At 35.9% G+C, this 72,089-nt stretch overlaps 2 protein-coding genes across 4 annotated transcripts; one reads left to right on the forward strand and one right to left on the reverse strand.

Moving 5' to 3' along the window:
- Positions 1–30,554: 30,554 nt before the first annotated feature.
- LOC133802516 (pentatricopeptide repeat-containing protein At1g11290, chloroplastic-like) lies at positions 30,555–33,206 on the reverse strand. The gene has a single exon (XM_062240841.1). It carries the CDS (start codon positions 33,048–33,050, stop codon positions 30,882–30,884), a length of 2,169 nt encoding a protein of 722 aa, XP_062096825.1. The 5' UTR covers positions 33,051–33,206; the 3' UTR covers positions 30,555–30,881.
- A 29-nt stretch (positions 33,207–33,235) lies between these two features.
- On the forward strand, positions 33,236–38,037 carry LOC133802517 (putative ALA-interacting subunit 2). 3 transcript variants are annotated; one of them, XM_062240843.1, is made up of 9 exons: positions 33,236–33,396; positions 34,082–34,222; positions 34,781–34,842; positions 34,924–34,998; positions 35,110–35,226; positions 35,470–35,540; positions 35,845–36,142; positions 36,530–36,825; positions 37,394–37,745. In XM_062240843.1, the coding sequence occupies exons 2-9, from the start codon at positions 34,141–34,143 to the stop codon at positions 37,413–37,415; spliced, it is 1,023 nt and encodes a 340-aa protein (XP_062096827.1). In that variant the 5' UTR covers positions 33,236–33,396; positions 34,082–34,140; the 3' UTR covers positions 37,416–37,745. The 3 variants fall into 3 exon arrangements, with proteins under 3 accessions (XP_062096827.1, XP_062096828.1, XP_062096826.1); XM_062240844.1 differs by having other exon boundaries at positions 37,419–37,745; XM_062240842.1 differs by lacking the exon at positions 37,394–37,745 and adding an exon at positions 37,801–38,037 and having other exon boundaries at positions 33,237–33,396.
- Positions 38,038–72,089: the final 34,052 nt, after the last annotated feature.

Consider the following 72,089-nt stretch of genomic DNA (forward strand, 5'->3'; position numbering starts at 1 on the left):
TAAACTACCTAATTTTCCTTACAAAAAACCAGAATATTTGAGATAAGAGCGGGATTAGAACTCCTAAAACCAAACATAAAGAATGGCGAGTTTCTAAAAAAAAAAGATGAAAAGAAAACTAAACCATCAAAGAAGAAACTTACCGAGAAAAACCTTAAATTGAAGAACTTAAACACCTAACCATCAAAACCATAAACAGAAGTTAGTATCTGAAAGAAACTTAAGGAAACTAAGGAATCATAAAGAATAGAACTTATGAATAGTATTACCTTGGATGAACTAGAACCGTTCTACACATCGATATTGAAATCACACTATATCTCACTACCCAAGTGTTTATAAAGCTTAAGATGATAAAGCTTTTATCCAAAAACCCAAGTGTATCTCTCTATAGAAACTCTAGCAGCTTGAAGGCTCTGAACACAGCTTGAAGAATGAGAGAAATAGCTGAGTGAAGGGTCCTATTTATAGAATTCAAGGAGTGAAACTATCTCTTTTTAGATTGAATAAATAAATGATTAAAATTGAATATATTTGAATTATCTGTTCAACAGATGCTTAAAACTCGGTCAAAAACATTCAGAGGCAAGTCAAGAGGTTAAGGGTCGTTTCAAGCTCAGATTCTACGAAGATTCAAAATAGGCCACTGGAGCCGATATATCGCCTAGGGTAGGCGATATATCGCCCCTACCAGCATATCATAGGTTCGTGGTTTCGTTCGTGCAAAGTCGACGTATTTTCCGTATCATTATATCGCCCATATAGCTGTGATATGTCAGCATATATAGATATTTTAAATGCATTTTTGCACTAATTTAGCATAATTTGAATTGATTAAGCAACATTGACTGAGTAATACATGATTCTAGCAGGTTCTAGAAGGTTCTAGAGCTTCTAGATTCTTCTATTATTATACTATTCATTTAAAATGCTTAAATCCTCAAATAAACAAGATTGTGACAAGTGTCATGCTCTTAAAATTCTATCTAAATCTTAAGTTATAATAAATAATATTTCTATGTCCAATAATATTGATCAAACCTTATGTTATAGTTAATATTTCTAAACTATAGGTTAAACTTATAAAATCCATAACTATTGCAATGAGTATCTAACTAAGTCCCGACTTGAACCAATATTCACGGAATCTAAAATACTACAAGCTACTACTATCTACTACTACTACTATCTAACTAAGTAAAATTCCAGGACGCTACAAATAACGTGCAATGCATATTTACTTAGTTTCAAAGTTATAAACATACTCATTCAAACATGTATTTATTTTTATTATCATATAAATTTTAAATAAATAAACAATATCATAAAAATAAATAAAATATGTTTAATATAATGTATGACATAAATATATTTAAAAATTAGGGCAAAACAATGTCAATAATTTTAATAAAAATCGGTTCACTTTTTTTTCTTCAATATATAATAGAATGAATTATATTTTTATACTATATATATATATATATATATTTATATCAATAATCTCTACATATATGACATCTAAACACAACATTGACATAAATATATATATGCATCAACTATTTTTAGTTTCTAATGTATCTCGCAATGTCCTTTGGTGAATTTGATGAAGAAAAAAAGCTCCAATCACTTGATAGAAAATAAACTATCACACAAATTTATAAGATAAAAAAATGATATGTATGATTTATTATTTTTAAATAAATATAATTTAATTATTTAAATTATCATAAAATATCTTAAAAATATATTATATTTTAATTAATTAATTAACTTTTATTTAAGTTTATCTTTGTTCTAGTTTTTGAATTTGCCAGTGGCAATAAAAGATTATATATTATATGTTTAATATAGTATTAATATTATACATGGATTTTAATTTAAATTTGCTGCTGGTTTTTTTTAAAAGAAGCTTGTTTCTAGTTGATAGTAGATTATATTATGTTATATGTTTAATATTATATTATTCTAATACGTGAAGTTTAAGTTTAATTAAATTTTATTTAAATTATAATATGCATGATTTTATAATTTTTAAATAATTGTCATTGTAAAATATCTAAAAAATATCATATTTTAAACTGTTTAATTATTTATTTATTTAATTTGATTTAAGTTTAAATCATGTTTACAATTTACCGTTAAATATAAGAATATTCTGTTAAAATTAACGGAAAAAAATAAAAAACTGTTAAAACTAAGAATTTCCGTTATCTACACACTTATTATATAGAAGATATATATATATATATATGAGTAAGATAATAAGATCACCAGAATTTGAAATATATGATATCCATCTTATTCTCTTTCTTTCGTGGTTGTTCTTCCTTTATCTTTATTTACACTTTTCTATCATTTTTTCCCTTGATTATTATTTTCCTCTATCTTTCTAAATTCTTCAATTTTTTTATTTATTTAGTGAAATACGTCAAATATGATATGTCATATATTGAATTGAGGTAGAAATGAACATAGACTTGTTAGTATAAGGTTATCAATATTGAGTGTTGTTTTGGTTTGGTCATATAGTATCTAATTTTGCACCAATTAGAGAAATGTATGATATCTTTCATTTGTTGGTTCTGGTAGAGGAACGTGTAAAGAGATAGTTTTGAACAATTTGTTTGTAGCAATATTCAACTTGGATTGGGATGAAAAGAAGTTTATGTTTTGTTGTTAAGCTAAAGGTCTGTTAAAAGCTTTAACTTCGCTTTTTATGTATTTCCCAATAATTCTATATATAAAAACTGAAGTTAAAGCATGTTTTTGTAGTAGTGAGTCATCGATAATTACCAATTTTCGCTCATAGGTCTAGTGATATTACACCTCTCCTTCTAAAGATTATTTTATGGGTCACAAAAATGGGTCAGACACGATAACATGACTCGAAATCCACACTAAATAAACGAGTTGAGTTTTCCTTTAAATGGATTTGTCTGATTTTTCAGGTAGACATGCTTAACCCGTTTATTAAACTGGTTATTTTCGGGTTGACTCGTTAAACCTCAAAATGGCACGACAACAACCTATTTAAATATTACACACCTATGTTTATTGCATTAAAAATAAATTTATTTAATTAAATAAGCTATGTTAAATGTGTTAGACTTTTATTTGGGCTTACATTATTTATTTTCTTGTTTTATAAAATATGAGTTGATAAATATTTCTTTGCTGATGTAGCTCATTTAATTTCAGTGATTTCTTGTTTATGGGCTTAGTATCCATAGTAGTCTAGTTGAGGTGGAAGTGTGAGCTTTCTAGTTAACTAAAGCATTTGATGAGGAGGCCCAGTCCAACTAGGTTTATATAAGCTAAGTCCCCTCCATAACTCTATATATATGAATAGTCTCATCGCTATTCTGTAGACTGATAATCTGCTTCAGAAATAGAGGTCCTAGGGAGGAAGACTTAGTTGGTTAGTATTGCACTAACAATTCACGTTTTCTCTATGGCTGAATCAGGTATGTTTACTATATTCTTTAATTGTTTATTGTATTATAAATTGTATGCAAAATTATTGATAAGATGTTGTATGAATATCTAACATGTGGTGTCAGAGCCAATTGTATACGATTTAGGACCTATAATTTTTTTTTAAAACTAATAAATTGAGATTAATCATTGATGAACCCTAACTAATTTTCGTTATTATTTTATGTTGAAATTTTTATTGTTAGATCCTAAAATATTAGGGCTTTTATTCCTCGTGAAATTATCTTTCTATTGATATATTTTATGCTAAATTTTGTTTAGTAATTTATGAGAATTTCATGTTTAAAGTTTTAGGGTTTTTTCATACATTTTGAAATTGAAAATTTTCTATATCTCAATTTAATGGTTATTTTTCCAAATTCAATTATTGTATGTATTCATTATTGTTTGTGGAAGATATTCCATGCTTTAATTTTGTTTATATTTGGCCATTTACACAATATCTACCCGAAATTTTTGGAGTTTTTTTTTTTACATATAATGTAATGACCCAACTATTTCTAAGACCGTGGACTATTAGATCTACTATACATAGCTACTATTTTGGGAAAGATACATAAGAAATAATATAATTTTATTAAATCTTGAAATATTGTATCAAATACATAATAATTGAAGATATGGCATGGGTACCTATTGTTTGAAACATAAAACATAATTTTAAACTAAAGAAAATTGTTTACAAAACTAAATGCGAAAAAACATGATTTAAAAGACTAAAAATAAATAACTTCATCCTCGATCGACACGCAGTCCACACATTCCATCCATCCTCAACACACAAGCCAAGCTACCAAGAATTCTTCCGCCTTCCATATTCATTTTCCTACATTACACTAAAAATAAAGGAATGAGCCTAATGCCCAGCAAGGAAAAAAACTACTAACACCATAAACATACATATAAAATCATATCATAACATATGAAAAAAAATATATCATAAACATATACAATAAGTATACCATAAACATATGTCATATACTACTACAATGGCCATTATACTACTTGGGGCTTGTTAACTAAGCAAGTCATATGCCCATTAGATTTGTGGGGCTTGCTAGCCAAGCAAGTCATATGCCCATAAATTATTGGGGCTTGTTAGCTAGACAAGTCATATGCCCAAGGTCTAATATCATACTATACATAATGTTGACATATCATAACACAACATAAGATAACATAACATATAACATAAGCATAACATATCACATAAGCATACAAAATTCTATCACGTTTTCCCAACACCGGGATATTTGAGAACAAAGACAGGATTTGGAACACTCCTAAAATCAACAATACAAATGGTGAGTATTTCTAAAGAATAAAGAATGAAAAGACTAGAACTAAACCACCATGAGAAAACTTACCGAAAAGACACCTTAAGGTCAAAGAACTTAAAAATCTAACCAAAAAACCATAACAAAAGTTAGAACCTGGATGAAAACTAAAGAAACTAAGGAATCAAACAGGATTGAACTTAAGAATAAGGGTACCTTTGTTGACCTTATAGATTTGCCTAACTCCAATACCGAAATACTCTAATCCTTATTTCCCAAGTGTTTGGTAAAGCTTAAGAAATGATAAGATTTTTTCCTTTCCCACCCAAGTATATCACTCTTATGTTCTCACTAACACCTTGGAGTATGATCACAGCTGAAGAGTAAGTGAAAGGGCTAGGTTCTAAGTCATATTTATAGAGTTCTAGGAATAAAGATCTTCTTTTTGGCTTTGAATAAAAATAATGAATTTAATTGAAAATATTTGAATATTATTTAGTCAAAGGCTTAGGACTTGGTCAAATTATTCAGAGAGAGGTTTAAGGAGTCAAAGCTTGATTTTTAAGATTAAAAACGAAAATAATAAAAACAAATAGAATCCTAACTTCTACTCCATAAATCTCGTAACTCTAAACTTACCTGCAGTAAAATCAACATAACTAGAGATGTAGGACTCTGATTTAGACCATCTTTATACTATTAGAAATATAATTCAATTATCTACAACTTTCTAGAAATACTATATTTCGAAATTCATAATATAACTAGGTCAGAAATAGGTCGGAAGTTACAGTACCCTAAAGTTACGAAAAATCTATTTAATTATCTAAATAACAACCTAATCCACAAATATATAAAATTGTGACAAATTTCATGCTCCTAAAAGATTTTGGTGAAGACTAGGTCTTATATTTCCCTTATTTTATCATTAAAATAATAATTCCTTAATAATCATGCATATGACAAGTGTCATAATCCTATTGGCTCTATCTAAACCATAGGAATATCAATGCTCATGACAAGTGCATACTCTTATTGGCTCTATCTAAACCTTAGGTTATAATAATTATCATATTAATAACCAAAAATATTAATCAAACCTTATGTTATAATTAATATTCTTAAACTATAGGTTAAACTTATAAAATCCATAACTATTGCTTGGAGTTTTCAACTAAGTCCCAGTTTGAACCAAAATCCACGAAATCTAACATACTACAAACTAATACTAGATATTGCTACTACTACTACTATCTAACTATCTAAGTAAAATTATGGGACTCTACAATTCTCCCCTACTTAAAAGAATTTCGTCCCCGAAATTTACTTATTAAACAATTCCAGATACCGATCGAACATGTCTTCCTCCAACTCCCACATTGCCTCCCGTTCAGAACTATTTTTCCATAGGACTTTGACTATCGGAAAACTCTTAGACCATAATTCTTTCATCCCTCTATCTAGGATGCTAACCGGTCGTTACTCGTAACTCAAGTCTTTCTGGAGTGCTATCATATCATATTTGAGGACATGAGATGGGTCTGGCACATATCTACGCAGCATCGAGATGTGAAATACATTATGACTATCTGCTAAAGTTGGCGGTAGGGCTAACCTATATGCAATTGTTCCCACCTTGTCCAATATCTCAAAAGGACCTATAAACTAGGGACTAAGCTTGCCTTTCTTCCCGAACTGCTTCACACCTTTCATAGGAGATATTCTTAAAAAAACTTGATCTCTGACTTTGAATTCCACATCACGCCACTTGGAATCCGAATAACTTTTCTAACGGCTTTGAGCAACGAGCATACACTTTCTAATCAGCACTACTACATCCTGAGCTCCTCTAACAGCTTCAGGTCCAAGTAGTTGCCTTTCTCCTACCTCGTCCTAATGCAACAGCGATCGACCCTTCTTCCATAAAGTAGCTTGTAGGGTGTCATCCTGATTGTTGACTGGTAGCTATTGTTGTAGGAGAATTCTATTAGCGACAAATACTTACTCCAAGATCTCGATGTAAACACCAATCCTCTATCAAATACTATTGTCTTAGAGATTCTATGCAGTCGTACTATTTCTTGGACTTAAACATTTGCATATTGATCTGCTGTGTACGAAGTCTTAACAGACAGGAAATGAACTGACTTGGTTAATCTATCTATTACTATCCAAGCTGAATCATGCTGCTTACTTGTTCGTGGCAAACCCATCACGAAATCTATGGCTTTATCATCCCATTTCCATTTTGGAATGCTAAGTGGTTGTAATAAGCCTGCAGGGCACTGGTGTTTTGCTTTCACTTGCTGGCATACCAAGCATTTAGACACATACTCCGCTATATCTTTCTTCATTCCTAGCCACCAATATAACACTTTAAGGTCGTGAGTCATCTTGGTCGACCCTGGGTGAACTAAGTATGGTGTATTGTGCGCTTCTTCTAAAATCGTCATCTTAATCCCTTTATTGTTTGGCACGCATACCCAATCCTTATATCTTAATAACCCTTGACTTGATATTGAGAATCAGTGGCCTTCCCTTTTCTAACTGCATCCATATGTGTTACTAATGTGTCATCACGCACTTGCCCATTCCGTATATCTTCTAACAGCCTTGACTGGATGGACCAGTTCGTCAGGTTACCAATGACTACTTCTATTCCAGCATTGATCAGCTCCTGCTGTAGCGGCTTTTCTATTCCAGCTAATGATGCTAGACTTCCATAATTCTTCCTACTTAGCGCATCAGCAACTACATTTGCCTTGAGGCGTAGGCTATCACCTTATCATTTTGCATCAGCACACAACCCAATCCTTGCTTCGACGCATCGCAATAGACTACAAACTTATTATTGGGTATTGGTACACAAAGTAATAGTGCTAAGCATATCCTTAAGCAATTGGAAACTCTCTTCACACTTATCCGTCCAGTTGAACCTTTGCTGCTTCTGGGTCAGGTTGGTAAGTGGAGTGGCTATCTTAGAAAAGCCTTCTACAAACCTCTGGTAATAGCCTGCTAGTCCCAGAAAACTTCTTACCTCAGACACGTTCTTTGGTGTTGGCCAATTTTTCACAGCCTCTATCTTTGATGGGTCTACAGCAAATCCTTCCTTGGATACTATGTGCCCGAGGAATGCTACTTGCGACAGCCAAAATTCACACTTCTTGAACTTGGCGTAAAGTTGATGCTCCTTCAATCGTAACAAGGTCATTCCTAAATGTTCCTCGTGCTCAGCTTCGTCCTTTGAGTACACGAAGATTTCGTCGATGAATACTACGATAAATTTGTCCAAAAGACCCTATTCATTAATCCATAAACGCGGCTGGAGTGTTGGTAAGACCAAAAGACATAACTAGAAACTCGCAATGTCCATAACGAGTTCTAAAGGTTGTCTTGGGAATATCCTCTCCCCGTACCTTGAGCTGATGATACCCGGACCGTAGATCAATCTTTGAAAACATGGTTGCTCCTCGATGTTGATCAAATAAGTCGTCAATCTAGGGTAGCGGGTACTTATTCTTAATCGTCACCTTATTCAGTTTGCAGTAATCTATACACATCCACATGCTTCTGTCATTTTTCTTCACAAATGGCACCGGTGCTCCCCATGGCGAGTGGCTTGTTCTAATAAAACCCCCAAGTCTAGGAGTTCTTGTAGCTGCGTCTTTAACTCCTTGAGTTCAGTAGGTGCCATTCAGTATGGTGCCTTGGAGATAGGCTTGGTTCCCGATACTAGCTCGATTGTAAAGTCAATTCATGAGTCAGCGATAACCCTGGTAAGTTGTCAGGAAATACTTTTGGAAATTCCTTTACAATACGGACGTCTCCAACCTTTAGTGGTGTTTCCTTTACCACATCTATGATGCTGGCTAAAAATGCATGACATCCTTTTTCTATCATCCTCTGAGCTTTGAGAGATGAAATAAGCGGTGTGCGTTGTCCTGAAACTGGTCCTATAAAGCATAGTCTCTGACTGTCAGGAGTCTCTAACATTACTTGCTTACGTCTGCAGTTGATGTTTCCGCCATGCCTTGCTAGCCCATCTATGCCTAATTCCACGTCGAAGTTTTCTATCAGGTCTCCTTCTAGTTCTACGTCCTCGATTTTGATCGGTACGCCTCGTATTATTTGTGATGATAAAACTATTTTGCCCGAAGTCAACTATGTCACAAACCTAGTTCTACAAGGTTTGTCTAATTTCTCTATCATTCCTAACGAGATATAAGAGTATGCTATTCTCGAATCAAACAATACTTGAACATATACTATTGAGGATAGGAATCTGACCTGTAACTGCTTTGTTACTAGCAAAGGCTCCTTTCTAGGTCAAGGAAAAGTCTTTGATCTGGGACCATCGTATTTTCCATTTTCTCCTTTGGCTTAAGCTGAGGACAGTCTCTCTTCCAGTGTCCTTCTTGACCATAGCTGTAGCATCCCTTGGTGTTTGCCCGACATTCACCAGGATGTTTCTTCTGGCACTTAGCACATTGCGGGTATTCTACATAACCCGGACTATTACTTCCATTATTCGCTCGTGCACTTTTATCACCATTGGCCTGCTTATCATCATGATGCCTTCTCTTTTGACCATTACTATTACTATTGCTATGCTGACGGCTGTTGTTGTGGTTGTTCCAACCATTCTGGGGTTGACCCTACTGCTTAGGCTCAGCCTTACTGGCCTTTTCTTTACTAACATTCTCCTGAAGCCTTTCCACTTCTATTGTCATTTCTATAACATTGGCATAGGTAGTATTTCCCGAGTTTGCTAGCTTAACTCCTAGCTCAAACTTTGGTCTAAGTCCTCTAACAAACTTGGCCACCCTCATAAAGTCAGTTGGAACCAACTCTAGTGCAAACTTGGCTAATATGTTGAACTGCCGAGCATATTCTACTACCGTTAAGTTGTCCTGCTTCAGACTAGCGAACTCCTCGACCCTTGTAGCGATGGCTGCCGAGTTGTAGTACTTCTTGTGGAACAGCTCCAAAAATCTTGTCCATGTCATGGTGGCGACATCATGAGTCTGCTGAACTAAGTCCCACCATATTCTAGCATCCTTCTTATGCAGAGATGAAATGCAGGATATGCGGTCCGCGTTGCCGAGATTCATATGCATAAGGATCGACTCTACATTTATGAGCCATTCTTCTGCCTCAAAGGAGTATGTTGTCCCTTCAAAGTTTGGAGTGTGTTGCTTATGAAACCACTCATAGATTGGCTCCATGTGCTGAGCTGGGTATGGTGCATGGTTCGCCATTGGCCATCCCCCATAAGGACCTACTTGATGGGTACTTGAGCCATTTGCTGAGGCTGTGGTTATGGCTGAGGTGGAAGCTGAGTCTGAGTCTGCTGTTGTTGTTGCTATAGTAATTCCTCCACTTGATGTCGTAGTCTTGCAATTTGTGCAATGTTGTCAACCGGCGGCGGCGGCGCTCTTTCATTAGCAGCAGCATTGGTTGCACGCCTTCCCTTTCTGCAAACTGTAGGGGCTTCATAAGTTTCAAGAGCAACGCTTGAGGTATTGGCGTTGTTGTGAGCAGATCTTCTGAGCGATATCTTCAGCAAAAGTTCTAACAGTCGAGAATATGTTAGAACTTACCCTAATAGGCTCTAAGGCAAAACTTAATCTAAGCAAACATAACTCGAACCTATTAATTATGATTTCTTATGACAATAATTTAAGCCTTCTTTTAATTAGGGTGTGTTTCTATACTTAGAAAAAAAAATAAGCCATCTTTATTATTTTCTAAGTGTGTTTCTAATTATCCTATATGACTTAATTCTCAGGCTCAAAACTCGTCGTTGTTCCAAAGTTAACCATATTGAGGGAGGGCTGGGATCAGTAATATCATTCCCACTACGATGGCCCCCTATCTCTCAATATAAAACCCGGTTCATTGATTTGTTTCCACTCTCATTGAAATTGGTCATTATTTATTAAATTTCACTACAACAAAAAAGGCAATTTGCATCAGTTTATAACTGCCACAATTGAGTTTTTGCGTCAGTTTAATATGTGACGCAATTGCCCATGACGCAAACCAGAGTAGCATTTGCGTCAGTGGGGCACTGCCACAAATACCAGATTTGTGACAGTGCCCAACTGACGCAAATGCCTGGCGTTTTGCGTCAGTGGGCCACTGCCACAAATGTTAAAAACATGTATTTTTTGCGTCAGTTGGGAACTGCACATAAAGTATTAACCAGGGAAATTGCAAATGTTTATGCCAATTTCCCTGGCCTATTCTGATTAAAAAAACAGCAGCAGAAACAGAAAAAACAGCAACAGAAATAGAAAAACAACTGTATAAATTTTTTAAACATTTATCTAAAGTTAACTTTTCTGTTCAAATCTACAAAAGTAATTCAGATTTCAATGTTAATCTATGTATATAGGGAGACTTGTGTTCTAAATCTCTAAGTATTAAACCTCATTTAACTAAAATTTCCTCACCAACTTGCTCATTTGCTAAGCAAGACACGCCAAAACTAATTCAGCCCACTCATCTCGTACCTCGTTGATTTCGTTAGCCGAATATGGTGCTGTATTCGTAAACTAATTAGAAAATATTAAAAATAATAAGTTAGAAATCATCCAAATAAAATCATGAACGATAGATTAAATTAAAATTAAAAGGTAAAACAATACCTCATTTTTCAAGTAGGCCTTTGGTCTAGGCTCTGAAATCAACTCTCTAGCAAACTTCATAATGTAAAAGCCACACTCAGTTGGCCCAGTTTGGTTTCGACACTATTACAACATAGTTATAAAAATTTAAGTATTATATTTAGCAAGTGATTATAATAAAAATATGCCAAAAACTTTAATACGATAAGTAATATAGTTTACTTACCTTAGGAACACAAACTTTAAGATTGATTGACTCTTTTTGTCTTCGGTGAGTATCATATAGATCCAATGCCCTGCACAAAATATTAATATTTACCCAATTATGAGTTTGAAATGAAATTATATATTAATTAAGTAATATGTATAACTTACATGATAATTATCTCCTTGATTTCTGTGCGAAAATGTGAGTTTACAGGATCCAAAAAAGCTACCGAATGACTATGTGGCTGAATTAATATTAACATCAAATGATAGCTACAATAAAAAACTTGCGTAAGATATTTATCAATAAAAAAATGTATAAATATAAAATTAAATTGACTTACTTGTTGTTCCAAGGACAAATTAGAAACTGTGTCTCTAGCTCCATCTGTAGAAACCGATTGAAAAGATTTTTAGCACGTATTTCATTGGTTCCTGCATTAGTGGACACTAAAGCAGGATGCATGAAAGTGTACATGTGGTTCAACCCCTTCGATTGCACTAAATCATCGAGCACACTACATATAATTTAAAAAGTCAATAAACTATTAAATTTCAAGTTACACTAAATAAACTAAAAGTTTATAAACACCATTGTACCTCATATATAATGCTAGTTCAGTCTGCCCGATCATCTCATAGTTGCAAAAGTGGAAGATCTCATCTTTCCCTAACATAGCAGTAGTTTAGAATCCAAATACCTTTTCTACAATTGGAATTTCTACCACGTGGTCAGCTTTCCATTTATCAGTAAACTTCACCAAACACTTAACAATTCTTGGCATAGGCACTTCTGTAGGCTCCTGTGTCAATGCCTCTATTATTTTCTTTGATTGTTTTGGCTGTTGAGTAGAGGGCGTAAGTGGCTCTTTCGTTTGTTGATTAGTAAGGACCCAATGTTGTGGCCATCCAACATCGTACCCGACTGCTTGTCCAACCAATGTATAACCTTCCATTGTAAGCGAATATGGTAAACTAGCGTTCTCTTGAATGGATACCTCAATTCTCACACGATAATTTACAGGAGGCAGTTGAACGCTATGTATTTTTGTGCAACAGGTACTTATAAGTTTCCCCTCTGCAACTATATTTTGTGTCGAACCAAGACAAAACTTACAATTAATTTGTTGCATTCCAATTAATCTGTTAGATTTTTCGATAAACTATATTTTTACTAGGTCAAATATATGAAATAATGAATTAATAAGAAACTATTACCTCATCAGGAAAATTTGACTGCGATGGTGGGGGAGCACATGGTGCCTGTGTTTGTGGTGGATGAGCATATGGTGGTTGTGAGGGTGTTCGATGAGCATTTGATGTCCATGTCGGTTGTGGCAGAGCATATTGTGCCTGCGTCATCGGTGGTGGAGGGGCATATGGTGCGTGTGGCATGTTTGAGTCTCCTCCTACACCCGAACCAGATGCAGTTGATGATCCAAACACACCGCTCTGTTGAGATGCAATATACGCCATCAACTGGTTTAACTTTTCCTCCTGTTGACGTGACCTTTCTTCAGATTGACGCCATTTCTCTTCAAGGTTTTTATAACGAGCATCTTCCACATCTTTTTGTTTGTGACTTTTTCTTCTTGGCGATGGGACATGAAAAAATTGATGGGGAGCGACATGTGCACCGACCCCCCTAACACGTCCCCCATGCTCCGGAGTGCCTAATGCCGTTGTTAGTATATCGTTTGAACCTTCCTCCACCAACTCACCTTCTGCTACTTTTTGCCTGTATTCTGCCTATATACATAGTAAATAAATCAATTACAATTTAACACACACATTAATCATTAAAATTATTTCAAAAAATCGAAGAACACTTACAATCTTCTTCACCACCTCTCGAGCTTCTTCACTAATGACTTCTCCTTTCTTATTCATTCGTGCACGTGTCCACATCTCAGCTCTGTCATATTCGGTCAACTCATGACTTAATTCATCTTCCATTTGTTGCTATACTAGAGCATAACCGCCACGCCCTGAGTGATGTGGATACTTGTTCTGAAACCGAGCATCTTGTTTTTGTTTTCTCATCTCTTCCCAATCTGGAGTTAGTCTTTTCACAACAAATTTTTTCCAATCTTCAGGGTCGTAATATTCGATGTACTCTAGTGGCGGATTGGCAAGAAGCTCAGGAGCTACATTCTTATATATGTAAATAAGATCTTTTGTTAGTCTTGTTTTCCAATTTCTCCATGTTTTTCCTGCCTCTTTTAGTACGTCTGTTTTAGCATAATTTGGAAGTTTGAACGTAGTCTGCACAAACTAACCAAAAAATATTAAACTTTTTTCAATATATTAATTTGTTAGGATAAATTTAATAGTTAACACCATAACTTACCTGTATTTGACCCCATAAAGTCTCCTTTTTATCCTTCGGCATTTGTTTCCAATTGTCGATATCTAAAGGAAGGGTTGTGCGTGATAGAAGGCCGATGGTGTTGTTCATCTTGATCCCCCCTTTTCTCATCACTCGACCAAAATGATTGTACTCGACCTCATAATTATGCCCCTCACTTCTTGCTTTGAATACATCACTGCAAGTCAATTTGCCCATATACTTCTTATCTTGTGTATTTGTTGGTGTGGTAGCATTAATCCCCTCAAGACCAATACCATCATCATCAACAAATGGATCGCCCTCATCAGCATGTGATGGGTCCATAATCAATAAATTTGCAATTAAGTAAACAAAAATATTATCTAGTATAAACTTCAAAAAATACATAAAAACAAAATCACAAAATTAATATATATATACCTTTAATTATCTACCCACAACCCTTCACCATTCTCGCGTATAGAGTCATCATCATTATCAATGGTGACATCAATAGACGGTGAAGCAATGGTAAATGTTTCTTGTTCAAGTATAATGTCATCGCTCCCAGACTCTTTGATCAGATAATCTTTTGGTTGACTTGTTAGAACAATTGACCATCGAGCATCTACTGGATCACTCACATAAAACACTTACTTGGCTTGTGACGCCATTATAAAGCGGTCAGATTTATGTCCTATTCGGTTTAAGTCCACCAGTGTGAATCCTAAGTCATCTGTTTTGACCCCATTATCACTTTTCACCCAATCACACAAGAAGACAGGAATTCAAATAGTCACATAATCTAGTTCCCAAATTTCTTTGATCACCCCATAAAATGTCATATCACAATTTATGGGATTTTTATCTTTGGAACTAGATATTTGAAAAGTCTGGGCGATAATGGTAACACCACTATTTTGTGTCTTTCTAATATTATCACGTTCCATGGTGTTGAATTGAATACCGTGAATATAATAGGATTGATACTTAATTACACTCATTGAAGGACCTCGTGCTATCCATTTTAGAGTTTCAGACACTTTGTTTGTGGTGTTATTCAGAATCTAGAATACAATAAAAATTAAACAAAGTATATTAAATTCTAACTAGCTAACATACATAAATAACACTCAAACAAGAACAACACAAGTATTTTACCTCATTCTCGAACCAAGTGCTGAAATTTCGATAATGTTCATCTTGTACCCATTTTTTATTCCGAGACTTATTGAGATAAGTAGTCTTGATCCAATTGAAATGTTCTCTTCAAGAAAAATTATTTATATCATTGTCAATATAATGAAAGAGAAAAATAAGATTGACCATGCATATGTATGGGAACTTACTCGATGTATGGTTGAACATCATCAATATTTTGTAAGACTAGGCGATGTGCTTCATCTCTATCAGATTTATTTACTTCAGAAACAACACCACCTCTACCACCTTTACTTATTTCAAACTCAATTTGAGAAAAACATAGTCCAATGCTCGCAACACCTGATAAGTATTCTGAGCAGAACTCCATTGCTTCTTCAACGATGTAGGATTCAACTATGCAACCCTCAGGTCTACTTTTATTTCTAACATAACCTTTGAAAACCTTCATATACCGTTCAAATGGGTACATCCATCTCAAGTATACTGGTCCACACAATTTTACTTCTCTCACCAAATGAACTATTAAATGAACCATTATGTCAAAAAATGAAGGTGGGAAATACTGCTCCAACTCACACATAGTTACCACGATATTTGTTTGAAGATTGTCCAACTTCGACACATCTACCACTTTACAACAAATGGATTTAAAGAAAAAACATAGTTTGGTAATTGCATATCGAACTTTTTTGGGTAACACAGAACGGATAGCTACCGGTAGAAGATGTTCAAGTAGTGCATGATGGTCATGAGACTTCATTCCAACTAAATTCAAAATTTTCATATCTACCAGAGAAGAAATATTTGAAGAATAACCTTCCGGTACTTTCACATTCGACAAAGAATGACATACAATTCGTTTTTCTTCTTTAGACAAGGTATAACACGCAGGTGTTAAATAGGTTCGTCTCTCACCAACCTCTGGTTGTAACTTACTGCGTATACCCATTACTTTTAAATCCAACCGAGCTTTGATTCCATCCTTACTCTTACCAGGAATATTCAGCAATGTACTAATTAAGCTATCCGACGCGTTTTTCTCAATGTGTATTACATCTAAGTTGTGCCGCAAAACCAAATGCTCCCAATACTCAAGCTCAAAAAAAAAAAATATAGATTTCTTCTTCCAACAACCTGTCGCACCATCTATAACCTCCTTTGTTTTTTCACGTCTAACATTTTTTCTCTTATTTGTAAAATTTCTAGGTTTTCCGAACTTGCATTGGACTTTATTCAACTTTGTTAACAATTGTCCTCCAAGTAAAGGTGGTGGAGCCTTTCCAAATTCAGGTTTACCATTAAAGGCATCTTTCAAGCTTCGAAATTTATGTTTTTCGGATAAGAACTTTCGGTGTCCCATATAACAAATCTTTCTAAAATGTTTTAAATATTCAGAATGAGTCTCTTCTTCACAAATGGGACATGCCTTGTACCCTTTCACACTAAATCCAGAAAGATTACCTAAGGCTGGAAAATCATTAATAGTCCACAACAACACTGCTTTAAGATTAAAATTTTCTTTCTTATAAGCATCGTAAGCATTAACCCCCTCATACCACAATGTGCTCAAATCATCAATTAAAGGAGCTAGGTATACATCAATATCATTTCCAGGTTGTTTAGGACCAGATATCAACAAGGTCAACATGGTAAACTTCCTCTTCATACACAACCATGGCGGTAGATTATAGATGACTAGCATTACAGGCCAACAACTATATTTACTACTAAGGGAATTGTGTGGATTAATTCCGTCAGCAGAAAGACCCAAACGAATATTCCTCGGTTCATTCCCAAATTTTGGCCATTTAACATCTACTGTTTTCCAAGCTGGCGAGTCAGCTGGATGTCTTAGCTTGCCATCCTTTACTCTATATTTAGCATGCCAAATTAAATTTTTAACATGATCATCATTTCGGTACAACCTAACCAAACGAGGTATCGGTGGTAGATACCATAAAACCTTTGTAGGGACACATTTTCTAACTGCATCTGAATTTTTTTTCTTTTGCCATCTAGATTCGCCACATGTTGGACATGCAATTGCATCAACAAATCTCTTTCGATATAAGATGCAATCGTTAGGACAAGCATGTATTTTTTCATATTGCATGCCTAACCAACGCAATGTCTTCTTCGCTTCATAAAATGAAGACGACATTTCATTACCTTCGGGTAATAATTCTCCTAAAAATGTTAACAATTCTGTCATTCCCTTATCACTCCACCCATGTTTGGCTTTTAAGTTATACAACCTAAGCAGTGCTGATAATTTAGTGAACCTTGTACAATTAGGGAAAATAGGTTTCTCAGCATCTTCTAAGATTGACTGAAATTTAATTGGATCCACATGTGATTTATATTGTACATCATCAATCATCTCTGCAACATCATCAACTTCATAATCAACATCAAAATACTTATTATTCTTAGATGGTCCCTCATCAATCCATTTCATTCTTTTACCGTGCAAAAACCATACTTTATAATTTTTGTCGATTCCATTCCTAAATAAGTGGTCTTTTATTTTAAAAATTGGCATCCTCACAACGTTACCACACTTAACACATAGACAAGGAATACTATTAGGAGATTGAGTATTTCTTGCACAAAATTTCAAGAAAAACTCAACTCCATTCCTATATTTCATGGATAACCTATCCGCTGACATCCAATCTCTATCCATTGTCAAACTTCACACAACAAAAAAAAACAAACAAACAATGCAACAAACATTAACAATTAAGTTCGTGGATTACTTAATTGACAAGTAAATAAAGGAAACAACATCTCCAAAAAAAATTGGGCAACATTTCCCCTATTTCTATCACATTTCCCAAATTTAAAATGTGCATTTATATAGCACATGGTATACACAAAAATATCCAACTAATCAATCAAACAGGCATAATTCTCAAATTACTAAATCCTAAAAAAAATTGACCAGCATTTCCTCTATTTCTATCATATTTCCCAAAATTTAAATAAACATATATTCATCACATGAACACAACAAACCAATTAATCAATCAACATGCATAATTCTCAAATTACTAAATCTTACAAAAAATTGGGTAGCATTTCCCCTATTTCTATCATATTTCCCAAAATTTAAATAAACATATATTCATCACATATATACAACAAATCAAGTAATTAATCAAACATGCACAATTACAGCCTTATATCACCGCAGCACACAGTCCCAGATCCTATCTCCATTATTTTATAATTCGTACATGCTACTAAGTTCAATATATTAATTATACATTAAGGTTTAAAATATTACCTCTAATATAAAATCCTCCAAAGCTTGATCTCACCAACAAAGTTGTCAACAAAATACCTACTCAAATATAACAATATACAAAAAAATAATAAAAAAAGTTAACAAAATATAAAGAAAAATATCATAAAGCTATATTGTAACTAAATAAACAATAAAATGCTTAAAGAAAACAAATAATTTGTTATATGTACTCATTTGTTCACTTAAACCCGAAATAAATTTTTTTTTTTAAAAAAAAGTTAACAACTCACATAAATAAAAATCGACTATAAATATCCTAACTAAATCAATAATAAAATATAACTTAAAAAAACAAACAATTTTAATATATACCTATTTAACCAATTAAACCCAAAATTTAAAAATAATTTAAAAAAGTTAACAAAATATAAACAAAAATTTACTAATAATAATCAAACTAAACAATTAATAAAATGAAACTTATACAAAATATATACATTAATCTATATATATACTCATTTACATAGTAAATTCGAAATTTAATTAAATTAAAAAAAATTAATAAAACTATCTAAAAATTAAAAATCTGAAATATAGTCAATTTATAAAAAAAAAAAATTCACAAAAATTATATTTAAATCATAAAAATTAATAAAATTACACTTACTTGTGGTAATTGAGCAATGTGGGTTCTTGATGTAGAATACCCCAAAAATCCAATAAAGAATATGGGTTTTCAAACTATAATTTTCAAAAAACAAAATCTATACAAAAAAATCCAAAAAAAACTATAAATAAGTTTCATAAACATATATAAATCATTATTTTAACATTAAAATTGAAAAAAAAAATGGCTAAAAACGTACCTAAATGTGGAGAACCTCGGTTGGGCGCCGCTGTTTTGGGAAGAAAACACAGTCTGAAACGGTTTGAGTGAAATGGGGCTCGGCTGGGGACGAAGAGGGTTTTAATAATGGAGACCCAGTTGCATCAGTGGCCCACTGACGGTAACGGAGCGTTTGCGTCAGTGCTTCACTGACGCAAACGGTCTCATTAAACATCATCAATGTACGTTATGACGCAATTGGACCCTCATTTGTGGCAGTGTCCAACTGCCACAAATGTTAATTCTTGGTCAACAGCATCAGTCAACTGCGTTGACTGACGCGTTTGACTGACATAATTGCCCCTTTTTGTAGTAGTGTTTATTATTTATTATGATTGTAAAAGAAAATCAAACCCATACATGTCATTCAAAAATAACAATGATATTTATTTGGAAAAAGGTTTTCACTATATACAATCATAAATACAAAGATAATAAATAAAATAAATAACGAAAAAAATAAACTAATTTATAAATATTCTTAAATGAAAACATAAGGGCTAATACACATAATCATAATAACTATAACATAAACACTTACATTGGCGGTTAGATTTGGAGCTTGAGCGTGTGTATCAAGGAGAACTTCATGTAAATGGATCGTTACTCTGATACCAACTGTAATGACCCAACTATTTCTAAGACCTTGGATCATTAGATCTACTACACATAGCTACTATTTTGGGAAAGATACATAAGAAATAATATAACTTTATTAAATCTCGAAATATTGCATCAAATACATAATAATAGAAAATATGGCATGGGTACCCATTGTTTAAAACATAATTTTAAACTAAAGAAAATTGTTTACAAAACTAAATGCGGAAAAACATGATTTAAAAGACTAAAAATAAATAATTTCATCCTCGATCGACACGCAGTCCACACATTCCATCCATCATCAACACACAAGCCAAGCTACCAAGAATCCTTCCGACTTCCATATTCATTTTCCTGCATCACACTAAAAATAAAGGAATGAGCGTATTGCCCAACAAGGAAAAAAAAACCACTAACACCATAAACATACACATAAAATCATATCATAACATATGAAGAAAAAAAAACATATCATAAACATATACTATAAGTATACCATAAACATATGTCATATACTACTACAATGACCATTATACTACTTTGGGCTTGTTAACTAAGCAAGCCATATGCCCATTAGATTTGTGGGGCTTGCTAGCCAAGCAAATCACATGCCCATAAATTATTGGGGCTTGCTAGCTAGACAAGTCATACGCCCAAGGTCTAATATCATACTATACATAATGTTGACATATCATAACACAACATAAGATAACATAACATATAACATAAGCATAACTGTAGAGTCCAAGAACTTTACTTAGCTAATTATTTAGTAGTATTATAGTATGTATAGTATTATCATTGTAACTGTGGATTTTTGGTTCAGACCGGGAATTATTTGGACACTCATAGTAGTACTTATAGATTTTCTAAGTTTAACCTATAGTTTAAGAATATTAAGTATAACCTAAGGTTTGATTATATGACTGATATTAAGGATAATATTTGTTATATTATAAGGTTTAGATATCAACCAATAGGATTTTAAGCACATGTTATGAATGGGTAATTAAGGATTAAGTATTTTTTAGGATTAAATTAAATAAGGGTAAAGTTTGAATGTTATAGGGTCAGTCAGCAGCTTTGAATACGTTGAGGGCTTAGTCAAGGCTGTTTACTCCATTCAAACTTAGCTCAAAATGTGTAATTTCGTGTTTAATTAATCAGCGTATGCCGATATATCGCAGCTATAGGGGGCGATATATCGCAGCACGTAGATACGGAAAACACGAGACGATGCACGGTAGCCTCGGGCATACTGGTCCAGGCGATATATCGCCTACAGGGGGCGATATATCGCCTCCTCCAGCATATGTTCAAACGTTTTTGAATTCTTTTCCTTTCAGCCATTCAAACTCCTTCATAAGTCCAGCATCTTTTGAACGAGTCTTCAGCCTCTGCTGAACGATTATTCAAATTATTTTCACCTAAAAGCCATTATTTTTATTCAAGTAAAATCAAGATACTTTCATTCCCAAACTCTATAAATAGGACCTAGTACCCAGCCATTATTCACCTTTTGCTCTAAGTTCAGAAGCTGCAAGTGCTAGGAGAGTGTGAGAGTTAAACACTTGGGTGGGAAAGTCATAAGCTTATCAAACACTTTGGGAAGTAAGGTTCTTTAGTATTTCGGTTGTGGTTAGATTGGTCTTTGTAATGACCCACTACTCTAGACTATTTGGACCATTAACGAATCTATACATAAAACTTACATTTTTGCGGAAATACCATAATTTTATTGAAACTTGTGGAAACAAAGGTTACTTTCATAAAATAAGTAGGATATGGGTACCCATTGTCTTTAAAACAAAAATAACTTAAAAAACTAAAAAGAGTTACATAGAAAATGCGGAAAATACATTTGAAACCATTAAAACATAAAGAAGACTACATCCTCGAATCGAATAACACTCGGCCCCTTGACTCCATTCACCATCGATACACATCCTCTAAGCGTCACGAATCTTTCCGCCTCTAAAGCTTATTTCCTGCACATAAACAGAAAGGAATGAGCCTAATGCCCAGCAAGGAAAAATCTAACACATAGTCATAAACATAAACATAATTTCATAATAACGTAAAGACATATCATAACACATAATACACTTATTATAATGGCCATTATTACTTGGGGTCCCATAGACTAAACAAGCTTATGCCCATGAGATTAGTGGGGTCCTACCAACTAAATAGGCATATGCCCACAATCTTTTTGGGGTCTTGTTAGTCAAATAGGGCATATGCCCAAGCCTACAACATACACATGCACAACATATTCATAACATACTCATATCATATCATAACATAACACATAAGATAACATAAACATAAACATATAGATTCTAGCCTATTTTCCTTACCAAAGTTACTGGGATATAATGGACTGAGTTGGGACTTTTGGAACACTCCTAAAACCATAATAAAGAGTGAGTCTAAAGAAAGGAGATGAAATGAAAGAGATGGAAAGACTAAACCATAAAAACATACTTACCAACTTATATGCTTAAGAGTTTGGATTCCCTAACCAAAATAAGAATAAGGTTAGGGGACTGAGTAGAAGGTTTTGAGAAAGGAAATAACATAAAATACAGAAAGGAACTAGAGTTTTGGGTTTACCTCAAAGATTACAAGATCACTCTAACCTCCATCGAAATACTATAGAACTCACTTCCCAAAGTGTTTGATAAGCTTATGATGTTTAAGCTTATAGTTTTTCCCCAAACCAAGTGTTTACACTCTCACACTCACTTAACACTAGCAGCTTCTGAACTTAGAGCAAATGGTGAATAATGGCTGGGTACTAGGTCCTATTTATAGAGTTTGGGAATGAAAGTATCTTGATTTTACTTGAATAAAAATAATGGCTTTTTAGGTGAAAATCATTTGAATAATCGTTCAGCAGAGGCTGAAGACTCGTTCAGGAGATGCTGGACTGTTGAAGGAGTTTGAATGGCTGAAAGGAAAAGAATTCAAAAGTATTTGAAAACATGCTGGTGGAGGCGATATATCGCCCCCTATAGGCGATATATCGCCTGGACCTTTGTTCCCGAGGTGACCGTGCATCGATTCGTGTTTTCCGTATCTACGTGCTGCGATATATCGCCCCCTATAGCTGCGATATATCGGCATACGCTGAATATTTAAACACGAATTTACACATTTTTAGCTAAGTTTGAATGGAGTAAATAGCCTTGACTAAGCCCTCAACGTACTCAAAGCTGCTGACTGACCCTATAACATTCAAACTTTACCCTTATTTAATTTAATCCTCAAAAATACTTAATCCTTAATTACCATTCAAAACATGTGCTTAAAATCCTATTGGTTGATGTCTAAACCTTATAATATAACAAATACTATCATTAATATCAGTCATATAATCAAACCTTAGGTTATACTTAATATTCTTAAACTATAGGTTAAACTTAGAAAATCTATAAGTACTACTATGAGTGTCCAAATAACTCCCGGTCTGAACCAAAAATCCATAGTAACAAAGATAATGCTATAAATACTATCATACTACTATCTATCTTAGCTAAGTAAAGTTCTTGGACTCTACAGTCTTGCAAGTCTTTGAGGTAAACCCAAAACTCTATTTCATTTGTTTCATGTTATTTTCTTTCTCAAAGCCTTCTACTCAGTCCCCTAACCTCATTCTTATTTTGGTTAGGGAATCCAAGTTCTTAAGCACATAAGTTGTGGTAAGCATATTTCTCAATGGTTTAGTCTTCCTATTCATTTTCATTTCTTCTTCTTCATAAGACTCACTCTTTCTCATATGGTTCTAGGAGTGTTCCAAAAGTCCCAACTCAATCCATCATATCCCGGTAACTTTGGTAAGGAAAATAGGATAGAATCTATATGTGTATTGCTTATGTGTTATGTTATGAAATATGATATGTTATGAATATGTTATGAATGTGTATGTTTGTAGGCTTGGGCTTATGCCCTATTTGACTAACAAGACCCCAAAAAGATTATGGGCATATGCCTACTTAGCTAGTAGGACCCCACTAATCTCATGGGCATAAGCTTGTTTAGTCTATGGGACCCCAAGTAATAATGGTCATTATAATAAGTGTATGTATTAAGTGTTATGATATGTCTTTACGTTTATTATGAAATTTATGTGTATGACTATGTGTTAGATTTTCCTTGCTGGGCATTAGGCTCATTCCTTTTTGTTTTATGTGCAGGAAAATAGCTTTAGAGGCGGTAAGATGCCTGACGCTTAGAGGATGTGTATCGATGGTGAATGAAGTCAAGGGGCCGAGCGTTATTCGATTCGAGGATGTAGTCTCATTTTATCTTTTATGGTTTTATATGTATTTTCCGCATTTCTTATGTAATTCTTTTCATTTAAATCATGTTTTGTTTTCAAAGACAATGGGATCCCATATCCTTCTTAGTATTCTATTTTGTAAGAAACTCTTATTTTTAACAAGTTACTCAGTAAAATTATGGTATTTCCGCAAAAATGTAAGTTTTATGTATAGTTTCGTTAATGGTCCAAATAGTCTAGATTAGTGGGTCATTACAATAACATATCATATAAGCATACAAAATTCTATCATATTTTCCTTACCAACACCGGGATATTTGAGAACAAAGGCAGGATGGAGAACACTCCTAAAACCAACAATACAAATAGTGAGTATTTCTAAAGAATAAATAATGAAAAGACTATAACTAAACCACCAAGAGAAAACTTACCGAAAAGACACCTTAAGTTCAAAGAACTTAAAAACCTAACCACAAAACTATAACAAAAGTTAGAACCTGAATGAAAACTAAAGAAACTAAGGAATCAAACAGGATTGAACTTAAGAATAAGGGTACCTTTGTTGACCTTATAGATTGGCCTAACTCCAATACCGAAATACTCTAATCCTTACTTCCCAAGTGTTTGGTAAAGCTTAAGAATGATAAGCTTTTTTCCTTTCCCACCCAAGTGTATCACTCTTATGTTCTCACTAACACCTTGGAGTATGATCACAGCTGAAGAGTAAGTGAAAGGGTTGGGTTCTATAGAGTTCTAGGAATAAAGATCTTCTTTTTGGCTTTGAATAAAAGTAATGAATTTAATTGAAAATATTTGAGTATTCTTCAATCAAAGGCTTAGGACTTGGTCAAATTGTTCAGAGAGAGGTTTAAGAAGTCAAAGCTTGATTTTTAAAATTAAAAACGAAAATAATAAAAACAAATAGAATCCTAACTTCTAACTCCCTAAATCTCGTAACTCTAAACTTACCTGCAGTAAAATCAACATAACTAGAGATGTAGGATCTGATTTAGACCATCTTTATACTATTAGAAATCTAATTCAATTATCTACAACTTTTTAGAAATACTATTTTTCGAAATTCATAACATAACTGGGTCAAAAATAGATCGGAAGTTACAGTGCTCTAAAGTTATAGAAAATTTATTTAATTATCTAAATAACAACCTAATCCACAAATAAATAAAATTGTGACAAATGTCATGCTCCTAACAGATTCTGGTGAAGACTAAGTCTTATATTTCTCTTATTTTATCATTAAAATAATAATTCCTTAATAATCATGCATATGACAAGTGTCACAATCCTATTGGCTCTATCTAAACCTTAGGAATAACCATGCTCATGACAAGTGTCATATTCTTATTGGCTCTATCTAAACCTTAGGTTATAATAATTATCATATTAATAACCAGCAATATTAATCAAATCTTATGTTATAATTAATATCCTTAAACTATAGGTTAAACTTATAAAATCCATAACTATTGCTTGGAGTTTTCAACTAAGTCCCGGTTTGAACCAAAATCCACAAAATCTAACATACTACAAACTAATACTAGATATTGCTACTACTATTACTATTTAACTAGCTAAGTAAAATTCTGGGACTCTACATATAATCTCTTAGATCTACACTAAATTTCTTGTTTTTTCTCGAAATAAACCCCATAAATCAATTACCTATGATCCAAGGATGAAAACCCCTCAAATACATGCTCAAAAACCCCAATTTTTCTGGCCGGAAACTTGTTAGACCCGACTGGTTCGCAACTGGGTCGCACAACCCGTTTTCAAGCTGGCTGGAGGTTGAAGACAACCTTTTCTGATGACGCCCACTCATTGCAGCGAAGAGTGGGGGCGAGTGCGCCACTTCCGAGAAACGTTTTTCGACGATTTTTTTTCCAAATTCATTAGAATTTAATTTCTGATTTTTCTGAGATTTTTAATTAATTTTTAGACGTCAACAAATAATTATTAATGATTAATACAATTTTTGTAGTTATTAAATCATAATAAATATTTTTGTCATATTTTTTGGAAACTTTAAATCATAGAAATTTATTTGGGTATTTGTTCGTTCCTTTGAACATACTCACTCTCCTGATCAACCTTTGTTTTTCCTATACTCTCCACTCAAACTATAGGTTTTAATTTTCTTAAATAAATCCTACATTCTTTGTTGTTCTAAAGTGTCAAACTTGATTATTTGATGACTAAACAATGTGTTTTGGTGTAGCTAGAGAGTTTGCAAATTGAAGCTTGGCACGGCAGAGAACATCAGTGATGTACTTCTTCTAAGATAGGTGCATACCATCCGCAATATGCTCAACCTCTATGCCCAAGAAATAGTGCAACTGTCCAAGATCTTTCAAAGCAAAGCTGGTATGCATGGCATCTATTAGAAATTGTATAGCAGAAGAAGAGGAGCTAGTGACTAAAATACCATCAACATATAAACCAAAATGAGGGTAATGTGTTGACTGGTAACTCTTGTAAATAGTGAATAATCAGACTTAGCTCATGTAAAACCAAAGGATAACAAAGCAGACCTCAAACGTTCAAACCAAGCTCTTGGGGCTTGTCTCAAGCCATAGAGAGCTTTATGCAATTTACAAACATGTTGAGGTAGACAAGGATCTTCAAAACCAGGGGGTTGGATCATGTATACATCTTCATTTAGCACACCATTAAGGAATGCATTGTTGACATCAAGCTACTTCACAATCCAACCATTAGACAAAGCAAGAGTTAGTATAACCCGAATGGTAGTAGGTTTCACCACAGGACTAAAAGTCTCATGAAAATCATAACCATATTCTTGATGAAAACCTTTAGCAACAAGTCTAGCCTTGTGTTTATTGACTGTACCATCCGGATTCTCTTTAAGCTTGAAAACCCACTTACACCCAACTGGTTTTCTGTCTAAAGGAAGAGGAACTAGAGTCCATGTTTTGTTGTTTTGAAGAGTTGTAAGTTCTTCATGCATAACAACAGTCCAAGAGGGGCTAGATAGAGCATCTTTAAGTGTAAGAGGCTCCTTGGATGCTATATATACATTTGGTTTATATACACCGACCTTGTCTCTAGTCATCATCTTATGAGTGTTGGTGGGATTTAAGTTTAATGATGATGAAGGTAAGTCCATGGGTTGGAAAGTTTCAGAAGAGATGCAAGGGACAATTGGACTTGGTGACTGAGTAGTTGGGATAGGAGATGGAGATGTTGGTGGTGATGAGGAAGTAGTGGGTGGTGGACTTTAAAAATACATAGGTAATGATGGGTGGACAGTGATGGAAATGGAAGTAGAGGAAGGGACACTTGGTAATTGATACAGCGGAATTGTAGCTGAAGTGGAAGTAGAAGGGGACTGGACAGAAGAAGTAGAAGGCGTATTGGATTTGGTAGCACAAGGGAAAGAAAATTCATTGAATATCACATCCCATGATATGTATACTCTTCCTGTTAGGGAAAGGCATTTGTAACCCTTGTGTTTTAAACTTCATCCCAAAAATGTGCATTCAACAGACCTATACTCAAGTTTGTGTTTGTTGTATGGCCTAATATTAGGGAAATAAGAACATCCGAATACCTTTAATTGAGAGTAGTTGGGGCCTCTGTTGAAGAGGAGCTTGAGTGGAGTGGAATGACCTATGATAGAGGAAGGTAAACGATTTATGAGGAAAGCTGAAGCTCTTACTGCCTCATCCCAAAACTTCATTGGCAGTGAAGCATGAGCTAAAAGAGTGAGAGAAGTCCCTATCAAATGCCTATGTTTTCTCTCAGCCAACCCATTTTGCTCATGGGTTGTGGGGCATGAAAGTCTATTCTTTATACCATTTTCTAAGAGATAATCACTAAATGCTTGAAACTCACCCCCCCCCCCCCCCCCCCCCCCAAATCACTTTGAAAGGCTTTGATATAAGAGTTAAACTCTTTTTCTACCTGGGTTCTAAAATTGATGAAAGTGGCTAGTCCTTTAGATTTGGATTTCAAGAGGTAAACCTAAGTGTACCTAGAGTAGGAGTCTAGGAAGTGAATATAGTATTTATATCCATTAGAAGATAAAATAGGGGCAGGACCCCACAAATCCGAGTGAATCAATTGAAGGGGTTGGTCATATGTGGTTTCGGATTGGGGAAAAGGAAACTTGTGTATTTTGCCTCACCCATATGAATCTGATCGGAGCCAAGGTATTCTATCTTTTTCACCAAATTTTCCAAGTTTGATGTGCAATGATTGGTTGCTTTAGAATCGAGATACCATGCTGGGTCATTAACCGAGTCAGAAGTGGCAATGTTCACTTGAGGTTTGTCCAGAGAAGTAGCTCCAACACCAAGAAAGTCTGGATTGAACCGTTGATAGCATTTGGAGGAGATGTGACCAGGCCTGCCACATAGTTGACACATTGGTCGATTCGTGTTCTGTAGTGAGATTGAACTGAATCTGTTGCCCAAATTAGCTGGAAAGGGGCTGCTGAACTGGTTACCACAGCCACCAGTGGCATAGGGATTCCAATGGCCCCGTCCATGTGCATTGTTAGGATTACCATGAGGAGACTGGTTAGAAAAAAAACCAGAGATGTTAGGCTTATTGAATGGACCACCAGAGGGAGAGAAAGTAGGACATGATTGGCGACCAAACTTGTGGTGAGCTAGATTGAATGAAGCGGAATCCAAATCAAGATGTTGTTGTTCTAATCGGTGTTCTTGGGAGAGAAGAAGAGATTCAATTTGTTGTATCGTGTATGGATCTGTGCGGGAGTTAACAGAAACTATGAATGTGTTGTAATCAGGTGGAAGGACCTTGAAGATAGCACCAATATGATCTTTGACAGAAACGGTGTGACCGACTGAAGCAAGACGATCCACAAGAGACTTGATCTTCAGAAGATAGGCATCAAGAGTGAGAGATCCTTTCTTCACATTTTGTAGCTGAGTCGTGAATTGATCTATCTTGGTCGTTGTTTGAGTGGAGAAGTAGGTCTCAAGAACATTCCAAACTTGAGCACAAGTTTTAGATCCAACCACTCGAGTAAGCATCGTTTCCGTCATGGAGAACAACAGCCAAGAATAAAGAAGATTGTCTTGTTTATCCCACTGGAGATTAGCAAGATTGATGTTCTTTGCGATCTGATCGGCTTCAGTCAAGAACTTTTTCTGGAGGATTTGAATCAGTGGAGAAGTAAGGAAGCAGATCATGACCTTTAATGGCGGATAGTACTTGGGGACGCCAGAGCAGAAAGTTGTTCTGGTCCAATTTTACAGAAATTTTGTGGGTAAACACAACAGGAGCAATGATCGTGAAATCAATAGCTGTTGATGGAGTCGCCATGGACAGAGAAGAAGGTAACGAAGATGAACAATCACAGAGAAGAACGAAAGAGTGAAAAACGAGAATCCCTCAGTGGAAATATTCTGATACCATGTAAGGAAAGTCAGAGAAATGTAGAAGAAGAAGAGAAAGAGATTCTCATTACTAAAACAAAATGACAATGGTAGAGTATAAAAACAATAGCTAAGCTAGGGAAGATAAAACAAACTAACAGAATTAGTTACAGTAAAACAGAAAACTAACAATATTTAACTAACTCTAAGCCTAGCTATGTACAATCGCTAACAACAACTACCTTAAACACTCCCACAACCTTAAGGATTTAGCTAAATCAAGAAACATATAATTTCATTGTCCTTTCTATATGTCCCACTATAAATACTATAGTGTAAATCGTAAAGAGAGATAGATTTTTCCTACTCCTCAATAGTATTTACTCACTGTAATCCATCATCAACAACCTCAAGAAGCTCAAACTACTATAATCCTCTTGTCATTTTACATTTATTTATGGCATTTATTCCCCTAGAAATTGATGCACAAACGATTCCTGACTATTATTTTATTAGTTAACTAAAAATGGAGTCAAAAATTTGAATAAGTTTGCTCAAATACAAAATAACAAATGCATAATGTAATTTTGTTTATCTTTAGTATTTTCTCATCCAATTAAAAAAAATTACAAAAAAAAATCAAGTACTATCACTAGTTTTCTTTCTCATATATTTTTAATTACTTTTTAAATATTAATAAAATTTCAACCAATGTAAAATAAATTTTGCCCAAATCTTATTAATTTAAATTGTTTTAGTCTAGCTTGGGAAATAATAAATGTTTATTTAAATGACAAATAATATTTATTTAGGTACATAGCATAGAGGTCCTCAACCTTTTTCATGTGTATCATTTACGTTCTTAACTTTATCTAAATGTATCATCCAGGTCTTTATTCATGTGCATGAAATGTGGCATTTAACAGTTTTCTGATCGAAAAGATGCTTTAGGGACTAACATGTTACGAATTTATGAATTTGAGGATCTAAATGCTACAAAAAACTAATTTGGGGACTTAAGTGATATATCAATGAAATTAGGTACTCCAAATGCTAGGTCCCCATAAAAATGGGATTATACTACTACTTTAGTGCCCTCTTAATTGTTTAATTAAATGTTTACATCCCTATAATTTAGTGATATATCTGTTGCACTTGTAACTAGCCAAAACTAGCTCTGAACTCATCACAGTGTAAGTGAAGAAGAGTACCAGAAGTACCCGTTAACCATATCTAAGAATGTCCCCTGAAATGAAGTTCCTAGTCTTATTTGGGAAACAAAGGAAGCCTGATTTAAGGGTTTTCTTTTGATTTGGGCTCTTCTTGTTAAAGATTGGAGAAACTTTCCTGCAGCAAACAACATCAGCATTCAGAGCCTATTCTCTGAATTGTTGTCTTTGGCATCCTTGAATTCCAGCTCCAAGTTTCTTAATATAGTATATATGTCTTCTGATCTTGGATGAGATCGATCAGCCACCCGGAACTCATGCACTTTTCCATTGATCTCTAGCCAGCTACAGCCCGGGGTTTTCTTCAATCCTTTATCTCTAAGAACACTTCTCATTTTAGCAACACCATCCCATTTTCCTGCGGCAGCATATATGTTGGAGAGTAATATGTAGTTTCCAGCATTCTTTGGCTCCATGGTTATAAGCTTCTCAGCAGCAAACTCAGCAAGATCAGTCTCAGAATGCTTCATCTTGCAGGCACTCAACAGAGGTCCCCAAACCCGAGCATCTGGTTCGAAGGGCATTGATTTCACAAGTTCTTTGGCTTCATTTATATGCCCAGCTCGTCCTAAAAGATCCACCATGCAAGCATAATGCTCCTGATTCGGTTGGCAACCATATGATTCCATCATCTCTTTGAAAGTATTTTTTCCTTCTTTAACAAGACCTGAATTTACGCAGGCTGTTAGTAATCCTAAGAAGGTAACCTGATCAGGTTTCATATTTGATTGCTTCATATTTTGGTACAACTCAAAGCATTGTTGCCAGTCTCCATGCTTAGAATACGCACTGATCATAGAGTTCCATGTGATCACATCCTTATTATTGATTTTCTCTTCATCAAAAACCTTCTGAGCCATCTCTATGCACCCACATTTTGCATAGCTGACAAGAAGAGCCGTATTAAGAGAAGAAAGCGAACTAAGGCCAGATTTCATCGAGTACCCGTGAAAGTACTTTACATTCTCTAGAGCCCCGATATTCACACAAGCTGGCAAGATGTTAATGATTGTAATGAAGTCAGCTTTAAATCCATTAAGTTTCATGTTGGAGAAGAGAGAAAGAGCATCAAGAGATTGATCATGAGTAACACATCCTTTAATCATTGTACTCCATGAAACCAAAGTCTTGTTTTCCAATAACTCAAAAATCTTTCTTGCTGAATTTAACTTGTCACATTCGCAATACATGTCAATAAGAGAATTATGAACTGGTACTTGGTAGTCTAAACCATTTCTGATCACATGGGCATGCATTTGTTTGCCCCACTCAATCGATTTCAATCGAGTAATTGAAGAAATTACAGGTAGTGCAGTAAATAAATCAGCTCTAATTCCAGATCTTCCCATGCCTCTTAGCAATTTAATGGCTTCTTTTGGGCAACTATTTCGAGAGTTTGCTGATATCAATATATTCCAAACTACACAATCTTTCTCAGGCATTTTCTCGAACAGCAGTTTGGCATCTTTCAAAGCACCCAATTTGGCATACATAGACAATAATGCAGTATTAACAGACAAATCTATTCCCAAGTTGCTCACTAAAACCAAACAATGAACACTCTTTCCCACCCTTACCGACTTCAAATCAACACTTGATCTCAACAAGTTAATCAAAGTAACTGAACTGGGTTCTATCTTTTCCATTCTCATTCTCTTATAATGATGAAAACTTTCCTCGCCATTACCACTTTGAGAAGCCTCAGAGATATGAAAATTCCAAAAATCCAATCTAGAAACAGAGTTTCCATCAACCAATTCTGTTTTATTCAACAAATCGCCACTTTGTCCATAAAGTTCTTCCAAACCAGAAACCACCAAACCAAATGAATCAAAGCCCAATTTCACAACATGCCCATGAATCATTTTCCAATTCCAACCAACTCCAAAGCCATTACAAGACCTCAAAACAAAAGGGTAAGTTTCTTCATCAAGGTACATAGATTCCCTAACCATTTCTTGGTAAAACAAAATGGTTTTATCAAAATCACCAAACTTGGCCAAATTTCTCAACATCGCATTGTAAAAAACTGAACTTGGGTCGGTAATAGAATTAAAGACTAGATGTGAGAGATTAAGAAGGCCCAGTTCGGCGTAGCAGTCAATGAGTTTTGAAGACAACGTTGAGTTCTGTTGTAGGCCATGAAGAATGAATCGGGCGTGGATTTGTTTGAGCTGTTGGGGTTTAGTACAGAGGTTCAAGAGGGAAGAAAAGGTGCTAAAGAATCTTGTTTGGTTCCAGGGAAAGCACGGGATTTTGAGAATGAAAATGTCGGAAATGAGACATCTTGACCGTTGAGAGCTCAGCATAGTAGTCCGAAGCAAAAGAACCCAGCCAACATTTTTGAGCTCTTTTTCAGTTTCACTCTCTCCCAAGTTTTGGTTTCGGTATATATAGGAGGACTTATATGTAATTTTACATCACCAAAACCATCGGACAAGTCTTTTATTGGGCTATTCATTATAATATATAATATTATCTGTATAGATGTGTGATCATCATATACAGTTCCTCTTATTGAAAGCTAAGAATATTGGAGTTTTAGCTGAACCCAGAATCTATCTTTGCCTTCGTGGGGCTACCATTATCGAAAGAGCTAAATCAACAACTCATATCTCCAGATCTCTCATTTTCTTAGCTCTTCACGTTTCACAGGTAAGTAATTTTACGTCCCATTTTCGAAATTTATCAATTTCCCAGTTTTTCTATCGATTTCAGTTTAGTTTAGTTATTTTTTATCCATGTTCATATACATGCCATTGTTTTAGCTGGCAAAGAAACTATCCTGGGGTTTCTTTAGTTGGGAGAAAAAGAATTCTGGGGAAATAGCAGAAACCCATATATATTTGTGGGTCTTTTAATTTCCTTCATTATCTAAAAACCATGAAAATAAAACGCTTTAACTATCTGGGTTTTGCGTGAAATTCAGTTTAGGTTCTTTTTTTGAGGGGTTTATTTGATTAAAACTTAATGAGATTAATAATAAACTCGATTTTACGTCCAATATATGTTTGCATGTATATATTTGTGTATATATTGAACTCCAGGCCGAACCTCCTGAAATTCCATATGAATATCTATTTTTCTTAGGGAAAAAAATTGGTTGCTAAGTATATAGAGCTATTTTTTCCCCCTCAAACAAAAAATGGGGGGCTATTTTTAGATGAACAGTTCACTGCACTTAGCTTGGTTATAGGGAAGGTTGTGACTGATAATTTCTGAGCAATGGGAGTTCGAGTCTCATTTGCAATCCTGTTATTTGATTGAATCTGGAACTGAATTTAAACATAAAAATAAAGAAAGGATACTTCTGATGAAGGGTGTATCATTTGGACTTTAGGCTAAATAAGAAGATTAATGCATTTGTGGAGTTGAATTGGTGAAGTCTAGATAGAATAGATGGATGTGGATGAAGGGATTACCTCAACCTCTTTTTCGATAGATGCTCGATCAACTCCACCTCTGTCAAGACGACGTGAAGGTAACTTCCTTTGGCATTGACTATGTAGTTTGTTTGTTTTTCACATTTGATTATTATCAATTCGGGTTAATTTAACTCAGATTATTTGCAACAAATTTTGATTTCTAAATAATAAATTTGTTTGAGGAATAATTGGACTTAAGTCCCTTAATATTGAGCCAGTGTAGAAAAGGAAGAGGAGTTACTAGATATGAAAGGAAACCAATTAGCATTTTGCAAAATATAAATCTTTTATGAATTTTGTGCGAACTATCATGCTCCAAAATTTATAAGGTATGAAAATGTTGATACATTGCTAGTACTTGTTTTAAAGATGAAATTAGAATTTGTCATTCTAGATCATGAACTGTTGTAACTTGTGATTGTGAATCATATTTTACTTTGGTTTAGCTTTCTCAAGACACAGTGTTGGTGGGGGTTTTTTGGGAGCTTTGACTGTTGCTGCCATGAAATCTTTTTTTCTTTTTTTTTTTGGGCGGGGGGGTGGTGGGGAGTCAGAACTATTTTTCGTAATTTAGTGAACTTAATTAGATTTTGGTTACTTATATGGTTTTGCAGCTATTTATCAGTTTACACAGCAGAGTCTTCCAGCTTGTAAACCTGTCCTCACCCCAGCATGGGTGAGTAATTCGATACTACATGTTTATGTTGTTATACTGTACATTGTTTTACAGTTTCTTACATTATTTGATTATCTGCAGGTTATTGCTACATTTTTTGTGATCAGTGTTGTTTTTATTCCTACCGGATTCATTACTCTTCGAGCCTCTCGTAGTGTAAGTCTCATTTTCAACATCTTAAAATGTATTAGGCAACTGTTTGTTTGTTTGTTGACCTTTAAGATCTCCCATATTTATGTGAACTATTATTTCCCTATTGAACCATAGGTTGTTGAAATTGTGGACCGATATGATGCTGATTGTGTGCCTGAGGAATTTAAAATTAACAAGGTGGCCTATATAAAAGATAACTCAATACCGAAGAACTGTACTCGACTTATAAAGGTGGTGTTCTTTACCCTGTATCAGAATTTCAACCGTGATGATTTTTAGGACCTTTTAATTCAATCTCTCTTTTTATCTATGAGAAGAGGTCACAAAATCTTATGTTCTGATTCCTTATATAATCATTGTCATGTGGATAAAATTGTCCAATAATATAAGTACTATAATTTGGGTTGAGTTATTAAAGTTGTCTACATAGTCTTATTGATAACTTGTCTTTTTTTTTTATTTTTTCTTTTTTAGATTAACAAGCATATGAAAGCTCCAATCTATATTTACTACCAACTTGATAACTACTATCAAAACCACCGACGGTATGCATCTTCCATCTCTCTTTTTTTTTCTCTCTCTCTATTTTTTTTTTAACTTGGATACAATCCGGTCTGAACTCTTTGTTGTATTTTCGTTGAACCCTTGTCTTCCATCACCTGCGACTGTTTTAATCTAAATGTCATGAAAATTTCTCTTGAATCAAATGGTTACCTCTAACATTTTACATTTCAGTTTAAGCTGCCTTTAACAGTTGTTGTTTTTAAGTTTAATGTTATCATCTTTCTCCATTGCGGTTTCTCAGATTTTCTTTTCTTTTCCTTTATATTTATCTTTATTTCTATGTAGGTATGTCAAAAGTAGAAGTGATCGGCAACTCTTACAAGGACTCGGGTACAATGACACAAGTTCCTGTCAGCCTGAAGAGTTCAATAATGGCCTTCCAGTTGTTCCTTGTGGTCTAATAGCTTGGAGTTTGTTCAATGATACATATACATTTGTTCGTGGAGGATCAAAAGTAAAGGTTAACAGGAATAACATTGCATGGAAGAGTGACAGAGATCACAAATTTGGGAAGCATGTATACCCCTACAATTTTCAGAATGGGACCTTGATTGGTGGTGGAAGTTTAAAGCCAACTGTCCCTGTAAGTATTAGTAGTATTGTGTTATATTCTTCCATCTTTCTCTCCCCATCCTATCTCTCTTGCCATAGCCTTAAATATGAGTTGAAAAAAATCTTGACTCTCTTGTCGTCTTCGGTTATTGTTCCTCTAGATATTAGATAGAAGCACATTAGCTTTTTGATGGATCCCTTTGATTTGTTGTTTCATGAAAGTATGATGATTTAGTTGGGTCTGATAGATCCGTATGACTGGACATAGTAGTATTGAGCATACTACTGTGTTTAGTCCTCGATTTTACTCTACTTTTCTTTCATTTCCTTATGGTAAAACTGATATCTAACAATTTCTTTTTGGCTTTCTAATTTTCTTCTTAATTGCTTCTGGGTGCAATCCATTATTATCAATCAGCTAAGTGATCAAGAAGATCTTATAGTATGGATGCGTACTGCTGCGCTCCCCAGCTTCAGAAAGTTGTATGGTAAAATTGAAATGGATTTGGAAGCAGATGATGTTGTGACAGTGACACTAATGAATAATTACAACACATACAGTTTTGGGGGTAAAAAAAAGCTCGTCCTTTCGACATCAAACTGGTTAGGAGGAAGAAATGATTTCCTCGGAGCATCGTACATTTTCGTTGGTTCATCTTGCATATTCATTGCTCTTATCTTCCTGTTGCTACACATGAAAAGTTCAACTTCAAGGTAAATTTCATTATCATGCATGATCTTGTCATTTGTCATTTCACACATATGAGCTCATAAAAATTGGCAGTCTATTACAAATTAAGCAAATAATCTAAGCTGGATGATCTATAAATTAGTCATATGGGTCCTATCCAGCTGTTATTTCTTTTCTTTTTTCATATGATATGGGACCAATGACATGTCTTCAAATACACCCATTCTTTAGATGTTAAGAGTAAACAACTCTTAAATTTGACTGCCTTTCCATTTTCACCTTCCTATACTAGATAAGAATGAATCACATGATTTATGTTGGCACAAATAGTCCCTGGAGTATCTATGGTCTAGGATTTGATCCCTAATTTTGTAACGTTTGCAATTAAGCCCTTAACCTTCTTGTTTCCTTGCAATTTGCAAACAAAAAACACTCTGGGATCATTTGGTATTAGTGATTTTCTTTCTTAGCCTATAAAAATTTCCCCAAATATGCATTCTAAGAACCCTTGAAATAGCATCTGATACATTTTTGTTCCCTTCAATCCTATTGATTAGTTTAGTTTCCCTAAAATATCATTCTAAATGCTAGGTCTTTTACATGGGAAATTTAACAGTTGCATGGAAACAAGAAATTAAGGGCGTTATTGGCAAGATCGAAAATTCAAGGACCAAATTGTCACTTGAATACACCAGCGACCATTGGTGGCCGGCCGGTTTCAAAAACTCGAATCCCTCCTTGTATGGAGACGGGATAGAATCCATCAAACTTTGTCTATTGAGAAATGAAAAACTATAACCATTGTTAATTAGGTATTCAGGGATTCAAACATCCAATTTTGGTAGCAAACCACACAATGACAATTTGAGCTACCTATTGGATAGATATCTCATTCTGTGTATAAGTTTATTTAAACATTTATCAAAATTTCCTACTTAAAATAGACTTTATTTATGGGACTCTAAACTAAAAAAGTTTATTGTTTCATGAATTTGCAGGACTTACGGAGAAACACCTTGCCTAACTTGGAACAAGAAAAGTATTTTGAGTTGACAAGAAACAGTTTTATTTCCCAAAAAAATTCTAACTTAAAAAGAGGTTTCATTTTTATATGACAGATTCTTGTGAAATTTTCCGACACAATTCTAGAAAAAGAAAAATACTAGTGATGAATGTGAATGTGAAATTTCATTGTACCACCAAATATTAATAGTGTTTTTATGTTACCTTCACTACACCTGGGTTTGTATCTAAACTATTTAAGTGTGGATACACTCTAGATTTGAAGTAATCTGCACACTTTCCATATTAAATAAAAATAGAAAAAAAAAAAATATATATATATATATATATATACTCGTTTAAAAATAAATAAATTACTTAAAACGACCAAGTCCAGTCCATAGTTTTATTTACTGATTATTAAAAGCAACACAAGATTTTTGAGACATGGTATGGTACTAGGTGTGACACACATGGGTTTTGTTTCTTTTAAGGACGCTTTTAAATAAAGATACAAACTTTCTGGTAAATGGTCCAAGACGAGTAAACTTGGGCTCTACAAAATCTTTTAATATTATTTTTCTAGAGTAACACGTTAAAAAAATGAGAAGAAAAGGAGTCTTTTAATGTTGATATTATTGGTTCTTTAAATTATTTGGTTTTACCAAAAATTTAGAATTTTAATTTTTAAATTTTAATTTCTTAGAATAAATTGGAACAAAATTATAGAAATAAATATTTTTTAACATTGGCGACCCAATGCCTACAAAGGAAATATTATTGTTTCTTAAATTATTTGATTTTCTAAAATTTAAGTATTTTAAGTTTGAAGAATAAATTGGGAAAAAATTGTTCTCAACACAATTGGGATGATAAAAAGAGATCTATTTTAATATTGGTGAACCCAATCCATACAAGGGGGCAGCTCCTCCTTGCCTTTTAATTTCTAAAAATTTCTATAAATTCTTATAAAAATGATATTATTAAAATATTTTTATTCAGTAATTATATGTAAAAAAAATTGTAATATTATATTTATTTATATATTTTTATTTAGTAATTATATGTAAAAAAATGTAATATTATATTTATTTATATATTTTTATTTAGTAATTATATGTAAAAAAATTGTAATATTATATTTTTTTATTATTATGTCATATTTTATATGTTGAATATAATTATTTAATTTTTACATTAGTTAAAATATAATTATGAGTATACCACTGAATGTAAAGAATTGTCACAAAGAAATCCCATTAATTAGGTATAATTCTAATCTTCCAACCACAAAACTTCATCAAATAATATTTTTTTATTTATATTTATATTTATTATTACTATATTTGTACTGATGTACATAGTTTATATGTTTAATACAATTATCTAATTTTCACATCGGCTAAAATATAATCCTGAGTCCACCACTAAATGTAAAAAAGTGTCCAAAGAAAAACCTTGTAAATTAATTATAATTCTAATCTTGAACCCACAAAACTTCATCAAATAATTTGGGTATTTTTTTTCCTTCTAGATAAAGTGTTTATTTAATATTTTTCTGAAAATGTTGATTTATGTTCTTATCTTAAACAAATATAAATATAAATATAAACAAATGTTTTCAAAGCTTTGTGAGATTTAGATGATGAATTATTGATTAATGATTCATGAAGTTAGTGTACTAACTATTCAAGTAGCGTAGAATGAACTTTATTTATAAAATTAGAAGAAATAAACGTGCAATCATTTTTTTAATTCTGAATCACTTCTTAAAAAAAATAAAAAATAAAAAGACCTTTTTACACATAAAGTTGATGTAATAAAAAGTTGATTATGTTATTTTAAATTGAGTGTGAATGGGACCATTTTTCTGATGAGTTGAGCCACCAACCTGAGAGCCCCACACGGCTCTTTTCTTCAATTATAATCATAGATCTCACACCCCATGCACAATCCAATCCACTATAAATAATTGATCTATTAATTTTTTTAATTAATTTTTTAAGATAATTTTTTAATATAAATATCTACAAATATACAATATTTATTTATAAACATTCATTTTTAAAAACATTTTCCATGAGAATTAATATATTTTAAAAAAAAAATTAAAGCATTTTGAATTTGTGTCGGCAGGCAAAAGCAAAATTTTACACTATTTTTTTAAGATTTTTTTTTTGGATTTTTTTTGTTGTCTTTTTAATGGAAAAAAGAGATTTAGTTTTTAAGAAGCAAAAACATCATAAACTTCTATGGGATTCATTGAATTTTTATTTATTTATTTATTTGACTGCTTTCAACTACCATTTTGCAAAAGTATTAAGTTAGGTATGAGTCTAAAATGTTTTAGGCACCTTAAAGTTATTAATTATTTGTTTTGCACTCTGGCTTCTAATTTTTAAATTTTAAAAATTTATATATTTTCTTGTCATCGTTTATCTCAAAAAATATTAAAAATAGGAAACATGAACTATGTGATTTAAAGTTGTAAAATTATTTGATTGTCTTTTTACATTTTTCTTGTAAAAATTGAAAATTCAACAACCCTAGCAAGAAGGGAATTTATTTATTTTTAGGATGAATTTGGACTAAAATACAAACCCACCATCATTTATCCATTTATCAGATAATGATTGAAAGAATATTGCATTGTCATTCCTTTGAATGGTAAAATACAAATCCAAAAATTAGAGGCTCAAAATAGAACTTAACAAGTCAAAATAATAAAGTGTTTTTTTTTTAAAAAAAAGTAAAATAATAAAGTTAAAATTAACCCAAAAATAACTTTGAAAAGGTCAATGCTTTCTTTATTAAACTTTGGGATTATACATTTTTAGACATTGTGTTTTGCTTCGTTACTTGTTTGGACTCTGTGTTTTGACAAATTATTTTTTGGACCTCATATTTTGTAAAATAGTTCAAATAGGCCCATAAATCTAATTTTGATTAACAAAAAATTAAATATAACAACACAGTTCTTAGACAGAATGACTGTATTTTTGTTCTGAGTTATTAGTTTAATGAATTATTTGTAATTTTAGTTCAAAATTTTTTTATCAAAATTGAGTTTAGGGATCTATTTGAACTATTTTAGAAAATACAAGATTCAAAAAGTAATTTATCAAAATACAGAATTCAAAGAAGTAATGAGGCAAAATACGTGATCTAAAAAGGCATAAACCTCTTTGTACACTTTAATTTTTCTTTTATAGCTTAATTTAGTACTAATAAAAATCTTATACAATCTTACCCCAAAAAATAAAAAATAAAATTTTGGTGTTTGGTTGAAAGTTCCAACAAGCTTCCCAGTCCTTTCTTCTATCTTTCTTTCTTTTGGTCACTACTCAAAGCAAGTCAACATCTTCTCTTCCCAGTCCATTATAGTTGTCTATATATATGTACATGTACTTCCTCTTCACCTCTAACTCTCTCAACTCAAAAAACCCCATTTTCCTCCACACTCAAAAACCATCAAATCTCTCAAAGAAAAACCCAATCTTTTCAAGGCAAGAAATCAAAAGACTTCATATTTTTTTTGAGTTGAAAATATGGTGAAGGAAGTGAAACACATGAGAACCTGGGGAGAAGTAGCACCGGCCCTTTTCATATCTCAAAAGAAAGCTTCTTCTACTACAACTTTCACCAAATTAGAGCCCATAATGGAAGAAGGGTCAGAAGGATTTGAAGTCTCACAAAAAGGGTCTCTAGGCTTTCTTCCTCTGCTTTTCTCTGCTGTGTTTTTCCTTGTTTTGTGCACAGATTTCTCTTTCTGAGCTACACTTCATAAGAATCTGAGAAAAACCCATTATAGTCTGATCCAAGAAAAACTTGGAGGAAGGAGAAGAAGAACTTTAATTAGAGTGTATTGGTTGTAATATGAGGCTGAGATGGCGTATTTGTTAGCCCAGAAGTGTTGTTTTTTTCTTTCTTCTGTAATATAATTCTTTTCTGTTAGGTATTGAGCAAGTTTTTTCTCAGATGAGTTTTTTTTTTTCCTCAAATGAAATGTATAATTTTTATGAAATGTACAAGATACAGTTCAAGTTCAGTTTACATGTGTTGGTTTTATCTTAATATGGCAATTTTGCTGGGTTTGAATGAACTTTCTTTGTTTCTGAAAAAAAATGCCACATTGGTTCAGTGAAAATAAGAATAAGTAGGTTTATGAGGGGAAAATATCATAATATTCTCTTTCTTCTCTTTCTATGATTAAAACTACATAAGTTTAGGAAAAAAAACAAATCTTTGAATTTTTTATCTCGATTGTGATATGGTTAAAAAATATTTTTTTTTTTAAAAATAAAATAAATAAAGAAAAGACTTTCTCAAGCTAGAAATTCGCAAGACTAAAGATTGCCCTCACTATAATACACAATTTTGAACTCTTTACAATATGAGTTGAGATATATTTTTCTTAAATTGTATGGTGGGTTTGCGGAAATTGAAACACAGTGCATAGGGGAGAGATGCTAGCAATAGACTCTCTTTAGACATTTTTTTCAGACAAATAGCATTCTTTTGAACGTGAAAACTACTTGCACTTTTTTATTTTTTATATTAGCTGAGTGCATTTGCTTTAATTGCTAAATCCAATTAATTATTTTTTTTTATTTTGTTTTTAGCTTCTTTCTAGAAAGAATCACATTAAACGGCCAAATCAGCCAAAAGAATGAATCTAAAGTCATCAGGAATATCAACCCCCAAGGACGCGATTTGAATCAGAATAGGAGTTCCTTGCTAAAAAATGAACTGCCTTATTCTCAGAACGTTTGACAGAGTTAACAGTAACATAATTATAAATAGAAATCAAATTTTTACAATCCTGAACTACAAGACCAAATGGAGAGCAAAGATTGCTACTTCTCTTTATTGTTGCCACAGCAACAATCGAGTCTGACTCCACATCCACGTTAGTCCAACCCGAGTTCAGAATCTAACTTAGAGCCTCCTTAACACCAATGGCTTCAACAAGAAGAGGGTGAATAACACCCCTGTACACACGCTGACAAGCCTCAATCAAAGCACCCTAAGCATTCCTCGCCACCCACCCCACACCTAAAGAACCATCAGTCTCAAAAATAGTTGCATCAACATTGATTTTGATCCTACCACTTGTCGATTTAGTCCATCGCTCCTTGACCTGTGTATGCCCCTTGCTATTTACCAGGTCTTCCACATTCTTGTCTTGAGATGCCTTCCAATGATCAAAATAAGCTCTAGCTGAAGCAATTATAGTTTCCTTTCTCGTCTGATTGTCATTCAACGTGATGGTATTCCTAGCCTTCCACAACTTCCAGCACACCATGCCAATCAAACAAGCATTATCCGCCCATGTTCTTCTAAGAACCCCATCAAACCAATCTCGAAAATCTAGCCAATTCGACCTAATCAAAGTGTTGTCAATGAGCAGCCAATAGGATTGAGCAAAAGGGCATGTAACCAAACTATGGATGATGGATTCACAATCCCGAATACAAACAAGTTCTTCTTACACTGTGATGATTGATTCTGGTGCTACACATTCTTTTGTATCTAGTAGAGTGATAGACAGATTGTGTAGACCATGTGATTTTTATGTCATGGGGTTTGGGACTTTGTTGCCTACTGAGGAGTTTGTAATCTCTAGGAGACGGATTAGATCCTTACCAGTGGAGGTGGGCAGTAGAGAGTTATCAATGGACCTGATTGAGTTAGCCATGGAGGATTTTGATATGATCTTGGGTATGGACTGGTTAGCCAAGTATGGGGAAACCATAGATTGTAAGAGGATGATGGTAACTTTTGAGCCTAAGGGTGAGGACCCATTTCTATTTGTGAGTACTGTGAACGGACCCCGTATTTCTATGATATCAGCATTGAGGGTGTAACGCCCTACTACCTAGGGACCGTTACGGTGTGCATTTTAAATAGTGTTGAACTCGCTAATCGAGTCATTTTGGCACAATTGTGTAACTAAGTATGATTAGCAGTTTAGGATTAAAATTTTTGGTTAAGCTATAACGTTTCACTAAAACATTTACTGTATACATTGGGATTCCAAAAATATAATTTAAAGGTTATTTACAACAAAATATTTACAACCAGCCGACCTAAGCGGCAAAATAGGGTTTAACCTTAGTTCCTCTTTCAATCCTCAGTCGTGGCGGTCGAGCAGCCGCATATGTACACATCGTCACCTAAGCTCTCCAACTCAAGGATGGTCCAACTTTCTTTTGCCTTTACATGCGCCACATAGCACCTGTGAGCCGAAGCTCAGCAAGAAAACTCAATATGCTCATGAACAGTAATAACATTTTACTAAATCATAATGTGCATGCCTAGCAATAATAGTCATATTCATGCATGCAAATAAGTTCAAATAATGATGGTTGTAGGCCCTGCCCTCCTGTATGGATGACTATCAAGTCAATCCTAAACAGATGAGTGGTTAACACTTAAGATTCTGATAATCATGCTGGGGCGTATAGCCCTAATCAGATGAGTGATTTAACACTCTGAGGTTCTGATAACCATGCTGGGGCGTGTAGCCCTAATCGGATGAGTGACTGATGAGTAAGTCACTAACTTAAACCAGATGAGTGACTGATGAGTAAGTCACTAACATGGGCTTTGCACCCTTAGCCATGTGACGATGCAGTCACCTAGGCCTTCTGGCCCTGGCTCTAAGTGACTAGCCATTAGGCTAGACAAGTGATTTTAGTTTTCATCGAACTTGAGGTCGGTCAGGCATTAATGCTCATGATGAGTCATTCAATGCTTATGTTGATTAGATCTAATCATTTCGATTTGTGTTAAACACATCAATGTCGTTCTTGACTCTTAAGCCAATACCATACGACTTATGCCGATTTCTGACTCATGGGTCAGTGCCATACACAAGTAAGCAATGCAACCAAGCATATATCATATGTCAAATATCCAAATGTAGGGCATTCATCATGCTTACTTAACAATCACTAGCACAATTATGATCATGTACAAATGCAGAGACTCAAGCTCTGATCAATCTCATATTCAATATTCATGGCATGCCATAATCACAAGTTTCTCATGCATCACATACTAGGTGCAATTTTCTTACCTCTGGTTCGAGCAAAAAATAACAATTGAACAACCCCTGAGAACGATCGATCCTTTGATTCCTTAGCGGTCACCTAGTCATAACCAAATATAACTTCCGTCAATGAAAATGAGCAACAAAAGGATCATGATCTAAACCTCACTCCCAGAACCCCGAATCGTACCCAAATTGTAACGCCCTGGATAGCCAAGACCGCTACACTGTGTACTTATAAAGTGCAGGTGATTAGTAATGAAAATTGCATTATTTATTGATTTTAATAGCCAAAATAAATTAAGTTTAATTAATATTTTCATTGAATTAGTATGATTTATTTTATAAATGAAAATATTTAATTATGATTTAATTTATTGTTATTTTGTAGGAATTAAATATGCATTTTGTCACAAAGAAAAGAAAAGAAATAAATAAATAAAATTGAAGAAAGGAATGAAGAAAATGGCATTTTTGAAGGAGTTTGGCCCAATTCCGAAGGCCCAAATGAAAGCCCAGGCCCGCTGGACTCTTTCTCCACCTCTTCGCCAGGTGTCACCGCCCCAGCGCGCCACGTGTCCAGAGACACCCATCATCTCCTCTCCACTTGCATTGACCATATGCACATATATGCATATCTTCCTTCTTCCTTCAACGTGAATGTGGCTTCAGCAAGCAACTTGCCTCACCAATTAACAGATCCCAACATATATCTTAAGGCCCAGCCTTCACTCCAACATCAACGGCCCAACTCCCTTCAGCCTCCAACACATCAAACATTGAGCATCTAGCTCCCAACGTGACCCAAAGGCCCAGCAAGCCCAATCCGACATCTTCCAACAGCTGCCTACGTGGCACCCCCTCATTGGATGAAAGTGGGTCAAAACCCTCTTGTGTCACCAGCCATATTTTGTGGGTATTGGGTTTGTAAAATTGCCATTTTGAGCTTTAAAGCTCATGTTTTTGTGGTATTTTAGAAAAGGAGCATTTTGACTCTACACAAAAATAGCTAGGGCAATATTAATAATAAGATTTAATTTTTCAAAATCATATCTTATTATTAATATTTCAGATTTATTTTGTAAACCCCATTTTGTTGTTTAATTTCTTTTTAGTCCTTTTCCCCATCTATAAATAGGGACACTTTCTTCACATTTGGTATGTAATTTTTAAAGTAGTGAAACTATAGCAAAATTTCCATTCACTTTCTTCTCATATTTTCTTCTTAGAATTTTGTGAGAATCATGAGCATAATGGCCTAATCTTCCTAGGAAGGTTAGGGATGATTCCATATGCAAGTGATGTTATTTTGCTACTTTGATTTACTATGTTCTTAATGTAATATATTTGAGTTATTTATGTTCTTTCATCTCTATCTTTATTTTGTTATCTTTATTTACTTATGCTAATAGTATATAGGATTAGTCATGCTCTTTCTATGTGCTTCTAATTAGTAAAAGTAATATTGATACATAATTTTATGTCTAATCTTCTATTGCATTATTGCCTTTGGGTATTTTGTCATTTTTAGATTTTTCATAAGATTAACATTGTGCTTTTAAAGTAAAGAACTTTATAACTCAAATGAACTTTTGTTAGAAAAACTATGGACTTTAATGTTAGATTTTCCAAGTAAATGTTGGGATGTGAACTATTTACTTGTGTATTTTTGTAAATCAAGTAACCAAGTAACTAAACAAGCATATGGATGATTCTTGAAACCTTTCATTTTCTCAAACTCTTGATTACATCTTACTTTTATTTCACTTATCTCATTTCATCACTTTATCAAAATACAATACCAAAATCTCAAACATATTTCCATTTACAATTTTATTTACTTCTTGTTACTAACTTTTTGTGCTATTTCCTACTAACCTTTTGATTTTAGGTTACCTCCTTGTGGATCGACCGCCCGATTATACTACAACCACCGCTTAGTGTAGTCACATTTTGGGCGTTAAACAGCAGGACTTGCTAATCAAGTCATTAATTTAAAAATGTGTCTTTAACTTAGGTGTTCTAGGGTTAAAAGACATTTTGGTCTCAAAAGATATATTTCAAAAGTTATAAACTGTTTACAGTAGGGATCTCCAGGAGATCAGTGTTTAAAAGTTGGTTTACAAAACTCAACAGTTAAAAGTAAATACTGGCCATACTAAGGCAAAATACAAGGTTCTGGTCCTCTCGTCCCTGTAATCTCCTCAACCGTGGCGGCGAGCGGCCTGTCATGTACATTCACCCTGCAGAGCTCTCAAATCAAGGCTAATCGATCTTGCCTTTGCCTTTACCTGCACCACACAGTACCCGTGAGCCAAGGCCCAGCAAGAAAACAACACACATAACATATATAGCAATCTCAAACAGATATTCTAGCAAGCATGTTCAGTTATCAAATCCATAGCATATACGCATATTTCAGGGTACAAGCAACTTCAACCACACTTAGATTATTCAACAACCTCATCTATAGCCAAATACGGTATTTAATTTACATAATTACTAAGGTCGACACCTTAGGGCGCACCCTCTGTTTAACCCACTGACTCCGGCCCGCTTAAACCGAGCTCAGTGCATAATAAGCTGTCCTCGGATACCAGTGTCCGAGCCGTGCCAATTGCACAAGTTAACCATGGCTCGCTTAGGCCGTTGGTTACAATTTACATGGCATAGTACCATTCTTTCAATCATTTATATTAGGGAGCCCTTAGTCCCGTTCAAATATTCAACCGGGTGTAGTTTTCTTACCTTTAGTCTGTACGGTTATTGAATTACGAGCAACGCCCCTCAAGCACGATCCATTCCCGAGCCTAAGCCTTTATCACCTAGTCACAACCAAAGTATAGGGTTCCATTAATACTTGAATATAGGTTTCTGGTTATAAAACTAACTCCCGAGAATCCGAATTCCACCAAGCACGGTGGTGAAATCAATCCCGAGCATACTAGACTACTTTCCCGTGCCTAAAACCCTCAAAAACTCATGTGTGCAACCAAGGGCTGCGGCCCTTGAAGCTTAGCCGCGGCCCTAGCCTCAAAACAGAACCCATGCCTTCCCAAACATAACACGCGCCGCGGCCCTTGCTTTGGGCGCCGCGACGCCCTCCCATGGCCGAGCCTCCTTGGCCCTTTTTCATCCTAGGGCCACAGCGCTCTAGAACAGAGCCACGACCATTCCCTTCGTGCCCAGAAAACCCATCATTTTAAAGCCCAAAACCTCAACCAAAACCACCCCTAAGCTTCCTACTTCAACACCCAACAATCTCAACACTTTTAACATGATTAAAACAATACAATTCCACAGAAAACCCAGCCCAACTCACAGTAGAATTCTCTTTTTAATTTCTGAAACCCAAGAACTTAAACACCCAAAACTAACAAGTCAAGAACCCAAATTCAAACCTCTAATTCATGGAGAAGAGCTTACCTTGTCAACAGAACCTTTCCTCTAGCCAAATTCCAGTTGATTCCCAAATTTCCCAGCTCAATTTCCACCCTAATCAGTAATTGGACAGCATCTCAATAACCAGTTGGTACACAAGATTAAACTTCTGGAAAACACATGGATTAACCCTTACCTTAGTCTTGATTAGTTCTTGAGCTAAGCCTCAATCCTCCAAGCTTCAGCTGATTTTCCCTTAGAATTTCAGTGTTTTCCTTGAGAGTGAGAGAGAACTGAGGTAAAGAGTTTTAGTCGGTTTATCTTTTCTTCCAAAAGTTTCCTTAAGTCTATCTTATTGCTAAATCAATCCCAAGGCTCGGGGTGCCGGAACCGTCCTCGAGGCCAAAACGGTAAAATCCCACAATATTCCCGCCTAGACATCATAATCTCAAATATATCTCCATATATTTATTTTCATGACCCGATAGTCTAAACCGCTACCCGATACCTAAAATACCCCTGACTTGTCTAAAGTCATATCTTAAGTCTCGTTGTGACTTTTCCCGCTATCTGACCCTAGGATCGTCTCGAGTTGCGCTCTATGAAACTAGCCACATAATAATGTGGTACTCACATATATCACATAAATACTCATATTACCACATAATATCATTAATTATCATATAATCATTATTAATCACATATTCACACATTTAAGTCAATAGTATTCACTCTAATCCCATTTATGCCCTCCCGGCACACTAATCAAGGCCCTTAAGCCTTATTAGCGAATTTGGGTCGTTACATAAATAGTTAGTAGAATCGATCCCGAGCCTTAGGAATTGAAACCTCGAGCCAAAAACCTTCAAAAGTGCCCAAAATATGAATTAGGAAAAACAGGGTAGCGCTACAGCGCTGCCCCCCTAGCGCCCCAACGCTACAACCAGGGCAGTCTGGCCCTGGACAGCGCTGTAATACCCTCCCTTGGGCGCTATAGCGCTAGGACCAGGCTGAAACAGCCCTGGTTCTTCCTCCTTCAAGTTTTCCATTTCCAACCTGAAAAACAAACTTCCAAACTCCATCCAAACCTCCAAATGAACCCAAATATCTACTCCACATATCCTAGGCATCATAACCTAACCAAACTTTGCCAAAAAACCCATTGAATTCTCAACTTTCAAACGAAAATCCTAACTGAAACTCAAAAGGAAAAACAGAGCAAAACCAGAGTTTTAATGGCTAGAAACTCACCTCAATCTCAGTATTATACCCTCTTCAATAGTAGAACATAACCCTAGCTGATCAAGACTTGGTTCCTCAAAAAGAGCTTCAAAATTCAAAGAGAAAAGATGGAGAAAAACTGGTTGGGAGAGGAAGAAGAATTGCATTGTTTTGGTTAGCTTTCTACAACTTTCTTAGTTCATATATATCACTTAGGTCAAAATACCAAAATGCCCCCAAGCCTATTTAAAACCCTTAACAACCACCAAGGGAAAAATCGTCATTTCCCGTCTATCTCGTTAATCATAATTAACACCCTCCAATTCCCATTATTCTCAAATGCTAACAAATCATATCTTATTACCCTTTAATTCCCAGTAATGTTATAATCACTAAATTACCCCGAGACTCACCCCGAGCCCCGAAATTAACCCCGTTATGACCAAACCGATAACTTGTATTCTGAGATCGTCTCATGCCGAATGACTCAAACAAATCCACATTATGATGTGCTCTTATTACCAAAACGGACCCAATGAGCCAAATTACCAAAATGCCCTTTATAATGAAAAGTGGACCCAAATGCATGCATTTATCATCATATTATAATATAATTCACATAATCATGCATATAATCATTTAATGACATAATAAATCAATTATGGTCATCCCGGCCTCCTAATCAAGGTCCTAAACCTTATTAGGAAATTTAGGTCATTACAGAAGGCTAGACACATATTGCGAGATGGTTGGATAGGATTCCTAGCTAGTGTGGTGGATACCACTAGGGTCATATTAGTTGGGCCTGAAGAGACTAGATTGGTTTGTGAGTTTCTGGATGTATTCCCAGAGGATTTTTACCAGGGTTTCCGCCGCACAGGGAGATTGAATTTTTTATTGAGTTGGCACCGGGGACGGAACCAGTGTCCAGGGCACCGTATAGAATGACCCCAGTAGAATTGAAAGAATTGAAGATACAGTTACAAGAACTACTTGATTTGGGGTTTATCAGGCCTTGCTTCTCACTGTGGGGTGCGCTAGTCTTGTTTGTGAAGAAGGATGGGTCATTGAGAATGTGTATTGATTACAGAGAGCTGAATAAGTTGACAATCAAGAACAAGTATCCACTGCCAAGAATTGATGACTTGTGTACCATCCCAAAATTCTCAATAAGGCTTAGTGTCTTGATTAGTGTGCTGGGAGGGCATAATTGGATCTATATATGATAGTATGTGAATTTATTGAATGTTTATATGTGGAAATGTGAATTATATGAGTTATATTATGATATGATTGCTTATGCATGTTTAAGTGTATTAAATGTGCTTATAGGCCTATTTTGGTTTAGAATTGGCATTTTAGTAATGTTGACCCGTGGTGGGTATACTTGTGATTTCATATGTTATACGTTTGAGACCACATTATTATGTGGATATATTTAAGATATTCGGCAGGAGTCGGTTAGCAGAAAAATCACAATGAGGATTAATACCCGACTCTGAGTTAGCTTAGGGGTATTTTGGTAATTTAGTGAGTTACCGATAATTTTTGGAGTATGGGTTATATTTGGGGAATATTTATATTTGGAGGATTATTGGATTTAATTTGGAATTTTAAGTGAAAATAGCATGGAATGCTTTAGAGTTGTAGTTCGACTTATCCAGGTCGTCTTGAGTCCATTGAGTCAAGATCTTACTTACTTCAACATCACCTTCCTTAACCGTAGGAGGTGTCCATCCTTCTGAAATAGCCATCCATACGCGTTCATCAAGAGCCATCAGAAATGTTCGCATCTTGGTTTTCCAATAGGGGTAGTTAGCTCCCTCCAACATTGGAGGTCTGGTAGTAGATCCACCTTCCCTAAACATATCCATGACAAACAAGAAACTACACGAACTCACATAGATAAGACATTGTGAGGGTGAGACGAATCAAAGAATAGTATCGTTTAATCAAACAACTGATACGCAACAATGAAATCACTTAGACATATAAAACCATCAATTCTGATGAAAATCTCATATCGATAAGACCAAAAGTTGGTTTTTCTATCTTAAGTGATTATTTTTACTCTTGACTAGTTAGAAAATTAAAGTTGATTCAAAATTAACAACATAAAACTAAACAACACAAGAAATTTTTACAAAGTTTGCCACCACAAAGATGGCCAATCCTTAGGACCAAGTCCAAAGGAAATCACTAAGTATCAAGAATCAATTTACACAGTGTTATTATAACTTTCTCTTAATACCGAAAGTAAATCAATAGACTTGCTAAATTCATACAATCTTAGCTTTTCAACCGATGAGTATCCCACTCATTTTTCACTTTGAACTCCCTTCAAAGTATTTATGAACTCCCTTTAAATTCAGTTAAAAATCTCCTCAAATATCTGAACTTCAGACTCCATTGATGAATGACTGAGCTCTTCCTTTTCAACCTGAAAAAACATAGCAACAATACACAAAAACCACAAAGAGAATATCGAGTAGAAAAAGATAACAGTCAAACTTTGCATTAGGGTTTCATTATCTATATAAAGGACATCAAGCTAATTGACTATCTAACAAACTAACAGGTCAACAAATTAATAGATTTAACATCTCAAAGTTTAACAACTAACGATACAACTAATTAGTTGTTAAAAACACACGTGCTGAAACTGTCGAATTGCAAAATGAGATAGACACGACTAACACAAAACTAGTCACAACTACAAGAATAATTTTGTCAAACTAAAGATCTCAAAACATGGTTCTTACATATGTATTCTTGTTCGAGAACTCAAATTTACAAAAATATTTCACTATTTCATAATGGGTCTCACTCAAAATTGTGCTGCAAAATTACTAAAATAATAGTCTTGCACACATAATTTCTCCAACAGTTCCCCACATGAATAAAATTGGCGACTATCAACACGACACTCTTAATTAGTGATAGTGTTTAATGGTTAAAATCCACCAATCTAAAACGTAGATGAGAGCATTGGTGTAAACAATGACATATCACTAATATAATTGACCTTGTAGTTTATTAATTAATATTGTAAGGGAATTTAATTTGCTTTTCTAATTATCTATAATATATACATTATTCAAGTATAAACTTTCACCCCTACATGAACAATATGAAACAAGAGATATACCAAAAACATTTTCCATGAGAATTATTATTTTAAATTAAAAATAATAAATCGAGGCATTTTGAATCTTTGTCGGCAGGCAAAACAAAAAAACTTAAAATTATTTTTTAAGATTTTTTTAATAGTGAAACAGAGTTTCAGTTTGCAACATCAATTTTTGTCGGGTTCGTTGACAAAATAATTTATTTTTTTACTACTTTCAAGTTCAACTACACTTCTTATTATTTTGATTTTTTAAGATTATATATTATGCTAAAAAGTTTTGTGCACATTAAAGTTATTAATTATTTTATTTGCACTTTCACCTCCAATTTTCAAATTTATATACTTCACCACTCTACAAAAAAAATTATATCTTTTCTTGTTTTTGTTTATCCAAAAAAATAGGAAGCATGAACTGTGTGATTTAAAGTTGTAAAATAATTCCATTGTCAGTTTTCTTGTATAAATTGGAAATTAAACTACCATGGAAATAGATTTATTTTTAGAATAAATTTTGACTAAAATACAAAACTACTATTAATATGCGATTATTGCTTTTTTTTTTCTTTTTTCTTTTTATCAGATACTGATAGCATTATCAATTCTTTGAATGAATAGTTCATAAATCTAAAAATTAGAAGTTAAATAGAAATTCACAAGAATCAAAATTAAAATTAATCCAAAAATAGTTAAATTTTACATTTTGTTTGAGTGTTCAAGAATTATAACAAGTACTAATAGAGTTACTTTGATTGTTAAAAAATTCTAATAAATGGTACCAAAACCATCTTTCATTAATTATTTGAGGATTCAAGGTTTATATTCAAAAAATTTGAGGATTTTCTAAAATTTTAAAAAGTTCGAGTTTTAATCTTCCTTTTATGATTTTGGTTGTGGTTCTTTGATATTTGTCTTCCTAGATTTTAGTTATATGTTTTGGGTGAATAAAAAACTTGTTTTGCTATTTCTTTGACAAAATAATATATTTTTTTAAGTTATTTTACATTCTAGCTTAGTTTTAATAATTATTTGTAAAATAACTTCTCATAATTTAGACAGCTAGTCGAAAATTTAGGCAGATGGTCGAAAAATTCAAACAGCCGGTCAAAAATTTAGACAACTGGTCGAAAAAGTTAGATAATTTATCAAATTTTAGACATAGGTCATTTTGCAAAAAATTATCAAAAATAAGTAAAATTACAAAATCACTTAAAAAAAAAAGATAATTTTCACTAATTTCATCTTTTATTAAAAAAAATATAAATCTAAGTTGTCAACTACGACTGAAACAAATAATACTACTACAAATTATGTCACGTATTTATTTTATTTTTATTGACAAAATTATATCACATATTTGCATCCGTCAAAAAGCGTTGATATCAATCATTCAATTATAATCCAATGTCATATACCAAATGGTGTCAACTAATAGTCAATATTATGTCACATATTTATTTTTGTTTTCACATTTGACACTAACATATATGTATTTGTTATTTTCACTCTTAACTTACCTCATCACATAGGTTAAGAAATCAATGTAAGTGGGCATCAATTTACGAATATACTTCGATTTTTAGCAATATATACATACACGTTTAATTAAAAATAAATATATATTGACAACATAATACATAAGTTCATGCTTCGATTCCACTTATAAATACTTAATTTATTTTTTATAAGATAAATACATAACGTTTATTTTTTATTGTATTATTTTTTCCCGTTAAGTAACAAATACTAAACTTTTTAAATATGGATATTGATGGCATAACTACTTATATTTATATAAGTTAATTTTTATTTTTTGTAACATAAATAATAGAAAAAGTTTAATTTAAAAAAATTATTATTTATGCTATAAATATTAAAAATTAAGTATTTAAGTACAACAATTACATATATATTAATATTGCCAATATCCTAATTTAAAAATTAGGTATTTTCTTATTAATGAAAAATATAATTATTACACCAAAAAATTAAACATTAATTATTTGTGTTGTCACAAAAATAAATTAGGTATTTTTGTTTATGCCATCAATATTCTTAAAAAAAAAGATTTTGCTGCTCATATTCTTTTTAAAATATATAACAAATTATCCTGACAAATTACGACAAAATTGAATTTACTAGTTTAATAATTTTTTCTTTTAAAAAAGAGTGAATTTTGCAGCTCATAGTATTCTTTCTAAAATAATAAGTAATTGTGACAAAATACGACAAAAATTAATTCTATTTTATGATAATGTTTATTATTAATCCGATCAAGCAAACTGTGGATCGAATCAAAATTTATGCACGGGGATATTTATTTATTCTCAAGAACACCGATTTGGTTTTTGTTCTTATCTACCAAGTTCAGTCGCTTTGTCGATGATTTATCCAAAACTAAAATATTCAAAAACCATGGCTGATTCCTTTAATTATTTATTTATTTATTTAATGTAAACTTATTAAATATCAAATTTGGACTGATTATGCTTCTGTGTAGTGGTGCAAGTTGTTAAACTCCAAGGGGGGCTGAATGATATGAATGAAAACATACCAAAACTAAAAAAATATATATATAAATGAAAACACACCAAAATTAAAAATATATATATATAAATGAAAACACACCAAAATAATAATAATAATAATAATAAAATTGCTTATTAACATTATGCTTGGTTGACATGTATAACCAAAATAGCTTTTAGCTACCTCTAGACTAAAAATTTAGATTTTAGTAATTAGTTTGTTGACTTCTTAAATAAATTTAACAACTATAATTTTTCTTTCAGTAAAATTAATTGAAATTCTATTTTTTATGATTACCAACTGAATTATTCAAATTAAATAATTAATTACTGAACTGTTACAGAAATGTTTAAACAGACACCGAGATTGTTTGAACAGAAATAAGATATGTTTAAACAGAAGATAAAAACGAACATAAGGTAAAGAACACACGAAATTATACATGGTATCAGCAATCTTTGCAGATTGCTACTAGTCCACGGGACCACGCCCAGAGAATGAAATTTATTAGAGGAATATCTAAACGATTACAAAACCAAATTGACTTATACAAATAAAGAATTCCTCTTGAATTTGTCGCAATTGTTGTAATCTAAACTCCTAATCAAATTTCTGAAGTGCTAAAATCCTGAACTCCCTTCAAATCATAACACTTGCACTTTTCCTCCCAAAAAGTGACTCACGAACAAGACTTCTCCCAAAGTTTGATGAACAATGTCCAAGTGTGTTCAATCTGCACAATTAGCACAAAGAAAACAATATAGAAGTACACTGTAATAAATCACTAAGAACTTGCTGGACTCAAGTTCTTCACATAAAAAAAAAGTCTCTCTAAAACTTGAAAATATTTGGAAAATAATACACCAAGAGTGATTATAAAAAATCAACAACCTAAGGATAATTATATACCTTCTAGAATCCATTTAGGTCTTGGAAAAAAATCAGAAACCAATCAGTCAATAAACGGAAAATCTTCCCAAAAAGGAAAGTCAGAATCTGTTCAAACAGATTGGCAATCCATTCAAACAGTTTCATTGAACCTGGACAGTTTTTAAACCCAGTTTCCTTAAATAAATAAGGAAACAATATATACATTATCGCTGCAAGCTGTACATGGTTTCTGGACAACCAAATCAGATCAAGAAATAAATACCAATAATTTCCATATATACAAAAGTTAAGATAAGATAATATTTTATAGGAAATTATATATTTATTCTATTAACATATATAGGTTAATCTGATTTTAGAAAACATTTCACAACAAAACAGGAAACTACACATTTCGAAAATACTTCTTTAATTAATTTTGTCAAATATGCTAATAAAGGATTTTACAATCCCCCCTTTGGCAATTTGATAGACAAAATTAATTCAAAAACCTGCAACACAAATGTTAGTTACAAGTAAAGAGAAAAAACTTCCCCAGCAAACATGCATTAACTTATAACAAACATATAAAGAAACTAGACTTAACTCCTCCTCAAAATAAGAAGGTCTAGAGTTAAAAAAAAACAACAAACAAAGCAGATTTTTGGAGGTATCTACTCTCCCCCTTTGTGTCTTTCAAAGAAAAAAAAACAAAAGAAAGTATCAATGTTCTTAGGACAAAAGACATAAAAATAAGAAAAACTAAACGACTGGATCCTTGGATAGAGTTTGAACAACATTCAACACACAACGTTGCAATCCTTCAATCGTCATCACTCGAGCAGCCAAAGAATCAACAGAGGCTCGAACAGCAACTAGTTCTGTAGCAACAAGTCCTGAATTTGTGGGAACAGAGGAGGATTCAAGAGGAATGTCATCAGAGGCAAACTTCAGAGATTAAAGCTTGACTTTCTTGGTTGATGGAGCATCAGTGGCTTCAGTAGTTGGAGCAGAGGCCTTGTAGGAAGTAGCAGTAGTGGGAGCCACCAAGTCTTCTTAATCACGTTGGAGATCTTTTTTCTGCATACTCAAAACTTTATAAATATCTTAAGGAAAAGGAAGATTCAAGTTTCTTCTATTACCTTGTCGAAATCCAATGATTTGATCATAGATAAACATAGCCAAGTTTATACCAATTCCGGTCCCCACTTTGTTCAAAAAAGAGGCCATGTCAAGGGAGATAGTTGCGGTGTGAGAAGTTGGTTTCCAATTCGTTGTGGCAAACTTATGGAGAACAGCATAAGTGTAGGTTAGATTAGTGACCCAGAGCTCTCCAACTCATGGTTGGTCAAATTTCCCTGTGCCTTTACCTGCACCACGTAGCACCTGTGAGCCAAGGCCCAGCAAGAAAACCATAAACATCAAACACATATAGCAACAGTAGCATTCAATCAACTTTAATCCAACTAGTTCAATTATTCACTAGAGTACAAGAATTAAGCTAAACAATGGTAAACATATATTCTCAAGCATACATCTCAATCGGTAATACAAATGTTTAGGGTCAGTGCCCTTAGGCCGAGCCCTCTGTTTATCTAGCTGATCTCAGCTTGGGTAGGTCGAGCTGTGTTCAGTATGCTTATGATCAGCCCCGGCACCCTTAGGCCGTACTTTCATATAATGCTTAACAACCATACAATCGCACAATACATATATTATATTCAATTACTGGGAACCTCATTCCCATTCACAACCACATGGGTGCAATTTTCTTACCTCGAATCCTGAGCGATAAATAAAGAGTGGTATCGAGCATGATCATCAGTCCTGAGCCTTAACGATAATCCTAGTCACAATAACAACGAGTAACTATCAATTTCTAATCCAAATAAATGTTTAGGAAATAAATATCAGCCTCTGGGACCTTGAATTCTACTCAACAGGGTAGTAGAATTTGTCTCGAGCGCTTAGGTTTGAATCCCCGAGCCTAAAACCTTAGCTGCCTTTTATTTCCTATTTAGGGCCGCGACTTGCCCTTAAGGGTCGTGGCCCGCCCCTTAGACAGAGGCCAGGCCCTCCTGCTGGAGGGCACGGGTCATGACTTGCAACCCTTGGGTCGCGGCGCACCTGGCGAATAGAGGGATCTAGCCTCTTCAAGCATGCGGGTCGCGGCGCCTAAAGAACAGGGCCGCGACCCGAGGCCCCAAACCCAGAACTTCCCTCTTTTTTTCAGCGTTTCCCTCGAGCCTTGACCTTAAAATCCAACCCAAACATTTATCCAAACTCATAATTGAACCCAGAATTTCATCCTTACAACCTAGACATCATAACTAGCCTATAAACCAATTCTTACACTAATCAAACACCCAAAATCAGCCTGAAATCCACTATCATGCACACTCTAAACTGAAATAACAATTCAGTAATGAAAAGTCAGATTCTTACCCCAATTCGTAGCTTGAATCCCCCAGCTATACTCTGTCTACTTCTAGCCTCAAATCCAAGCTTAGTTTCTCCTTCAATTCTTCAAAATTTTCCTTAGAATCTAGAGTGGGAGAGAGAGAGAACGTGAGATGGAGGAAAAGAGGGAGAGCTAAGGACTTAGAGTTTTCTGGTGGGTTCTATCCAAGTCTAGACTTCCCACTGAGTTATCACTTGCATAAACAAAGACCAAATTGCTCTTAAGCTTTCCCAGCCCTCTAATTGCCTCTAGGGGTAAAATGGTCATTTCCTGATTCCCGCTAGCTCCTCAAGTCATTATACTAATTCCCAAATAATCACGACGTGTCCAAATAATTACCAAATAATTATCCGTTATTCAATAAACCCCAAATTATATTATAAATTCCTAAAATACTCCTAGGCTCACTCCGAGCCGGGTATTAAACCTCGCTGTGATTATTTCGCTAATCCGCTCACTAGGATCACCTCGAGTCATACACTACAAATATATCTACATAATAATGTGGTCTCAACCATTTATCACATATAATTGCATTTATGCTCTAACAGATGAAATTACAGATCTGCCCTTATAAATAATAAAGGGCCCACATGCATATCTAATTCTCATAACCATGCATATAGTATAAGGGAAATTTTATGTAATATCCATGATAATTTAGTGAATTTTTTTAATATACCAACATAAGTTACTATCCCAAATATAAGACAATTTTAATTTTTTAGACAAAAATACCCCTAACATTCAAACACCCATTTTCTCACTCAATCCGAACTCTCTCTCTAAAATCTCTCATTCTCTAACTCTCTCTCTCATTCTAATCTTGTAAATCTCGAAAAAATACTAAAATTAAAAAAAAATCATCTGAAACAGACATTTGAGTGAAAAAATATGAACCTCCAAATTTTTCGTCAAATTTCAGTGCAGAGCATTGAAATTGCATCGAAAAAACATCGTTTTGGACAAAAATCAAGTTTTCATGATTGCATCGAAACATCATCAATGTACCATCGATTTTGCATCGAAACACCATCGATTTTGCATTGAAACACCATCGATTTTGCATCGAAAAAATAGTGTTTTGGCCAAAAAACAAGTTTTTATGATTGCATCGCAATAGAATCGAAACACCATCGAAATTTCATCGAAAAAGCATTGTTTTGGACAAAAATCAAGCTTTCATGATTGCATCGCAACACTATCAAAAAACCATCGATTTTGTATCGAAACACCATCAATTTTGCATCGAAAAAAATATCATTTTGGACGAAAAATAAGTTTTTATGATTGCATCGCAAGAGCATCGAAATACCATCGATTTTGCATCGAAACAATATTGTTTTGGCCAAAAATCAAGTTTTCATGATTGTATCGAAACACCATCGAAACACCATTGATTTTGCATCGAAAAAGCATCGTTTTGGCGAAAAAACAAGTTTTCATGTTTGCATCGCAAGAACATCGAAATATCATCGATTTTGCATCGAAAAAACATTGTTTTTGCTAAAAATCAAGTTTCATGATTGCATCGCAAGAACATCGAAATTGAATCGATTTTGCATCGAAAATGCATCGTTTTGATGCAATTTAGATGTCTTTTTATTGTGTTTTGATGCAATTTCGATGCAAAATCGATGATATTTCGATGCAATATCGAGGGTGTTTCGATGCTCTTGTGATGCAATCATGAAAACTTGTTTTTTTGGCCAAAACGATGATTTTTCAATCTAAAATCGATGATGTTTCGATGCCAAATCGATGGTGTTTCGATGCAAAATCGATGGTGCATCGATGATGTTTCGATGTAATCATGAAAACTTCATTTTTGTCCAAAATGATATATTTTCAATGCAATTTCGATGCTCTGCATGGAAATTTGACGAAAACATTGGAGGTTCATATTTTTTCACTCAAATGTTGGTTTTAGATTATTTTTTTTAAAATTTTGATATTTTTTTCGAGATCTACAATATTAGAATGTTAGAGACAGTGAGAGAATGAGAGATGTTAAAGAGAGAAAGTTTGGATTGAGAGAGAAAATTGGTGTTTGAATGCTAGGGGTATTTTTGTCTAAAAAATTGAAATTGTCATATATTTGAAATAATAACTTATGTTGGCATAATAAAAAAATTTACTAAATTATTATGCGTATAACATGAAATATAATATAAGTCATGCATGTCACGTAGTCACACATTTAAATCACATACATATCCAATATATGCTCTTGGCACGTTAATCAAGACTCTAAACTCTATTCTCTTTTCTTTTCTTTTTTTACATGAGCCACTGGAAAATAAAAGAAATTCTCTCCAACCCCATATTACAAGTTGCTCTCTCTCAATCTCTCTAATGCTTGAATAACAGGTTATTCTCTTAACTAAACTCTTACATGCTATTTATATATATTCAGTACAAGTAGATTAAAGAAAATAGAAGTAAAGAATTTGGTTTGTTGAGCTGAGCAGTAAAATCAGTTTGAGTTGGCTGAAAATTATAACTGAATGTAACTATTTTGATCTTCTTGAATGTGCAGCACAAATATTATATAAATAACAGGAATTGAAAACACAATAAAAAAGTGCTATATATGAAAAGAAAATTAGAATAATGCCATGCCTTAAAAACATTATTAGAATATAATATCACATTTGAACGGAATGGGAGAAAAGATAACTTATTTGGTCAAAATGAGACAAAGTATAACAATAATATAATGAGAAAAGTGAGTGAGAAAATGACATTATTTTGTCAAAATAAATTAAAATAGTGAGCTATATATACTACAATAATAATTTATTGGCGGCAAAAACACCACATAATACATGCAATAATTCAAAACTAGCTAGCATAGGAGCCGTGTTGGGCAAATAATTGAAATGTAGTCCAAACAGTCGATCTCTAAATAAATATATAAAAATAATAGTCAAAGTTGATTGTAGTTGAAAGTTGGTGAGATTTGGACATAACTAGATATGTACATAGAAAATGATTTCTTAGTAATACGTACGTGTGGTGCATTAAATTATTATAAGTGGGTACTTTGTTTTTTTGTCTTAATAACTAATTGACCAATATAATATAATATATATGGGAAAAGGGTTCATTATTTTTACATTAATATAGATGATTTTAGCTAAATTTATCAACAAAAGCGAATTAAATTACATAGAGAAAACTACAAACGATTTGAATTTAGATAAAGAAAACACACTTTCATGCATGCTTTTTATTATCATCATTTGTATATATCAAACATATATATATATAACAAAAATCTTCCAAATATTTATACATATTATTGGAAATACTAATTAATTTATAAAGCTACATGTCTACAGACCAAAACATAAGAAACAAAAGAAACAAAAACAGGAAGAAGAAAGAGAACTGATCTCTTCTTGGACGATAAAAACTGAGTGTACTCATCTTCATAATCACTACTACCACAGACACAGTCATGATATTGTTGATGATCAGAATGACCTTCTTCCACAATCGTCTCCAACTTGGGCCAAGTCGCCGTCGAATATTTCCGGTGACGGTGTAATCTCACGAGGTTTGGAGCTATTGCGCCGTGCTTCAGCTTCATCCTATTATTATGAGCCACTCTACTACTGCTCTCTTTCACCATTTTTGATACGTACCTTTCTCGAATAAACCTTGAAAAATAATATATGAAATCTTGATGAGAAATAACAAAGCTAGCCTTTGAATTTGAAGATGATGAAGAAGAAGAAGTTGAAATCTTTGTATTCTTCTTTGGATGATGATATTATGATTTTTGATGTTGTGTTGTGTTGTGTTCTCTCTTTCTATCTCTATTTATAGATTTAGTACTCTACACGTGTACGAGAATTTAGGGGGAGAGTCAACGTGGGAATAATCTGTGAACGCAAAAGCGTATGAAGGGTTTTGATTTGGTCAAATGCGCTGCTTTGAAAAAAACTCATTTATAGGCTGCCCAGGAAAATAGTATCAGATAATGGGACCCCGTTCGACAATGATGGAGGAACGTGAGATGGAGGAAAAGAGGGAGAGCTAAGGACTTAGTGTTGTCTGGTGGGTTCTATCCAAGTCTAGACTTCCCACTGAGTTATCACTTGCATAAACAAAGACCAAATTGCTCTTAAGCTTTTCCAGCCCTCTAATTGTCTCTAGGGGTAAAATGGTCATTTCCTGATTCCCACTAGTTCCTCAAGTCATCATACTAATTCCCAAATAATCACGACGTGTCCAAATAATTACCAAATACTTATTCGTTATTCAATAAACCCCAAATTATATTCTAAATTCCTAAAATAATCCCAGGCTCACTCCGAGCCGGGTGTTAAACCTCGCCGTGACTATTTCGCTAATCCGCTCACTAGGATCGTCTTGAGCCATATCCTTCAAATATATCCACATAATAATGTTGTCTCAACCATTTATCACATATAATCGCATTTATGCTCTAACGGATAAAATTACAGATATGCCCTTATAAACAATAAAGGGCCCACATGCATATCTAATGCTCATAACCATGCATATAGTATAAGGGAAATTTTATGTAATATCCATGATAATTTAGTGAATTTTTTTAATATAGCAACATAAGTTACTATCCTAAATATATGCCAATTTCAATTTTTTAGACAAAAATACCCCTAACATTCAAATACCCATTTTCTCACTCAATCCGAACTCTTTCTCTAAAATTTCTCATTCTCTCACTCTCTCTCTCTCATTCTAATATTGTAGATCTCGAAAAATACCAAAATTTAAAAAAAAAATCATCTGAAACAGACATTTGAGTGAAAAAATATGAACCTCCAAAGTTTTTGTCAAATTTCAGTGCATAGCATCAAAATTGCATCGAAAAAGCATCGTTTTGGACAAAAATCAAGTTTTCATGATTGCATCGAAACATCATCGATACACCATCGATTTTGCATCGAAACAACATCGATGTACCATCAATTTTGCATCGAAATACCATCGATTTTACATCGAAAAAATATCGTTTTGGCCAAAAAACAAGTTTTTATGATTGCATTGCAAGAGCATCGAAACATCATCGATTTTGCATCAAAAACGCATCGTTTTGGCAAAAAAAAAAATCAAATTTTCATGATTGTATCGCAAGACCATCGAAACACCATCAATTTTGCATAGAAATATCATCGATGCACCATCGATTTTGTATCGAAACACTATCGATTTTGCATCGAAAAAATATCGTTTTGGCCAAAAAACAAGTTTTTATGATTGCATCGCAAGAGCACCGAAACACCATCGATTTTGCATCGAAAAAACATTGTTTTGGCCAAAAATCAAGTTTTCATGATTGTATCACAACACCATCGAAATACCATCAATTTTGCATCGAAACATCATCGATGCACCATCGATTTTGCATCGAAACATCATCGATTTTGCATCGAAAAAGCATCGTTTTGGACAAAAATCAAGTTTTCATGATTGCATCGAAACATCATTGTTATCCAGATTTCTGGATAGCGTTTAGATTAATATCCTCGGGGAAGCAGAATTACCAATGTCTTTCACGGTAGGTGACCAGAGCTCGCGGATGGACAGAAAGGCTTCGCCTCTCCCGTTTAGTGTCCGGATTACTCTTCCAAGCAAACACAACACGGAAACTCGTCAACCCTCCCGGACTCCCTAAGGGGTATCCTTCGAGGAAGCCCCTTCCAGGAGAAGCTCTTCGAGCGGTCTTCGTGGAAACAGTTCCGTGCCTCGCACGGAACAAAATCAAGCGGTCGAGTCCTGGAGGAGGCATATTTGGAATGATATCCGCTTGACACAGGATCCCGCCTGACACGCCTGTCAGGTCAAAGCCGCACACATCCCAGCACGCCTAAAGGTACCTTTTCGCCTACTGTTCCGCTGACAACTTGGAAAAGACGGCTGACTTTGTGTGTTCCCCATACTTTCACGTAAATATACCCACATAGAGTCTTGTAGCCATGCTACTACAGTAATTGTATCCCCTATTTATGGCTGGTGTAATTAAGACTCAGGTACGTAGAGAAAAACCCTAATCCAAAACCCTAGCTATAAAGACCCTTCATTTTACAAGAAGAGGGGGGGCGAACAAATGACATAGCAAGAACTCTGCTAAAATCTCTCTAGCTTCTTCTTCTTCAAGAGAACCCGAGAGAGACATTGTGAGTGTGTGAAGTTCTTATACACCAGCCATCTTACTGTAATCCTTTCCAAGTATAATAACATCGACTCGTGGACTAGGGCTCGTTAACGCCTGAACCACGTAAAAACACTGTTTGTTTAGTTACATTTTAGTATTTCTACAGTCCTTATCTTTTTATTATTCTATTTATATTCGTTTCCGAAAAACTCGGTAAACATTTTGGTGCTTTCATTGAGAGCTGTAGGAAGTTGTTAGTCAGCTCTTTTTCTGTGTACGTTTTTTGTATTCACTTCGTGCTAAAGAGATGGTGACTACGAGAAAATCCGTGGTTGACAAAAATGCTAGGGTCAACCCCGATACTGCGATGGAAGATGCGGTGCATAGCGAACCCTTGGACTACCAAGGTGAAGACCCGACATCCCGCCAGGATCGGGTCAGTACCAAAGATACGACATACTTAGAAGACGAAGAAGAGTATGTCCAAGACGGTTATTACAAGGACGGCTGCTACTATGAGAAGGACCCAGAACTGGTCCAAGTAGCCGAAGAACTGGAGGTCACCAAAGCCAAGCTTGCTGAACAGGAGCGCCTCTCCGAAAAAATGCAGCGCATGATGGAGCGCCTCCAAAGCAAGTTCGGAGACCTAGGCGACTCGGACGAGGACGCCTCTGTTTTAGGTGGTGCTGATGCCGCTATGCCGGATCCAGCCGCTGCTGGACCATCCAAAGCCGCCCCTAACAAGGGCAAAGAAAAAGTTGGAGAGCCTGTACGCGCTGACGCCCCTGCACCTCCTAAAGGCGTGAATCACCAGGCCGACTGCCCCCCCCGCGCGCAGAAGGTCTCTGGCGCTCCTAAGCCCAGACATCCTTCAGCCCCAAGGGGGCACTCCGTGCCTAAAGGGCCCGGTGCTAAGGCACCCAGGCCTAGGGGAAGGAACAACCGCCCCAGTGATTCCATCAACCAGGACGGTCGGGCTGCAAACTCGCACTCCGAAGATAGCTGGTCCACGGTGGACCTAAGAAGAAGGTTGGAGGCCAAGTATGAAAAGGCCAAAGGAGAAAAGGCCCGGCCTCGCGGAGATGACCTCCGAAATCATATTAATGACAAGCTCCGGGGACGTGACCTCCCGGAGAGTGATACGAAGAGGCTCGAGGAACAGATTGCTGCCTTGACCAAACTGGTCCGGAAGCAAAGTGGGGCCCTGTCAGACTCTGAGGAGGAAGACCCGGAACCATGTATTCGGAGGATCGCGGAAACGTCCCTCCCGGATAACTTCAAAATGCCTCACATAGAATTATATGATGGGAGGACAGACCCGCGTACCCACCTAGCCAAATACAACAAAATGATGCAAGTGGCGCGTGTCAGTGAGGACGCCAAATGCATGTGCTTCTCACTCACCCTTACCAAGTCCGCGGAGGACTGGTGGAAAAGATTAGCTCCCGGATCAATCCATAGTTGGAAGGAGCTACAGTCCGCGCTTAGGAGGCAGTTCATTGCTGCCCGCGACCACGACATGGAAGTTGGTTCCTTAACCAACATCAAGCAGCAACCCAATTAGAACCTAAAAGCTTTTATTCAGAGAATGATGGAAGCTGCTGCAAAGACCAAGGTCAGCGATGACATGAAGCTGATCGCCCTTCAATCGGGCCTTACTGTCGGCTCCCTACTATGGGGGGAAATGCAAAGGAGACGGGCAAAAACGCTGTCCGAATTCATGTCAAAAGCTCAGGGAATCATCAACCTTGAGGATGCCTACCAGCAGGCCTTTGGAGTTCCCCCGGCTCCAACGCCTTCCGTGACTGCGCCAAGCTTTGCTTCGCAAGCTCCCGCACCAGCCCTCACGCTTCCAGGAGCCCAATTCACTCCAAGTGTGTATGGGCCTTCCGCGTCTGCTCGGACGCCGAGTCAAACCCATTTCTCTGGGTACGGAGCTGTACAAACCGGATGTAGTATCGCTCCTGGCATGCCGCAGCCGCAAGCGGATGGCCCAGAACGAAATTTGAGCCAATCGCGGAGCAAACGAAGCGGAAGAAACTCCAACCGGGGAGACCATTCAAAGAAGCCCTGGAAGGACTATGAGCCCAAGTTCACGGAATATACCAGTTTGATAGACTCGCGAGAGAATGTCTATCGGGCGACCTGTAATATGGTCAACTACAGGAAGCCCCCGAAAGTGTCTCACGGAGGAAGGTGTCCGCGAGACTCCAATAAGAGGTGTGAGTTCCACGGAGACGTGGGGCACACCACGAACGAGTGCCTTCAGCTGAAGGATGAGATCGAGTCCCTGGCAAGAGCGGGACACCTCGGTCAGTGGGTGAGGATACCCATTATCTATCCCGGACAGGGGGTAGTTCACGGAGCTGCATATTCCCCGGGACAGAGGGGGACCGCTAGCGCTCTTGGAGCCGGTCACCCCCAAGCTCCCGGGTCTCAGTTCCCAGCGCTTCCTGCTCCAACCGCCCCGGCACCCATCGCCTTGTTGGCTCCAGGACCGGGCAACCCATATCCGCCCGGCCTTGCTCCGCCACCCGTTGACGGACACGTAGCCACCATTTCCGGAGGACCGCACCTTGCCGGAAGCACCCGCAACTCCCAGAAGAGGTACTTGAGGGAGTTAGAGCACACCGGGGAGATGTGTGCCTTGGTTCAATCACCTGCTCAACGTCCCCGAATGATGGACCTTCCCATCACCTTCACGGAGGACGATGCTCGACATGTGCACTTCCCCCACAACGATCCCCTCGTGGTGGAAGCCCAAATTGCCAATAAGAAGGTCTCACGGATCTTGGTCGATAACGGAAGCTCCGTAAACATCCTCTTCAAAGCGGCCTTCCATGCGATCGGATTAACCGAGACAGACCTGACCCCATGCCCCATCCAGCTTCAAGGGTTCAATGGGGACGCACTCATGCCATTAGGCAAAATTCAACTTCCAGTCACCCTCAGAGGAGAAAGCGACGCTTGTGCCTTCAAGCACAGCACATTCGTGGTGGTCGACTGCCCCACGGCGTATAATGCCATCTTAGGCCGACCGGTCCTAATCGATTGTGGGGCCATAACCTCGATACGCCACTTATGCTTGAAGTTTCCATGCGACGATGGGCGTATTGGCACCCTCCGAGGGGACCAACGAAGTGCACGGAACTGTTATAACGTCTCCGTCCGATCCGTCTACACGGTCCAGGAGACGTTTACTGCCATTCCTTTGGCGGAAGAAATACCAGAAACTGGGGGTGCTCAGGAGGCATACTTTGACGAACTCGACCCGAGAGTGGGAATCGAGAAAGCAATAGAGCCGATGGAGGAAGTCGAAGAGGTGATCCTCAACCCAGGAGATCCCACCAAAGTCATTCAGGTGGGGAAAAACCTGCCGTCGGCCATTCGAGATAAGATCGTGGCCACTGTGAAGAATAATCAGGATATCCTGGCATGGTGCCACGCTGATATGACGGGGATTAATCCTAATGTTGCGTGCCACGCACTCAACATAGACCCATCTGCAACTCCAATTCGCCAAAAGAGGAGGCCGTTAGACCCAGTGAGGGCCGAAGCCGTCAAAGCTGAAGTGGACAAGTTGATGTCCATAGGCTTTCTCCAGGAGTCACACTATCCCGTGTGGTTGGCCAACCCAGTTCTGGTCCCGAAGCCCGATGGGTCCTGGAGAATGTGCATTGACTTCACGGATCTAAACAAAGCCTGCCCGAAAGATTGTTTCCCTCTTCCCCGAATCGATCAGATGGTAGACGCTACTTCCGGGTACGAACTCTTATCCTTCATGGATGCGTACTCCGGATACAACCAGATCAAGATGCATGTCGCGGACCAGGAACACACCAGCTTCCTCACGGACAAAGGTGTCTACTGTTACGTGGTCATGCCTTTCGGTTTGAAGAATGCTGGGGCGACGTACCAGCGTCTAGTAAACAGGATGTTCAAGGACCAACTGGGGAGGAACATGGAGGTGTACGTGGACGACATGTTGGTAAAGTCCAAGACCTCCGGGGACCACAGTGACGACCTTGAGGAAGCTTTCGTCGTGATCCGAAAGTACGGAATGAAACTGAATCCAAAGAAATGTACTTTCGGGGTCTCGTCTGGGAAGTCCTCGGTTTCATTGTCAGCTCCCGCGGAGTGGAAGCCAACCCTGAGAAAATTAAGGCGTTCATAGATATGCCTTCCCCCCGGAAGCATAAGGATGTCCAGAGTGTTACCGGAAGGATAGCTGCTCTCAGCCGCTTCGTATCCAAGGCCACTGACAAGTGTATCCCCTTCTTCAACGTGTTGCGAGGAAACAAGAAGTTCGAGTGGACCCCCGAATGCGAAGCAGCCTTCCAACACCTCAAGGAACATTTAACCCGAGCTCCCATTCTGTCCAAACCTGTCAAAGGAGAGGTGTTGTTCTTATACTTAGCCGTGACTGAGCACGCAGTGAGTGCCGCTCTCGTCCGGGAAGATAGCCGTATCCAGCTCCCTGTGTATTACGTAAGCAAGAGGTTATTGGACGCCGAGTCCAGATATTCAATGATCGAAAAACTCTCCCTCTGCTTGCTAATTGCTTCGCGGAAGCTGAGGCCATATTTCCAGGCGCACACCATCAAAGTACTCACCAATCACCCTCTCCGACAAGTCTTGCAAAAACCCGAATCTTCTGGCAGATTGCTCAAGTGGGCCATGGAACTGAGCCAGTTCGACATCCACTACCAACCACGTGTTTCCATAAAAGGTCAAGCTCTCGCGGACTTTATTGTGGAATGCTCGGGAATGAACGACCTCCCGGAAGATCCTGTCCCGGAACTTCCCACTTGGAAGGTCTATGTAGACGGAGCCTCAAATGAAAAAGGAGCTGGAGCAGGGGTCATCCTAATATCTCCCCAAGGGCATCAGCTCCAGAGCGCCATCCGTTTCGCGTTCCCAGCATCCAACAACGAGGCAGAACACGAAGCCATGATAGCTGGATTACGACTGGCCAGAGAAGTCGGAGCCCAAAAAATCGAAGTATACAGCGACTCCCTACTTGTGGTAAACCAAATATCCGGGGAATACCAGACGAAGGGCGAAAAAATGGCTGCCTACGTGTCTCTCTCCCGCGGCCTACTGCAGCATTTCAAAGGCTACCAAATCCGCCAGGTCCCCCGGGACCAGAACTCACTCGCGGACACGCTGGCCAAGCTTGCAACGGACCCGGAGATTGAACAGTATGGCCTAGTCCCCATCGGGCACTTAGAAGCCCCCAGTACTGAGACACGAAGGATAAACGCCATCATCGACCATTCCCACTCCTGGATAGGACCCATCCTCAGATTTCTCACCACCGGAGAGCTCCCCACTGATAAAGCTGACGCAAGGAAGCTCCAATATCAAGCTCCCCGATACGTGGTTATGGATGGAAAGCTTTACCGCAGGGGGTTGTCCATACCCTTCCTTAGGTGTGTTGCCGGAACCGAAGTCAGCACCATCATCCATGAGGTTCACGGAGGCTTCTGTGGCGATCATACCTCCGGGCTGAGCCTCTCCAAAAAGATCCTTCGACAAGGATACTTCTGGCCCACCATGAAGAAGGATTGTGTGGATTATGTCAGGAAATGTGAGCAGTGCCAGAGGTACGCCAAGGTTCCGTGAGCACCGCCTACAGAAATTACCCTAATGACCAGCCCCTGGCCGTTCGCCGTTTGGGGCATTGACCTAGTAGGTTCCCTCCCAACTGGAAAGGGTGGAGTGAAGTATGCCATAGTCGCGGTAGACTACTTCACCAAATGGGCTGAAGCTGAACCTATGAACACGGTCACATCTAAAAAAGCACTGGACTTTGTCATCAGGAATATAGTGTGTCGTTTTGGGCTTCCACGAAAAATTGTGTCCGACAACGGAAAGCAATTTGATAGTGAACACTTCACGAACTTCTGTGCTTCGCATGGAATTATCAAAAGCTTTTCCGCAGTCGCCAGACCCCAGGCTAATGGGCAAGTGGAGGCTGTAAACAAAATATTAAAGACCACGTTGAAGAAAAAACTCCAAGCCTGCAAGGCTCACTGGCCGGAAGAACTTCCGCGAGTACTTTGGGCCTATCGCACAACACAGAGAACTTCGACGGGGCACACGCCTTATTCCATGACCTTCGGTTGCGAGGCCGTCATCCCAGTAGAAACTATGATCCCCTCTCACAGGCAGGACACCTACGACCCTACCCGGAACCATGCCCTTCTCCAAGAGTCCTTGGACATGATCGAAGAGCTCCGGGAGCAGTCACAGGTCCAACTAAAAATGTACCAAGGCAAGATAGCCCGACACTTTAACACGAGAGTCAAGAGCCGTACATTCGAAGTTGGGGATCTTGTCCTACGGAGAGTATTTCCTGCTACGCAGGATCCGGGAGTGGGAGTCCTCGGACCCAACTGGGAAGGCCCCTACAAAGTCCAAGAAAAAGTGAGCCATGGGACGTATCACTTAAAGAGACTCGATGGATCTAAAGTCCCGCGCGCCTGGAACGCGGAGCACCTCCGCCGTTACTACCAGTAGGCCCCGGACCATCTAGTCGGAAGTCCTTGGTGAAATTAGCAAAAGTGAAAAATGTGGAAACAATCCTCCCTGTTGTAAAACTCACGCCTAGCAGGCTAATTTAATGAAACACGGAGAGATTCACTCCGCTTTTACTGCACTTTTTATCCCTGTGTTCAAAGCAGCGTTCTAACAAGTGATCACGCGGTCCGAAGACGTCCGGACCCCACGCTCACTTGGGGGGGTATACATGGCTAAGGCATAGCCATACGCCCCTTGAACAAAACGTACACGGAACATCACTATTGTGCTAGGATTGTGTTTGAAATTTTTAATTTGTTTGAAATGTTTAAATTGTTAAGCTTAGGTTTATTTGTTGCCATGAACATGCTTGCATTACGTGTCATGTGTGCATTATGTGCTTATGTGAAAATTTCCATGGAAATGCCTGCCATTATGTATCATGAAAATTATCTCCTGTGTAGCCCAGCGATGGACAGGACTGGGGGTTGAGGCACGTTCATAGAGCTACGCCGAAACACCCCCAACTCCCTGACAAGTCCTTTGCAGAAGACTCCGCGATCGCTGTAGAGCTTTGCTTCGCAAGCTCCAGCTCCGGGTCCCGCAAGGCGAAAGGTGACAAGTCCTTTGCAGAAGACTCCGCGATCGCTGTAGAGCTTTGCTTCGCAAGCTCCAGCTCCGGGTCCCGCAAAGCGAAAGGTGGCAAGACTCCGCGATCGCTGTAGAGCTTTGCTTCGCAAGCTCCAGCTCCGGGTCCCGCAAGGCGAAAGGTGGCAAGACTCCGCGATCGCTGTAGAGCTTTGCTTCGCAAGCTCCAGCTCCGGGTCCCGCAAGGCGAAAGATGGCAAGATCCACGACCGTTGTAAGCCTTGCTTCGCAGGCTCCAGCTCCGGATCTCACAAAATAATGCATGGCGAGCTCCTCGACCATTGCAAGTTTCAGCTCCAGGAGCAGACATGGTCGATCCCC

The sequence above is a fragment of the Humulus lupulus genome, chromosome 9 (assembly GCF_963169125.1).
Source record: "Humulus lupulus chromosome 9, drHumLupu1.1, whole genome shotgun sequence".
In the NCBI taxonomy this organism is placed as follows: domain Eukaryota; kingdom Viridiplantae; phylum Streptophyta; class Magnoliopsida; order Rosales; family Cannabaceae; genus Humulus; species Humulus lupulus.

Bases quoted from the DNA above. Each gene is read 5' to 3' on its own strand.
- LOC133802516 (XM_062240841.1), bottom strand. From the start codon at position 33,050: ATGCTGAGCTCTCAACGGTCAAGATGTCTCATTTCCGACATTTTCATT.
- LOC133802517 (XM_062240842.1), top strand. From the start codon at position 34,141: ATGGATGTGGATGAAGGGATTACCTCAACCTCTTTTTCGATAGATGCT. The intron at 34,223-34,780 runs GTAACTTCCTTT...ATGGTTTTGCAG, and splicing joins TCTGTCAAGACGACGTGAAG to CTATTTATCAGTTTACACAG. The intron at 34,843-34,923 runs GTGAGTAATTCG...GATTATCTGCAG, and splicing joins CTGTCCTCACCCCAGCATGG to GTTATTGCTACATTTTTTGT.